The 71,355-nt window shown below is 44.1% G+C and overlaps 4 protein-coding genes across 5 annotated transcripts in view; 3 read left to right on the top strand and 1 right to left on the bottom strand.

The window, feature by feature from the left end:
• Window positions 1-7,529, bottom strand: part of lrrc3ca (leucine rich repeat containing 3Ca) — a 7,902-nt gene extending 373 nt beyond the window's left edge. The window contains exons 1-2 of the mRNA XM_084567421.1: window positions 6,972-7,529; window positions 1-4,167 (exon numbers count right to left, since the gene is read on the bottom strand). The exon at window positions 1-4,167 is cut by the window's left edge and continues 373 nt beyond it. Coding sequence (XP_084423547.1) covers window positions 3,291-4,085 — 795 coding nt within the window. The 5' untranslated portion in view covers window positions 4,086-4,167; window positions 6,972-7,529 and the 3' untranslated portion in view covers window positions 1-3,290. The remainder of the gene's footprint in view (window positions 4,168-6,971) is intronic.
• A 7,292-nt stretch (window positions 7,530-14,821) lies between these two features.
• On the top strand, window positions 14,822-28,188 carry top2a (DNA topoisomerase II alpha). Its single transcript, XM_084567998.1, has 35 exons — window positions 14,822-15,588; window positions 16,403-16,549; window positions 16,765-16,855; window positions 16,960-17,023; window positions 17,160-17,305; window positions 17,607-17,704; window positions 17,794-18,006; window positions 18,409-18,582; window positions 18,916-19,017; window positions 19,156-19,293; window positions 19,383-19,521; window positions 19,618-19,775; window positions 20,001-20,126; window positions 20,861-20,971; window positions 21,377-21,482; window positions 21,622-21,731; window positions 21,855-21,947; window positions 22,036-22,150; window positions 22,268-22,389; window positions 22,815-22,963; window positions 23,097-23,328; window positions 23,422-23,556; window positions 23,673-23,873; window positions 23,961-24,156; window positions 24,311-24,402; window positions 24,487-24,630; window positions 24,722-24,805; window positions 24,944-25,147; window positions 25,289-25,409; window positions 26,144-26,308; window positions 26,785-26,965; window positions 27,060-27,115; window positions 27,208-27,327; window positions 27,441-27,658; window positions 27,749-28,188. Exons 1-35 carry the CDS (start codon window positions 15,571-15,573, stop codon window positions 27,896-27,898), a joined length of 4,719 nt encoding a protein of 1,572 aa, XP_084424124.1. The 5' UTR covers window positions 14,822-15,570; the 3' UTR covers window positions 27,899-28,188.
• A 159-nt stretch (window positions 28,189-28,347) lies between these two features.
• On the top strand, window positions 28,348-33,971 carry LOC311504011 (gap junction delta-3 protein-like). 2 transcript variants are annotated; one of them, XM_084566953.1, is made up of 2 exons: window positions 28,348-28,358; window positions 29,308-33,971. In XM_084566953.1, the coding sequence occupies exon 2, from the start codon at window positions 29,376-29,378 to the stop codon at window positions 30,234-30,236; it is 861 nt and encodes a 286-aa protein (XP_084423079.1). In that variant the 5' UTR covers window positions 28,348-28,358; window positions 29,308-29,375; the 3' UTR covers window positions 30,237-33,971. The 2 variants fall into 2 exon arrangements, with proteins under 2 accessions (XP_084423079.1, XP_084423078.1); XM_084566952.1 differs by having other exon boundaries at window positions 28,350-28,978.
• Window positions 33,972-69,603: 35,632 nt separating this feature from the next.
• raraa (retinoic acid receptor, alpha a) overlaps window positions 69,604-71,355 on the top strand; it is a 137,091-nt gene continuing 135,339 nt past the window's right edge. The window contains exon 1 of the mRNA XM_084568152.1: window positions 69,604-69,906. The gene's annotated coding sequence lies outside the window, so the exon portion shown is untranslated. The remainder of the gene's footprint in view (window positions 69,907-71,355) is intronic.

Below are 71,355 nucleotides of genomic sequence, written 5' to 3'. Positions count from 1 at the left end.
GGTGAAGAGAAATAAAAAAACAAAGAAAGAAAACGCATTAACAAGAGAGAGGCACAGATAATCAATCCTGGTTCTTGGGTCAGTCTTCAGAGGCACAGCTAAACAACAGCAACAACCAATTGTTCCAGATATTTGTGACACCGCTAACAAGTGGGTAGACCTGCATCTCAAAGTTCCACTTGGCACCAGTGTAGTACCATGCGGCAGCTGTGCCCTGGCTCTGTCTACTGGTGTGTTTAGACTGCTAGTGAAAGGACAACTGGCTGCAGGTCATTTTCAACGGAAACCAAAGATATGAAGCAACAAACTCACGCTTGAACCTTGTTGCTGTGCAATGTGTGTTGCGTGCTACAATCAAAGTTTAGTTGGCCTCAAATTTGTCTGAACTCCAATAATGTGGTGAAGCAACAACCTGTCGTATGTGTTTCAGATCATATTTATTTTAAACGGATGATGACATGATGTCAGTGTAGAGACCCAGAGTTGACATAGCATAAAGCTCACAAAATATGTATTCAAGCACCCTCTAATGCAACTTTACTAAGTAGCTCTATATATCTAGACACCAGTGACTTGTTCCTGAGCCAAGTGTTATGCGGCCTTCAAACAGAACCCATTAACTCGTGCTTGCTAGTTGTGTAGACGAAATGCTCAGTGTTCAAGTAATGTCTGTGGCCTCTGTCGGTTTTCCCTGTTCCCTGGCCTCCCTAATCAGGAAGCATGTCTTTCAGAGTGGCTGGGCGTTGCTTCCTGGTGGCTGACCTGACGGCAGACACACCTGATCTCTCATCAAGACCACTTCAAATACTGCAGTGTGGATTGTCCCCTTTTGTGTGATCTTTTGCCTGTTATCCAGTTCACTCGTTGCTTCCTCTCCTCGTGGACTTTCTCCTTTGGAGCTCTTTTAGTTCCCTGTTTTGGAATAAACCCCTTTTTGGATTTATTCAGTTTTGACTGTGATCTGGATTTTTCCTGACCTGAGGGTTATGCGCTGTTTGTTCCTGTTAGATACGTACTTTTTTTCCTGCTCCTGCCTCCCCCGTTGTCTGCACTGGGGTCCAACCTAACCTCTAAACAATAATATATCAGCCCTGTAAGTCGTGAGAGCATTGCTACAAGGCAACTGTTGGTGTCTAAAAGCCACTGAGGCCAACAATTTATTGAGCTAATCTAGGAGTACTGTACTGTATTGTGGGAAATGCAGTGGCATAATGAAAAGAAACAGGCGTCGGGAATATGACATACGAAAAACACAGGTAAATGAATATAAGAACACAATTCCATTCGAAGGCCGCAATAATCTGGCACATAACTCAAACTGTAGTTTTTACCCTCTGGTTTTTGTACAGATTAAATATACAGATATAACTTTTTCTTGGTTCCAGTCTCCAGGGTAACTATCTGATAGTTACAGCTTCACATTTACTTTATTTATCAATATTTCCTTGAAAGCAGCATTAATCTTCATTTCTAACTCTTAGCCAGAAAGTACCATAAGTGTTTTTCTAAAAATGTCAGGCTATTCTTTAAAGACTAAGTGCTGCCTTTGGGAAAGAGGCAGTTTGAGGATGAGGTGGAACCTCACCAAGCAACCCAAGGACATTTAGGAAGTGCTTTACCCAACTGTGAGCCAGGAACCATAGAAGGGGGCAGATGATCCCCCGCGGCTTTCCCTCTTAATTTCTCCTCAAGAACTGGGTCACGCAAGATGACGGTTGCAGTCCCAGACTTTCTGCTCAAATGTTTTTTTATGGCCGTCATAAATGATTCATTGGTCTCACTCTGCTCTGGAGGCATTTGTGTGTCTGACATAGGGAAGCCCTTGTTGACAAACCATTTCCCCTTATCTTAGACATCAGATTTCATTATTCAGCACTGCACTCTGCTATTCTTACCTTGCTCTGTGGAAAATACATTTTAGAGCATAATTCAGAATGGATTAAATTATGCCTCCACTCAGATACATTTCCCTTTCGGTGGTCAAATGTACGTGCTTCTTCACCACGCTCTGGTGAAATAGGAGATTCACAGCCTAGGTGCTCTTTAAATGCACCAGTAGGTCATGGCCTCGTAAATGTTATTTTGAAAAGCCATGAGAGTGACTGCATCAGATGATAAGATCCCCATAGGCACCCCGGGCGCTTAATAAAGTTAAGAGTGCGAATGAAAAACGGCACAGAAACAGAGGCTCAGTGTAGATAACCAGGGATGATCATGAAGGATTCCCCTGTCTTCCCTTAATCACTGTTGGTGAAGAGGCGAGAGTTAATGAGTGTTTGATAAAGAGCTTTTCCTACCAGAATATGAAAATTGCGTCCTTGTTTAGAAGGCTTTCCCCTCTTCTTGTTCTATTTCTGGTTCTATGTGTCTTAAATTCTTTGCTTTTCACATCAACCTATTAATGAACCTATAGACTTTAACCTTTAGTTGCAATGGAAAGACACGGACAAATGTGTCAGAAGGCAAAAAGAAAAGGATGCGTATGTTTATGCACATTCACAAACAGAAAGATCTCTAAAGGCCAACTGTACGGTATAGTCAGCATCATTTGGTGATCTCACTGATCACAGCAGGGGTTTCCTGTCAAATGCTGTTAACATACAAGGCCAGCTTGGATGCGGATCAGTACTGAGCTCTGGTGCATTAGCTAGCTGCTATCAATAACATCTGATGACTCGTTCATCACACATCCATCCAATACATTGTCAGAGCAAGCTGAACATGCATTTGCTAAAGAGTGACTCCACTTTTGGTGAGACAGTTGACTGAGGTAAGTAAGAGAAACCCCCCATTAAACAACAATTAAAATGGAAAACATAATTTGTCTTGTATATTGGTGAATACTGTAGAGACTTTAATGGAAAACCGCTGTACACGCAGTTTCACATTACAGCGATGCCTTGTCCCGCTGTTCATACTGCTGTCTGCTGTTGCCTCCTGATTTGTCTGCGTGTGAGTGAGAGGAGCATCAAGGTGCATGCACCACTGGATAAATCCCATTTGTATTCCATATTTGGAGTTCACCAAAAACAAGCCACCGCTTTTACTTCCTCAGACTCCTGCGGACCAACAAAAACTCCTAATGGGCTGCTGAAAGATCAATTATTCATCTGGGCCAGGTTGCATCTGCCTGGTTTTCTTGCGCAGACACATGTTTTACTGCCCAACTTGGCTCCGTGACAACAGCTGGGAAAAACTCACACTGATGATGATCCTGCAGGTACAGGTTGAACCGCACTCCTGTTTGTTGTGAGTTCCCGTCTGACTTCCCAGGTGTATCTCCATCAGCCCTATACTACAGTACTGATGGTGGAAGACTCCTCTGACTTGCCCTGCCTGCTGGGCAATGACTTGAGATACTCCAGGTGTCTGCGTGCGTCCTCCTGATTAGCCCTGACATAGTAGACCAGGTAGGAGATGACCATGGTGAACCAGCCAAACATGACAACCAGCATGGCCACATCTGTAGTCCTCTTCATCACCACACATAGGTCTATGTCTGGTGCCAACAGGAAAGCAAGTCCTTGAACTCCTATTTCCTCAGGATCAGAAGTCTGGCACACAATGCCTGTCAGCGATGCAGGCTCCAGGTCCACATGGGGCATGGCCATCTGCAAATTGCAGTCACAATGCCATGGATTGTTTGTGAGGTTGGCGCGAGCTCGCAGGCCCTCAAAGGCCTCAGGGTTGAAGTTCACTAACTTGTTAGAGGACAGGTCTAGGAACTGTAGTGAGGAGCCCAGGCCTCTGAACGCCCCTGGTTCTAGTAGGGCTAACTCATTGTGTGATAGGTCCAGTTCAACCAGGTGGGGTAAATCTGCAAACGCGTTTGAAGGAACCGTGGTGAAGAGGTTGTAGTCCAGATAGACACGTCTTGTGTCGTTGGGTATGTCCTGCGGGATCTCTGTGAGCTGCAGGTTGCTGCAGCGCACCGTCTTGCCACCGCTCTCGTTCTCAGAGCAGTAGCAGCTCTTGGAGCAACTGGTGGCGGCATGATGGAAGCAGAAAGTCATCAGCACCAAACTATGCAGCAGCAAACACATGACCACTGAGTGGCGTAGTAGCCAGTCTGCAAGTAGGGGCATTGTGGGTTTCGGGCATGCTCCAGGGAGGACCACCTGGGCTTATGGCTGTAGTCCACATCAACCTCCCCAGTAATTGTTGAACCTAGGACATAAAAAAGCAGAAAGTCATTTACGCAACGGAAGACTACCCTTAAAACAAACAGAAGAGTAGATTATGACTTGAAATGCGTATCTAGTACAAAAAAGAGTGATTCGCAATGATCCTCAGAGGCTGTTGTTATATATGTGGGGTACAGTGGCTTGTCTAATTGCAGTGTGGAGACAGCGGGAATGCTGAATGCACATTTCAGTGTGTTCGCAGCCAGAAACAACTGCACTTTGTTGTATTTCCAGGAAAGTCCAAGGATCAAACATTGCCTTCATCCCAGCACAATAAACAAGCTAAGAAAATACTTTGGTGTCACTGTGCCTCTTTTATAATTGACATCCCTGCAGTGCAAGGCTATTTCAGTACACAGAGACAGGCATTAACATAGTGATGTGACACCACGAGGAACAAAATGTTCCAAACAAAACATAAATCCGACTTTCTGGCTCTTTGATCACTAAAATTTCTTGGCTTGGTATGTGTCGATCTATGCAGTCGTAATAGTCCAGAAGGTCATTTCGTCAGAAGTGCAAGTTACACAGAAGTAAAAGCTTGTTTGTCTGTCTTGTAAATTACACTTTATGTTTTATAGGTAATCCTTTGAAAATAGCAAGTCTACCCACCCTAACACACTTCATTAATAGCTGATCAGGACTACCTCCTATCATGTTACTAATCCTCTTAAGGAAAAACTCCTTAAGTCAGTGTAGCATCAGCGTTGGCCACCTAATCCTTTTGTTGTGGTAAATGCTAACCCTATAAACAGCCCCAAGGCCAACAGCAGACAATGTGATGATCTGTCTTGCTTGAGACAATAATAAGGAAAGAATTCAACTAGTCTTCTTAATTTCTTCGAAATGGCTGGAGACTGGGCAAGATCCACTTACCAAGATTAAAAAATGAAATCGATCTCTGAGTACTTCAAAGTATCACATGACGTCGGGGGGTTGAAGACACCGTGTGGGTGAGGGGGACACATGATTTGCCGATGAGAAACAGCTAATAACACCCTCCTCTCTGTGATGGTTTAAAGAGATGCCTGCCAGACAACCCCAGTAATGAGGCATTGGGGGAGTCTGATGCAAAGCGCGGATGAAGCTTGTGCCATTAAGCTTTGACCGCTGTAGTTTACCTCCCTCAGACATGAGCTGTTTATCCACGCATCTTCATCAAGGCAGAGAAAAGAAACTTCCAAAGGTTTCACTCTGCACTCAGCGTCAGCAGGGCTGCATGAGAAAGTAAAACAGCACGACAGAAACAGCCTAACGCCCAGGGAAATAAAAGGTCGTGCATGGGCAACGGCATGCTCCTGTAAAGGCTGTACTTTTCCCGTCAAATTGCATGCCAGCCTGCTATTTGGCTGAGAGATAATGGGCGAGCAGAAGAAAAGGGCTGGTGATGGAGGAGGAGGAGAAAGCATGTGGGCAAGAAGGGAAATCGGACACACGAGCACAGGGCTGTGAAAGAAAGAATGATATCAAGAGGATTTAAGGAGAGGGGTAACATTACAGTGACAACACAGAGAACACTGCATGACACTAATGAGATATCGAAGAAAGGGGCAAATGCTGGTAAGTCAGAGAGGCGGCTGATGAAGACAACTGGCAGTCAAAGAATGAACAGGGAGGAAGAGGGAAGATTGGAGTGGATGAGATAAATGTGTGAAGCTCATGAGAAGCAGGGTGGGGCACCAGTATAAATAGGGTTAAAATACATTTCTCAAAGGTATAACTGAACAAGAAATGTAATTTTATTACAACTCAGCAGCTACATATGTGAAATACAATAAATACAATGAGTCAGCTGACCTCGAAACAAGGCGAGCGCTTTGTCAGAGGTCCAAGTCCCTACTTCTATGATTAATAACTATCCAGCTTTTAATTTGCACAATAAATTATACAGCTCTCGGGCATAAATGCAGCACTGCAGCCACAGGTCAGCCTCTCTCTTCATAAATATCCCGCTGCCAGGGCTGTGCTAACAAATTCTGGCACCACTTGTATGAGCAACAATTTGGATTAAAACAAAAAAACGCATGGGGCCTTCAGATGTTTTGTGATGCAGCATTTTTCATGTATGAACGACTCTTCGCTGACTCCCTCCACAGCCGTAAAGACTGCACGAATGGATGTTAAATAAGATGCTGGTTACCAATGGGGGAAGTGGATGCCGAAAAGGGAAACGGAACATGGAACATCCTTGATGTCTTTTTATGGAGCTGTGATAGTATTTCACTGCTTTCCGTCCACCCACCCACAAACCATTGCATATTTGGGTGACGAGATGTGCTATTTTTATTACATCAATAAAAATTACCCTAAGAATATATCTTTTTTAATGTTGTCATCTCTTTTGACCATGTATTTGCTTTTACTGTATACTGGAGATTAGAAAAGTGTTTACTCACAGTCTAAATGTCTCAGTGTTCTTATACTTAACAGAAAGTTTAATACTGATTCAATTACTTTCAAACTTCAAGTTCAAAACATTTAAGATGCAAAAGTTGAGAGTTAACAGTGGACTGAATATCCGTTAATGCCTGATTTTAAAATTTAAACATAAGCTACTAGCATCTGGGTGAAAATGAACTCTAAGGAGATAAAGCAGATTCCTTGTGGGAACCGATACCCTTTCTGAGTTTGTCTTTCATTCTGCTTTACTCGGCGCTCGTTTCCAACACCAGTCACATTTTAAAATCCAAATTTAAAACTGTCAGGGACTTGGGGGTTACAGTGTGCAGATGCCTACAATATCGCCAAGAAACCAAATGCGTTTTGATCAGTATCACATGCACTCACGTTTTAGTCGCTTTTCATCCCCCTTCCATGATGTGTTTCTCGGCAAAACAGTCGTCCAGCTGATCGGTGCGCACCCCACTAAACGGCTGGATCAGTAATTTGGTTCGTTTCAGGTCAAGTCCTCACTCCAGCTTGTTAAACTTGTGCCGAGAGCCGCTCTGGCATCCGCGACGCGCCGCTGGAAATGCTCCTGCACTTCGGGGCTCGCTCAGTGCAGCCTTTTAGTTTCCACGCAACCAGAAAACTAGGCAGCATTGCCCGAATTGGCAAGGAGGCAGCGCTGGGGCTAAGCCTGCCGCTGATGGCGGTGTGTCAGAACGGCTCTGATCCATGTGTGTGACGAAACATTGTATTAATTCACGGTTAACACAATGACAGGAACGTGGCGCGCAGCGCGTTTACGCACGGTCGAGAGGCAGTAGTGGCTGGATGTGTCAGGATGCAAATGTGCAATGGCATGACTGATTGCGTTCAGTCATTCAAATGCATCCGTTGATTGCCGTGAGTGAGGTAGATTTGATGTGGACCAGGTGCCAGTGAAGTGAAGGAGTACCCCTCCCACACACACACACACACACAGAAATGATCTCATACACAGTGCAGTGCTCATGCTCTAATCATTTTTGATCTGAAGCTTGTTGTTTCAAACATGAAGCCTGGCTCCCAGGACTGTGGATCTTTGGCTTTCTCCAGTCCCCTTTCCTGTCTGCTGCCTGCCGATAAGGAAGCCCAATCAAATCCACTATGAAAACAGACGTGCATGGGCACTAGTCTGGGAGAGTCTGCCAAGCAGCCAGTCATAAGGTATTAATGGAATTAAAATCAATAAAGCGTGATACTCCACCCTGATCTCCAACATATACGTATGTCTCTGTGTAATACATTTAGTTTAGGGTTAGTTTACGAAACAGAAGCTGCAAGCACTGCATAAAATGAGATGTAGCTTTTCCAGTGATCAATGTGGAGTATGGATTACAGAAAACAGACACATAAATCATTCTGAAGCTTCCCATAAAGGATTTAATGCATCTATAATCATATTTCAGTGCTCTTTTGTAGATAGAATTAAGTGTTTTCCATCATTTGCTTCACACATCTCTGTCCTAATACCTTTAGGAGACTTTATCCATCCGCCGACCAAAGAGTGTACGAAGTTATTTTAAGAACTAGTAATGGTTTTTCTTTTTCCAGAGTCGATTGACTGATGATAAAGCCGTCGTAATACATTTGTGTTTCCCAGCCCTCGTGATAAAAACGTGGCGTTCACTGTCACAGCTCCTTTTATACCCTGGAGGTTATGAGGCTGCTCTTGTCAATTAGGGGAAGATCAGATAGGTGGAAAAGCATGGGACAGGAAAACAGCAGAAAATAGGATTACTTTCCTCATCGACAGAGGAGAGTGCACTGGCAGTCAGTCTTACCCGGCTTTATCAGATTACTTCAAATGCTCCACTGTGTTTGGCAGCTAGACGAGAGCTGTATGCATTAAAAACTAAAGCATTAGATAGGCTACACTTTCAAGTGGATCAAAGTTTCTTATTCGCCGCCCTTGTTAATGCTTTCTCTCCAGCCTCCCAAGTATCTCAAAGCAGGCTGTGTTACCCTGATACCTGGCAGGTGGCATACCTGCAAGCTAATGTTAATCCAAAGCCAGTGTTGAGTGAGAATTGGGCTGAGAAAATGCTGCAGTTTGTACAATACCACCTGACCGGAGTGGAAATGTACATTTTTTTTCTGTGTGCCGTGAGTTTCAGTTGAACAAAGGGAGTCATATTAATGAGCTCTCCTTCTTCCATTCTCATTTTCTGCCCTGCGTTTTCATGCCTGCTCTCCAAAAAACTTGCATACAGTGTGTGTGCACGCTTAAACTTAAGCACACACTCTGTCTCTGGCTTCCAGCGTACTCCTCGTCCCTGAGCAAGATCAAAGTCCTGCCTTGTCTTTGTGAATACAACATTAACCTGCCTTATTTATTTATTTCCTTGCCTGTCTTCAACCTTTTAATCAAAAACGGCGAGAGCAGTGTATTAAAAGGACTTCCCTGCTACTGCCAGTAGCAGGCGGTCACCTTACCTCATCTTCCCTGCGAGGAGTCTTGTCTTTGAAGTCCGATATCATTGACATTAAGGAAACAATGGAGCGCCAGTATGAAAGTGTTGTAGATATTCGAGCCGTGTCCTACCGACAGCTTTGGCTGGCTGAATCTTGTGAAAAGCTTCCGGCCACAAGCTTTGGGACCTTGAATCTTCAGTAAAAGCAGATTACAAATGGCTTTGTGCTCCACTTGCATGTCGTGGTGTTGTGAGTGGTTCATGATTCATTGAAGGGGTTTTCAAAAAACTGAAGTGAAAAATTCAATTATGTTTAGGCCAGTGGTTGCCATAACAAAACCAAGGTCCCGCACAGGGCCATGAGAGGAATCGAAGAGGTTGCAAGATGATTGCTAAGGAAGAAACATCTGAGGCACAAAATCCTGCTTGCCAGAAAATAGTTTCTCATATCTTTGCTTTTTGTCTGTAATACTGAAAATGTTCTTGCTCTTCACGGATCAGCAGGAGTGAGGCTCTGCTCTGACTGTTAGGTAACTGCTGACGCTCCAGCTGTTTCTGAGTGACAGTTTATCTCCAAAAATAAAAAATAAAAAATGGAAAGAAGTCTTGTCTGCAGAATGTCTTGATACATCATATTCTGCTACATAACCGTGGCCACTGTGGTATGAAATGGTGTTTGAGTTAGGGGGAATATGTGCTGCATGTAATTTTGATATCCTTATCTCGGCAACCCAACCTAACCCACAAACCACAGCCACCAAACCACCGGTCTTTTCTGTTTAAGGTTGGTATGGCTGATCCAGTCTTACCCAAACCATTTAACCAATCATCATTTTTGCTGCACGTCTTGTGAAATTGTTGATGTCATATGCGCAGGAACGTGGTGGACGTAAGTAACCTAAACCAAAACTTGTCAGATGTTACAGTTTTGCCACCTGCAAACTGCATTTCTGTCTCTCACAAAAAAGTGAAAGCATGAACTCAAATTGCTCCCAACCTCAAGACACACATGCTTTATAGAACTGGGTCAGCGCAGTAACTGCTCAAAGTAACATTTCCCACAAGTGTGAACAATCGGCAATTGTTGTAACTGTCCATTGTGCCGAATTTTAAATGTTAAGTCGCCTCCAGTTGCCTGCCAACACAGGATAGACGCGGTTGAAGCTGTGTTCCACTGCCCTTTTAAAGTAATTAATAATTTTTAGTCCTTCATTGTGTCTCTCAGACGTATTCACAATGACAGCCGGGGAGGGGTGTTAAAGGTCATGTTAAAGGTCATGTTGTGGTCCTCCAAGGACACTGCTGGAAATGTTAACCTCAAAACATGATTTGAAAAGGAAGCACTGAAGGGTCACAATAGATGTTATTTACTTCCCTAAACACTGTTGGAATGTCTTCAACGGTTACAATATGTTAAAGACCTAAATATTCATGAGGGACGTCTAAAACTGTTTTTTTGTTTGAGATTTGTTTTTCTACCTTTTTTTCATTTTATCTGCCACTTAAATAGAAACGGACTGAACTAAAATACTCACAGTGGACATGATGTCCCCATCTTATTTCCACTTTATTTTATAAATATAGAAATTTACATTTCTTCATCTTTATTTCATAATAGTTGAGTGTTGTCATATCAGTACGCCCTCCATGCCCTACTTCCTGTCGTTCATCTAACACCCACAGGAAGAGATGGGACTAGTCTTTGCCAGGAAATAATTACTCTGAAACACTGAGGTGAAGTGAAGTGAATTCAGTCCGGGGGAGAACACACATTACCAAGTCTAACAGTGACTCTGCTCAGAGAACGTTCTTTATATCTGCATATGGATATACAGACTCAGTATGCAAGGTACAATATTTTGGCACTCTGGTTAATCGTGTTTGACTGGGCATGCAGGAATGCAGTGCAACTGCCAAAAGAGGCAGAACGCCCTGTCACATTCAGCAAGAAAAAGCGACAAAAGCAATGTAGAATATCAGCAAGGAAGCTGCACATCGTTTTTGTCAAGAACATACTCTGAGGCAAACTAAAGACACACTTAATCGACGTCAGAGAACTACCAACAATGAAGGCCAGCTGTGATGTTCCTTCACGCTGCTGGACCCAAAAATTTGCCTTTGAGCATACGACTAAGATGGTCAAATGAATAAGCTGTGGCATGTTAACTGTATGTTAGCCAACCTAAAACTAGATTTATATTTCTGCACTTCTCGGATCTACACCAGAGGTATGCCCAGGTAAGCTCAGTCCTCCGACATGCACCTCCTCAGAAATCTAACTACACGTCATGGAAACACAGACATCAACAGCTGTGATTTCTGCCTCTTACACAACTCAGGCGTCTTCTATCTAGACAAGAGATATGGTACACGTCGGTCTTTCTAGGACACAATAAGACTATCTGAGCTGTTCCTTTAAGAGTGACCTACAAGTCAAACTGTCAAGTGCCAAATCAACTTATTACAAATAACTCCATGTTATAACATCAAATAATTTTAAACGTGAAGAAGAAGGACACATGGCTGACATACTGTACATTTCAACCCAAGCTCTCTCCGACACACTCATCAAACACTCACTTTTAGCTGTTGTTTACCTGTCACGTCGGCCTGCACAGCAGCGCTATCCTTGTATGACACAGGGCATCAAGTCGCACCAAAGAGACCCTTCAGACAGCTATCAACAGATCTCTGACACGTCAAGTTTCTCTCTCCCCGCACTTCCCCAACAGTCAAGCTTCATCAGGCCTCAGAAAACACAGACCATCAATAAATAAACAAGCAAAGCAGGTGGTACTAAGAGAGCGTCCATCTACTCTGCTGGGTGACTATTTTTGGAAGCTAGGTACTTAGTATTCCCTGGTTCAAACTGCCCACTAGTGCAGGATAAAAGGGAGTTTGTGTGTGAGTGTGTTACAGGGTTGGAATAGTAACATTTGCAGCTGCATTTTCATAAATTACCTCAAAACATTTTTTAAAATCCTACTTCTAAAAGATCTTAGCAGGAGCCACAAGTATATCCTCAATGACATAGGTGTGTTAAACTAATTAAAGTGTCAGATCATTTTACCAATAAAGGCTCAGCATGTACAATTGAGGGGGAATCTGCTGTATTGATAAAAAATGTGTATGTGTATAATCACCTGCTGTGACAGTATTTTTCCTAGCTTAGCTAAGCTCTTCATATCAACATCGGGAGCAGATGCTCGTCCATGGAGGTTGCCGTGCCAGGTGCTTGGTTTCTACAGTAGCCTAGAATTGAGAAACCAAATAACAGCTGCAATCTGGAACTTCACCACTAGAGGGAACTGAAATCCTGCACAGTGGTGTTTTAAAAAGAATGGTTCAGCATTTTGCAAAAACTAGCATTTGTTGTGTTATACAAGGTTATGTGTAGGACTATTTCTTCTCTGCAATTTATTTTTGCCATTGAGATGTAGCCATGTGACTAAACCAAGTTGGATTTATGCTTGAGTTTTTGTTTGGTTTTGATAAATGAAACATATACCAAAACCAATGCTAATAAAAGCAACTGGACTTGTTTGACTCCAGCTGTCTTTGTTTTTGCTTTGCTTTCAATAAACCATGATGTGGATGACTGAGAAACTTCCCAGAAAAATAACAAGTGTTTTAAATTTTTAGTTTGGGAGTTGCTGCAAAGATAATTTTGTATCATTTGAATCCAGGCTAGCTCTTCTGTCTTCTTCTTAAACGTTTTATAATAAAGCCATCATGTGTAATCTAATAATGTTGCTGTCTTATACAGTTTTGTAAAAAATGATTGAATATTCATCTTCACCTGGTCACAGTTCTCTTGCTTGCTTTGAGTCTTTCTCAGTTGCAGAGGAATGGAAAAACCTTCTATTTTGAAGGTGACGTGTTGGATCCCCTGTGCACAGAAAGGTTGAGGGCGGCCGGCAAATTCTTTAATATTTTTTAGAGGCAATAAATCATTCTTTGTTGCTGAAGAAACCAAGAGCAAAATCAAACAGCAATGTGTGTTTTTGTGTAGATGCCGTTCACTACGGCTCCACTCAAGCTCCTCCGTCCTATCCTCATGCCAAGGTCAGCTGAGTGGGCAACATAGCAGACGAAGACAGATAAGAATGGCAGAGCAGATAAATCAGTTTACTGCATTTCCATTGACTGATGGCCACTGGACCGGAAATATAAAGACCCGTGTTTGCTTGGTATTGAATGAAGTGTTCTTTTTTTCTGTCTAATACTTTCCTAAAGGCTGCACTCCTGTGTGTTTTTACATCACCTGGACACCGCAGTAAGCTAAGCAGAGCTCTGGAATATAAAGCTGAATAAAATACATCAGCTTAGGGGTATCATGAAACACACTTATGGGGAGACAAACACAATAACCACTTAAAAGCTTTCAGGCAGTGATCATATACCGTGTGTGTGTGTGTGTGTTAGACAGACTGGATGAAATGAGAGAGAGATGATATTGATAAATGTGCACTTTAGACAAAGAATTGTCCCAGAAAACATTGTCGAACACTTTCCTGTATTTCAAGTTTTAAAAGGTCAGCAATGATTTAAACCCCAGGGAACCAAATGGTGTTTTGATATAAATATAGATCTGAAATGGCATCGCTTTCATGTGAATAAAAAGGGAACTTTTCCTCATAGTTTGTCCTTAGTATCTACCTTGTGTGAGAAGCGACTGCACTGTTGGTTAAATTATCTGCTGACGGGGCTCCCACACGGCTCACCTGGTTGAGAAGGCAGAACAGAGAGTGCTATAGTGTACACCCTTTGCTGCATATTATACCCCCATCTTTCACAACATAATTTCCTGCCTCTCTTCACAAGCGCTATCAAATGAAGGCACGGAAAGGCCAAAACCGTATCAGTGTCTAGAGTCAAGGCAAGAGCTAAATGCGCACCGATGTTAAATAGCACGGCTCCTGAATATACCATGCAGTCGAGGTTGTCAGTGTTTCTCTGATCTCTGTATGACTGTCATGTTTAAATAATTGAAGCTTTGGAAGTTTTAAAAGGATATAAAGGTCTTTGTGTGGAATAGACCACAAGTGTATCAGCAGACCTTAGGACAGACTGTTATAAACTCACTGGCTTGAAACATTAATAAATATCCTCTGTGAGCCACACTATTGTTTCTCTTATCAAAAAAGTCAAGGATCATTTCTGTTGAGATCAATCTGTCTCACTTTTGCCATGAATGCCAGGAGATTTAATAACATCAAAGGAGAGGCTGTGGTCGTGGTAAAAATTTAATTTTCAGAATTAAAATGGAATCAAACAACTGAATACAATTGTGTTGTTTTTTAGATTTTGGACTATGTTCAAAGGTATGAAAAACACTGTGGTGAAACTGTGTGTCTAATAGATTATTGTAATAATTGCAATGATAATTTGAATTATTTAATAATGTATATTGACATGTTCAGATTTATCATTGCTTCCAGTCTCTCCCAACATCAAAAAGAAAACTATTAAATACAACTGCAATACAAAAGAAGACTGGACCTGAACTGTGCAGTGTAAATTTGAATATATGTATTTCATAAACACAAAAAATGCATTCATCTATATATATCAGTATAATGCAGAATTCCCTGAAGCTATCCATAAGTCATTGCAAGTGTTCAGGACGGAGACAGCCTCTGGGAAGAAGCTGTTCTTGTAGTTTGTGGTTTTGGCTTACAGGGATCTGCGAAACCTGCCGAATGGGAAGGAGTTCAAACAGGTGGTGCGTGTGTGTGTGACGTGTGTGAGGGGGCCAGTGATGATTTTTATCTGCATGCTTCCCTGCAGGTATCCTAGAGGGATGATAGGAGACACACAGAACTACACACAGGTGGAAGAGCAAAGAACAACCTCAGCGGTGGCCGTGCAAAATGCCCTGAGGAGAACCTGTTGGAGTCAAACTTTCACTGCTGGTGCAGGAAATACGTCCTCTGCTGGGCTTTCTTTATTATGAAGTTTGTGTTTCCCATCCTGGTTTTTGTCATGTCCTTGGGCATGATGGAAAGCAGGAACTTACAAGATGCCACAGCACAGACAATTTGGAATATTTGTTCAGTATCTGTATGAAAATGTATTGCATATTTTCACATTGGACATTTATTGCCAAATGAGAATCAAATGGAAAATTTGAATAAGGAACAATAAACAAAAAACAAAAACGTTTCCTCATTTTTGATATCTATGTATAATAACGTTTATTTCAAGCACGTATTTCAAGCACGTTTTCGTTTTTTTATCCTGGGAAGTTGATTGGCTGTGAAAAATAAAGTGGGTGGGCTTAAATCACTTCTACCGTCGCTGATTGGTTGCTCGCTTGAAAGAAAAAAAGGGAGGGAAGTTTCGAAGTTCGTCGTTCGATTGGTCAGTACAGCTGGCGCGAGAGGTTTGCACCGATTTCAAATAGTCAAACCGGGGCCGTACGTTTTGGTGGCAGCAGGCAGCCGTTATCATTAGGGTTAGCTGGGAGTTAGCTGAGTTTGGAGGCTAGTTGTAAACGAAAGTTACACGATTTTGCAGGTAACGAGGTTTAGCAGTAAATAAGAAGAATGGCGGAACCACTGAAGGTAACTTTATTGTCATTTCGATATTCGCTGCCAACACTCTGTTACACCTAACTTTTAGCTTGTTGCTAAAGAGAAACCCCTTAGCATCATTAAATTTGCTAGCTAAGACCGTTGCAATTAAAAGCTACATTAACGATGTGTTCATTAATAATGTTAAATCATATAAATGCAAATACACTGTTCAAGAAAACGGCGTGTAATGGGTACCGCATTTAATAACGTTATAACTCATGTCCCAGCCACATGGTGCAGTATAAATGTGATGCCGACCAATGTTTAAGACTCGGTATCATTAACTATCCAGACAGTCAATGTTTTGTAATGGTACACTTCTTCCTGTGCATGTTAGCATTGCATTCACTACCTTAAATTTAGCAGTGAAGCTAGTCTTCAGCATCCAGGAGGAAGTTCCGTTAACCGATGACAAAAACAGACCTTTCAACTTAATGTTTTCCTTGTAAACGAAACAGGGTTAACGGAGTATATGTATGGAAAGGTGACTCTGAATTGCAGAGGCAAATGTAAATGATGTGAACTATTTTTATTATGTCGGAAATTAAAAAGAGAAGTGTCTATAAACACCAACTGTGCTCCCAATGTTTATGTTTCTAAAGTGCCCTTGAGCAACACAATGAAGTCAGGTCCTATCACATTCATATTTTGTAGACTGTGCAGGGATTACTGAACTTCCTTAAGTTAAATTATTAGACCAATGTGAAGCGAAGATGTTGTATGGAGCTTACCTGCAATACTAAAACATACCCTTGCTTTACTGTAGTGCACATAAGACATAACCATGTGTCCTTTGCATCAGGCCTTTTTTGAGAACAAGCCGCTGGAGAAGACGAAGAAAGATCCGAAGCGGCTGTCGGTGGAGAGGATCTATCAGAAGAAGACGCAATTGGAGCACATCTTGCTCAGACCAGACTCCTACATTGGCTCTGTGGAGCCTGTCACTCAAGTAAGAAGTCACATAGCATTGCATGAATTTCTGCGATTGATGGTTTTCTTTAACCTTTGTTGATTTAAGTCTCTGGCTAAATCTCACAGTGGTTATTATGATTGTTCTTCACTGCAGAGCTGCAGGATATTGACTCAGAGGACAAAGCATTACTGGTTCAGATTATATGACTGAATTTAAAAGCTTTGCAGTAATTACTTGACTTCTTCCCTTAGCAAATGTGGGTGTATGATGAGGATGTTGGCCTGAACTGCCGTGATGTGACGTTTGTGCCTGGGCTTTACAAGATTTTTGATGAGATCCTTGGTGAGTAAACGGATCTTAATGTTGGATTATAATGTTGGTCGTCTCATGACAGGATTTCTTTATTGAAGCAGATTTTTTTAAGTGATTTTCTATTGCCCCAATAGTAAATGCAGCTGACAATAAGCAGAGGGACAAGAGCATGTCCTGCCTCAAAATCAACATTGATGTGTAAGTACTATACAACATTGTTCAGTTAACAGATAAGATCAACATATCTTGTAATTTACCCTCATTGTCCATTTCACACCCAGCTTTGCTTGATATCACAGAAGCACATCATTTTTGTGCATGTTCTTTCTTTTAGTGAAAACAACACCATCAGTGTGTGGAATAATGGGAAGGGTATTCCGGTAGTGGAGCACAAGGTGGAGAAGGTCTATGTGCCTGCTCTTATCTTTGGACAGCTCCTTACATCCAGTAACTATGATGACGACGAGAAGAAAGTCACCGGTAAGACTAATTGTTTAAAAGCAATTCTTATCATGAAACATGACATCTGAACTGCTACTGTTTACCAGTTATTGCAACCGTCCTAAAATGGTTTATTCTATCTTCTCTAAAAATGAACAATTAGAGTTTACACATCCATAATCCAACAAATATTTTTCTGGACGTTGACTTAACATGAGATTATTAGAAAATGTAATTTAAGGCCTACCATTGCTTATTGTGAAAATTTAGTATTTAATAGTTAATCAGAAGACTTTTCTAGTATTTCTCTTGCTAACTGACCTCTTTACTCGTTCATTAGGTGGACGTAATGGATATGGTGCTAAGCTGTGCAACATCTTTAGCACAAAGTTCACTGTGGAGACTGCCTGTAAAGAGTCAAAGAAGGTCTTCAAGCAGGTAGGAAGGAAGATGACCCACACGTGTCCTCTGGTGACTGCTATAAAAAAAGAGAATATGTCTTTACAGTATACTCACGTTTTCCACAGACTTGGTATGATAACATGGCCAGAACAGGAGATTCTAACATCAGACCTTTTGATGGAGAGGAATTCACTTGCGTCACCTTCAGACCAGATCTGCCCAAGTTTAAGATGAGCATCCTGGACAAAGATACGGTGGCTCTGATGACCAGGAGGGCCTATGACATTGCTGGATCCACTAAGGGTGTCCGGGTGTTCTTCAATGGCAAGAGGCTGCCCGTAAGTTCCCATGTGCTTTCACTCTGTTATTCTTGATTATTTTCAAAATTAAGCTCAAGGATTGCCATCTAAATTCATCCTACAGAAAGTGTTATTTAGAAAATTTGAAGCTGAATCAAGTTGAGGTTAACTTCTTCAAAACAGAGCATGTCTTCACAGAGTTGTTACAGTGAGTTTGGTGTTGTTTCAGTGACAGACAAGAGATAGCAAGACTAATTAACATTGTATATATATTTGCCTAAATAATCCAGTTTTTTGATGATTTGATAAAATTGTATAAACTACTGCACATACCTCCTTGACTATTTGTAAATGGCCTTTTGAGTTTAATTTGGTAATTATTACATAAGCATACAGGAGATAACTCTGATTAAGTGATTAACATTGACTCTGCCACTCTAGGTTACAGGTTTCCGTAGCTATGTGGACATGTATGTGAAAGACAAAGTGGACGAGCTGGGTGGTCCCCTCACTGTGATCCACGAGTCTGCCAATGAGCGCTGGGAGGTTTGCCTCACCATGAGCGAAAAAGGCTTCCAGCAAGTCAGCTTTGTCAACAGTATTGCCACGACCAAGGTAATGTATCAGTGCATTCGATTTTTTATAGTGCATGTATTTTATATATGTCTAATGGAGTAATTGATGAATTAGTATGGGTTTTGACCTTCATGCCAAAGCACGATTTTACAATTTTAAGTGGTCTTTGAATACAGAGTGCCAATTATAATTGTCTTATGTTGTCAGCCCTGTTTAAATTTACATCTTAGGGCAGCTATGAAGCATTTTAAGGCAGACTGAACTAGTAGACCAGGATCTTTTGGCTGCTGTCCCAGCCACTTTGTGTCACTGTGATTAAGACTTACGGTATCTGTTCTGTTAATGGGACCTTGTTTGTCGTCTGGACCTTAGGGAGGCAGGCATGTCGACTATGTTGCTGACCAGGTGGTTGGTAAGCTCATTGAAGTGGTGAAGAGAAAGAATAAAGCTGGGGTCACAGTCAAGCCTTTCCAGGTACATTCATCTGTTCCTTTTTTTCTTTTTCTTTTTTTTTAAAGAAAGGTGCAGTTCTGTGATTACGTTCCCATAACTGCTGGAGTAAGACTGGATATATGTGTCAAACTGAGTGTGCCTCACTGTTTCTACATCTAGGTGAAGAACCACATGTGGCTGTTTGTCAACTGCCTGATTGAGAACCCCACCTTTGACTCTCAGACCAAAGAGAACATGACACTGCAACAGAAGAGCTTCGGATCCACTTGTTCCCTCAGTGACAAGTTCATTAAACAGGTGATGATCAAAAACCGCTGACAGTGCATTCATCAGGAGTGTAATCATTCATATGTCACTAACTGTTCTTCATCTTCTGTTCCCCGTAGGCCACATCTTGTGGGATTGTGGAAAGTATCATGAACTGGGTGAAGTTCAAGGCTCAGTCCCAGCTCAACAAGAAATGCTCAGCTGTCAAACACACAAAAATCAAAGGTGTGCCAAAACTGGATGATGCCAATGATGCAGGTAATGTATACCACACACTTTTTTGTTTTGTTTTTTTGAATACAGCCTAATACAAAAGATCAACACTCGCCCTGTGCTAATAATCTTTTCTGGCAGGTGGGAAGAACTCCATTGGCTGCACGTTGATCCTTACTGAGGGAGACTCAGCCAAGACACTTGCTGTGTCTGGGCTGGGGGTGGTCGGAAGGGACCGTTATGGTGTCTTCCCTCTCAGAGGCAAGATGCTCAACGTCCGGGAGGCGTCACACAAACAGGTTGGGCTCAAATGCATATTTGCTTATAGGCAGTAGGTGGCAGCCTTCTACTGTTAGAGATGTTTGTATGACAGGTGTCAGCGGGTCTTGCAGGTATATTGGAATGTTTGTTTCATCTTAGTTCACTGTAGAAACATAATTGTTTAAATGAAGAATAAACAGGTTTGGCATCATCACTAGTCTGTACCTATTTTAGTAAAAAATTGTTTTGATTTTCCTGCTCAGATTATGGAGAACGCTGAAATCAACAACATCATCAAGATCCTCGGTCTTCAGTACAAGAAGAACTACAGCGACCCAGAATCCCTCAAGAGTCTGCGTTATGGCAAGATCATGATCATGACAGATCAGGTGCGTTATTTGATCTTCATGTCGGACATCTGTTTCTATATATCTAATCCGTAGTGATAATGTTTGAGATGATGTGTGAGAATAGGTCTGGGATTCAGGTTTTTACAAAAACTACGCAACCCAAAACCACTGACTATAAAAACACTTCAGCTCTCTCGTCTGCAAAATACAAATTCACTTTAAAGTTAAATTAGCCACAGCCTCAAAGACCATTAAGCACCACACATCAAATAGACACTAGAAGGTATCTTCCTGCCACAGCTGTGCAGAGAACTTAAAATCTGGGAAAAGAACAGGAAAAATTAAGCTTCATACGAGACTCAGTTGGAGCATGTTTTTGCTCTCAGTAAGGCTTGTGAAACTCCTCTTTCTTACAGTGTAGTTGCTTTCTGGAGAATATGCTTTACAGGCAGCACAGAGCAGTCGTTTCTATAAACAAACATCTGCTTGGGAAGATTCTGTGGACATGGGACAAGATTTTAGTGCAGTAGCATTGATGGATCAAGTCTGGGCCTGCCAGCACTGGGTTCCTAGATTGAGAGAGTTGGCTGTTAGTTACATCATCGAAACCCTGTTATTTTGTAGAATAGCTATTTTAAGATATACTTAAAAATTAAGATTTTTTTTTAGTGTTTATATAATATTGAAGATGTAAAAGTTAAACTAGTATTACTCTTGAGTTTTGCTGATTAACTATATTAACATAACTGGACTGACTTGTACTCCTGTGACAGGATCAAGATGGCTCACATATTAAGGGCTTGCTGATCAACTTTATCCACCACAACTGGCCGTCTTTACTGCGTCATAACTTCCTGGAAGAGTTCATCACCCCGATCATCAAGGTACATAGGTTCACTTAAACATCTCTCGCTGAAACAAAAGTCTACAGTGTATGCAATGATCTTGCAAGTTATTATATTTGGGACAAATCGGAAGGAGCATTGGCAGGTCTTGTTTTATTTCAAATAAGATGTTTTAGTTGGAAATCTGGAAATTTACAGCAAGTAGCAGACTTATTTGTGGATAACAAATCCTGTAAAACAAATGTCATTTACTGCCAGAAGAGACCCAAGTTGCAACAACACTACCATCTGGTGACAAAACCCAGAATACTGAAAAGGATTTTATGGTAGACCTGAATTAAGTACATTTTGGATGTTAATTTTATTTTGGACCGTAATTTTATCTAGTATGATGCATTTAAATAAGACAAAATGATTTCAGTGATTTTCTGTCCCTATTTTTAGGTCTCATTCAAGAAAACCCAGCTTTCTTTCTACAGTATCCCTGAATTCAGTGCATGGAAGGAGAGTCAGTCCAACCACAAATCTTGGAAAGTCAAATACTACAAAGGTTTGTTATAAACCCCTGTGTGGTAGTAAAACAGACAAGTAAGCAACCCATCATGCCTGGGTAACGTCATGATTATAGTTTTGTTTGTGCTATCGCTCTAACTTGTCTTCTCTTCCTTGTGTGACCTTTGTCCATCCAGGTTTGGGAACAAGCACATCGCAGGAAGCCAAGGAGTACTTCTCTGATATGCAGAGACACCGTATCCCATTCAAGTACTCTGGACCTGAAGACGATGAAGCTATCACCCTTGTAAGATGTTTCCCGTGTCACATCAGATTTAATCTAAACCGTTTTAAACCTCATGTTAACACAAGTGATTTTCTGGCTAGGAGTTAATAGTAGCTTGATCTACTCTTTTTTTTTTCTGGCCAGGCCTTTAGCAAGAAAAAGGTGGAAGAGCGAAAAGAGTGGCTCACCAACTTCATGACCAACAGGCGCCAGCGCAGAGAGCACAACCTGCCTGAGGTAATGGCCCAACAATCATCATACTTTATGTACATTCTCATTGTTTTCTGTAGGATGTGACTGCATGTTTGTTGCTGTCTGTTCCCAGGAGTACCTGTATGGTCAGTCAACCAAGTCCCTCTCCTACAATGACTTTGTCAACAAGGAGCTGGTGCTGTTCTCCAACTCTGACAATGAGCGGTCCATTCCCTGCCTGGTGGATGGTGCGTGAAATGCTTATGATTGCCAAAAAGCAAGAAAAAAAAAAAGTATATAGCCTTCAAGAAATTACATTCAGGTGTAGAAACATGCCTAATGTGTGGATGCGTTTGTGTTGTCAGGTCTGAAACCAGGCCAGAGGAAGGTTTTGTTCTGTTGCTTCAAGAGAAATGACAAGCGGGAGGTGAAGGTGGCCCAACTGGCTGGCTCTGTGGCTGAGATGTCAGCCTACCACCACGGAGAGGTGAGATGGATAGAACGAGCTGATTTGTTTATTTTTAAATGACACTTGATAAGAAACGTGTCCTTTTAATATAGCCAGTAGGTTTTAACGCTTGACAATTGTAGCAATCGTGTCCTGAGGAGAAAAATGTCACACCAGGGAGTTTTGTTCTGATTAGACTGTTATTCTGATTATTAACAAAATGCTAGGGCCCTTGTAAACTAAGTCATGTAAAAGTGATAATGTGATCTCAGCCAATACCAGATTCATAAACTGAGCTCGGTGTATCTGGTTAAATAAATGTTATTTACTTTGGGTAAAGTAAAAGGTTTCAACTGCCAACTGCAACTGCCTCTCAAAAAATACAAAATTGAGCAGTGGTGAGCAGTGTTGGCTAAATTCGACAGTGTTCTGCTGATTTAATATCAACTCCTTCCATTTTTCAGGTCTCTCTGATGATGACCATTATTGGTTTAGCCCAGGACTTTGTGGGAAGCAACAACTTGAACCTACTGCAGCCCCTGGGACAATTTGGAACCAGGTTGCATGGTGGGAAAGACTCTGCCAGTCCTCGATACATCTTCACCATGCTCAGGTGAGCAGGCGTCATACGAACTTCCAAAGCTACAGGCCACCTGCACATGTTGGAGTTTGAGAATTGTTGAGTCTCCATGGTTTATTTTGTCAGTGATTAACTTTCAAATTCTGTCAACGTTCTGTACTTGTAGCCCCCTGGCCCGCCTCGTTTTCCCAGCAGTGGATGACAACCTGCTCAAGTACAACTATGACGACAACCAGCGTGTCGAGCCAGAGTGGTACATGCCCATCATCCCCACTGTGCTGGTGAACGGTGCCGAGGGTATTGGCACAGGCTGGGCCAGCAAGATTCCCAACTACGACATTCGTGAGATCACCATAAACATTCACCGTATGCTCAACGGAGAGGAACCTCTGCCCATGGTGAGGGCTGAGACATGCTTTTAAGATCTGTATTGTCACGTCTCTTGGTGTTTAAAAGAGATAATGAGTGTGCTTTTTTTGCTCCTTTCTCAGCTTCCAAACTACAAAGGCTTCAAAGGCACAATTGAGCAGGTGATGGACAACCAGTACATGAATAGTGGAGAGGTGTCCATCATTGATTCCACCACCATCGAGATCTCTGAATTGCCTGTCAAATCCTGGACACAGGTTAGTCATTCATGCCTCGTTCTTCCTCATAGTGATATATGCAAGATCTTCCATTGTGTGCATCAACATTGACTTGAACTGAACTCATTATCTTCCCGTGGTTCTGTGTGGTCTAGGCCTATAAGGAGAATGTGCTGGAGCCCATGATGAATGGCACAGAGAAGGTTCCTCCTCTGATCACAGACTACAAGGAATACCACACTGACACCACAGTGCGCTTTGTGGTCAAGATGACTGCTGAGAAGCTACAAGAGGTGGAGGCTGCTGGCCTCCATAAAGTCTTCAAGCTGCAGAGCCCCCTCACCTGCAATTCTATGGTAATGGCTTCCACATATCCACAAGACAATGAAAAGCTTACTGTTTCCAGTTTAGTGTCTGTAACATTAGTGTTTTCCTTCTTTTAGGTTCTCTTTGACCACGTGGGCAGCCTGAAGAAGTATGAGTCTGTGCAGGATATTCTCAAGGACTTCTTTGAGCTGAGGATGAAGTACTACGTGCTGAGAAAGGACTGGTTGGCAGGCATGCTGGGTGCAGAGAGTGCTAAGCTCACCAACCAGGCTCGCTTCATCCTGGAGAAAATTCAGGGCACCTTGGTTATCGGTTAGTGGCTGAATAAAATCTATTTAAGTTTTTCTTGTGGAACATCTTCTGGAATGAGTGTTTGAAACTTTACATGACCATCTTATCCAAAACTGTGATGTATGAGGTATGGTTTTCCTTCACCAACATTCTAACACTGTCCAACTATTTGCAGAGAACAAGCCAAAGAAAGAGCTGATTCGCATGCTGCAACAGATGGGCTATGACTCCGACCCAGTCAAGGCTTGGAAGCAGGCTCAAGAGAAAGTAAGCCTGTCTGGTTCAAATGGGTTTCACCTGTAATAATGAGGAATGACCAATAATCGCCTTTTGCTCCCATTCTCCTCTTAGAATGAGGAGATGGAGGAGGAGGAGGAGGAAGGAGCGGAGAAAGAAGACACCAGTGGGCCAGACTACAACTACCTGCTGAGCATGCCCATGTGGTTCTTGACCAAAGAGAAGAAAGAGGAGCTGTGCAAACAGAGGGATGCTAAGGTAATGGTTTCATCTGTTTGGAGAGTTTACTGATGTTTAAAAACTATCTCTATTGTTATCTGTCTTAGACTCCAACTGTTTTATCTTATAGTTGACAGAGCTAAACACTCTGAAGAAGAAGACTCCAGCAGATATGTGGAAGGAAGACCTCGCTGCTTTCTCAGAGGAACTGGAGGTATTGGCTCCGTCACTTCGTTTTAAACCACATCCAATCATAAATACACCATGTCAAGTTTTAAAAATGGCTACATTTAAAGCCGTAACTGTCAGATGTCTTGAATCTTCCCCTGATCTCGCTTCTTCTTGTGAATAGCGCATTGAGGCAAAAGAAAAGGAGAACGCCACCATGCCTGTGAAGGGCACTGGAAAGGGCAAAGCACTGAAGATGAAGAAGGAGACTTTGCCCACGCCACAAGGCCGCCGTGTTGTTCCACGCGTTACCAGCACAATGAAAGCTGAAGCTAACAGGAAGGCTGATCTGAAGAAAGGAGACGGCAAGAGAGGCAGGAAAGTCAAGGTATGTCTTTTCATCTGTGATTAAACTAATCCCACTAGACAAGGACAATAATATATTGATTACTGGCATGCTAATTTATTAGTGATAATTACTGGTGTAAGCACACATGCCAACATTTCCCTTGATCTTCTTGCATCACAGAGTGAAGATGTCGTGGTAAAGATGGAGTTTGGAGATGATGCAGAGAATATGGAGTCAGTGGAGGAGATTAGTCTCGCTGCACGACTCATCAAGAAAACTAAAGCACAGCCAAAGGAGAAGGGTGAGAATCATTATTAAATATTTTCTGGAAAGGTTCCTTTACTGTTTTGACTTGTACTTCCTGTTAAGAAGCCTCTTCTGCTGTTTATCCATTTAGATTGTTTTGGTGTGTTGTGCCAAAGTTTGGAGATACCGCCTGTAGCGATTTCTGTCTTCCCTTAAATCATGAGCCGATTACTTATTTTCCTTTTCTACCACCTTTTGATATTGTTCTTGGACGGAATACATAAGCCTGCATAATGTTTATTATATCATGAGCAGTTATTCAACCTCATAATTCCACTCAGTCAGGCGACATGCTGAGCCTGCAACAAAATGTGATGTTTATATTCCTAACGAGATGAGCATGCTGACAGACTTCTGGCCGACGTTTGTAGAATAATAATACACTGAAATTCCAAAACAAGAATATATGAATATTGTTGAGTTCCAAGAACATAATCACAGCTGTGCAGTGAAATGTTTTGTCTGAAGCTCCCTGTACCAAAGCCTGCAATAGTACTAACTTATATTGTGCATATAACAATTGTGCATATAAGTGCTTAGCCTTAGATGGATATTACAATGCATTAGAGCAATCACAAAGACAAGATCAAAAACCTTGACCATGCTGATTACAATGCGACAGTAATAGTAATGTTAAATTACACTTTAAGGTGATAAATCTAAACCTACTGTGTTGAAGCTGTTTTGCATTTTCATTAAATATGACCGAGACGCTCACTTGTTTTGCAGCGGCATCAAAGACTGGCAAGCAGACGACTCTTCAGTTCAAGGCTGTTGCCAAGAAGGCCAAGAAGAATCCGTGGTCGGACGATGAGGCCGATGATCTGTCTGCCAGTGAAGTGGAGGCAGAGGAAGAGGCTGGCCCCAGAGAGCGGATAGAACGCAAAACTAAAGGTGAATCATCCGTGTCATTAGTGTCTGTAACATTAGCGTTTTCCCTCTTTTAGGTTCTCTTTGACCACGTGGGCAGCCTGAAGAAGTAGAAGTCTGTGCAAGATATTCTCCCAAAGCGACAGTCATAGTAATGTTTATGTGTAGTAATGTTTTCACAAAGGTGAATCATCTGAATGACCCGCCCTGCTATGTCTGCTGACAGTTCATCCACTGTTATGTTTCCCGTTCATTGTCTCTACTTTAATTGAACTGTTATCTGATTGCTCATACATACAACACTAGTCTACGCTCTTGTCTTACCCGGATCCCGAGATAAGATGTTTCCTGTGACTAATTAACCCTGATCTCAGTTTATCTCCAGTTGATTGCTACAGTCGTTTGATAAGTCATCTATCCTGAGTAATCAGCGTCTGTTTTTTTGTTTAGATAAACAGTTGCAGCGTTGTTAAAGCTGTCTGTTGTTCTGTACATTTAAGCTGCCGTGAAGTACAGCGTCTCAGACAGCGAGGATGAATTTGATGACTGGAAGAAAAAGGCCGCTCCAAAACGGGGCGCTCTCATCAGCGATGATGACACCAGCTTCGCCCCAGAGCCCAGCGCTGTGTCTGACAGCGATGTGAACTCTCCAGCTCCACCTCCCAAAGCCCCAGAACCCACGTGAGTATGAAAAAAAATGATTTATATGTAAAGCTGCTTTCACGTTGAGACATTCCTGGTGCTTTTAGCTAAATTAAATATCATTTCTTTGCAGGAAGAAAGTGACAAAGAGCAAATCAACAGTTAAAAAAGCTGTCTCCAAGTCGAGCTGTAAGTACTTTTATATACTTGTGTGATGAGCTAGAGAAATGATGAGCCAATAGACTGAGGACTAACTATGAACTCTTTGTTTAACTTTACAGCTCAGTCGGACGATCAGGTCCCTGCATCCAAGCCTCCTGTTCAACGTAAACCCAAAGAGGCTGCCCCCAAGAAAGCCGCTGCTGCCAAGAAACCAGCTGCATCCAAGAAGAAGGCTGAAGGTATTAACACAGACCTGAACAGAATAGCTGTGTGGTTCATGCACATGCCTATTAGACACTTTGGTACTTTTCTCTTACGCTTATTCTTATTTTCCCCTGTGGTTTTGTTGTAGATGTGAAGCAGCCATCTATCCTGGACGCTCTATCAAAGCCCAAAGCTGCCAAGAAAATCCCTTCATTTGACTCCAGTGACTCCGAAAGTGAAGTGAAAGCTCCAGCTGCAAAGCCAAAACCTGTTCAAAAACGCAAACAGTTGAGCAGCGACGACTCCGATAGCTGCTCGGGCAACCTCATGTCGCGCCTCAAGGCTAAAACAACTGCTGGCAGCAAGGTCGGTTATTTCACCAGTTTCAGTGAGGTCTTATTTAGGTGTCATAAAATTACTGTTAAAATAATTTCTACCTGCATGTGTTCCTTGTAGAAAACAAAGAAGTGGAACGAGGACGAAAGCTTCCAGATGTCGGACTCAGAAGCAGCTGCTCCTGTTGCCGTGGCACCGCGGGATAAGCCCGCACGTGCGCGCAAACCCATCACCTACAACCTGGACTCAGACTCAGACTCAGATTTTTAAATGTCACTGTGTCCATGTAGTTACGCTTTTATATAAACTTTTAGAGTTTGTGCAAAACATAGGTTCTTAGGTTGTGTATATGCCGTTTCATTTACACTCCCATTTTAAAAGTCCGTTGAAAAGTGGTTCATCCTGTCAAACGGCAGGAAAGACGCTGTTAAGTCTCTGCACATATCTAATTTTAGCTTTAGATGACTTTCTTTTCTCTTTGTATTCTGTTGTGTTTTGTCCTGTAAATATTTCAATGGCTGTTCATGTTTGAATTTTAAAAAATAAAGCTTTTGTATTAATTGTGACTGGAGCCGTGTGAAAAGCTTTGTATAATATATTCATTTTTTGCCTGTGTGAACAAGTCCATTCTAGTGGGTGTGCTTTAAAGGTACGTTGGGAGGGAGGAGCATCAGCTTCAAGTAGGCACAATGAGATGCGATGGAACAGTTGCCAGGGAAGTTTTGGACGGGTAAGTAACATTCCATCATTACATCATTCCAACTTGGATTAAAAAAAACTAATAAATTGGTACTGCAGAACTTGTCCAAATGATTTAGATTTCTGTGTAATCTATTTAGACTTGGTATAGGTTTTATGTACTGTTATCCTTTTGACTAAGGAAACTGGAGGTACAACCTAAAACAGACCCTTCCTGCCATTTAGGAAGCTCTTTGAAATGCTCATCAAGAGTTTGCCTCTCTTGGGTAAACATTGCTTCTGTCTGGGACACGGTGGGTCCAGATTAGGACGTAGCAGGAATTTCCTAAACCGTTGCCGCCCTCTCAATTATAAACCCCGGCAAAACCTCAATCGCATGCCATTTGGTGAGAGCATTAGAGGAATATGGTCTGAAGATGGTTTGGATGTTTCTTGGACATCTTCCTTCGGTTTGTTCCAGAACGCGTCCCAAAAGAAGGGGGAAAAACGAGATCGAGGCTTATCAGAGGAAGTGGATCGTTCACGTCTCTGCTCAAGGTTGACAAAACAGGTTCAGCCTGTGGCATTTTATCTGTGACTTGCCTGTAGTGTTGTGCATGAGTCGTCGGAAAGTGGCTTCACCGGCCGGAATACTTCTACAAGTAGCAACTTGTAAGTGTTTAAGACCACATTTATAAATCTATATATACAAGTTCTGATGTGTGGAGAGGAACCAGCAGTAGTCTCCTGGTAGAAAATCTGTTGGTCAGAATTTGAAATGACTTAATTAGTTACTGGTAATCTGTGAACAGAAAGCAAAAGAAATGCATTTTTAGATGTGTTATTGTTTTATTCTTTTAGTGACATGTTTGCTTTTGGTTTCAGGTATTAATCAACACCTTAACCCTGAAACAGCCTTTGACCTGATGATTGATTTAGTCTCACAATGAGTCAGGAACTGGTGTCAATAAAAGCTCCTTTCGTTTCTTCTTTCAAACCAGAGACTGCATTGACTCCGAGAGGGGCAGGTTGAGTCGATCTCCAGAGGGAACCAGACAGCGCTGCAGTCATGGGTGAATGGGGCTTCCTCGGTGGGCTCTTCGATAACCTCCAGGCGCACTCGCCGATGCTTGGTCGTTTCTGGCTCTTGCTCATGCTCGTGTTCAGGATCCTGATCCTGGGAACCGTGGCCAGTGACCTGTTTGAGGACGAGCAGGAGGAGTTTGCCTGCAACACGCTGCAGCCGGGCTGCAAGCAGGTATGCTACGACATGGCCTTCCCCATCTCCCAGTACAGGTTCTGGGTGTTCCACATCGTCCTCATCGCCACTCCTTCCCTGGTTTTCCTCATGTACGCCACTCATCACCACAACAAGAGGATCAACCGCTCCAAATTCGGAGATATTAGCAGCCAGGACTACAGAGAAGAACTCCGCCTGAGGCGGCTCTACATTGTCAACGTGCTTTTCCGAATAGTGGCAGAAGTGGGCTTTCTAGTGGGGCAGTGGTGGCTGTACGGCTTCAAGGTGGAGGCCCAGTTCCCATGTAGCCGCTTTCCTTGCCCCTACACGGTGGACTGCTTCACCTCTCGCCCCGCAGAGAAAACAGTCTTCCTCTGCTTCTACTTCGTCGTGGGGCTGATCTCAGCCATCTCCAGCTGCGTGGAGCTCTTTTACAGCTCCCTAAAGTGGTTTTGTACGTCGCGGGAGGTGTACATCCCGGACCGGTCCTGCGACTGCCAGAACCTCCACAACTTCAAGCATGAGGATGAGGAGGAGAATCCAGACGAGAAGACGTCGTCGTTGAGCGCGCCCAGCAGTGTGAGGCTGAAGAAGGGGTCGCTGAGAAGCGGCTCCAGCAGAAAGGCCTTCGGCGTCCCTCGCAAGCACAAGGGCGGCAAATATGTGAACAGCAGGACCCTCATGGTGTGAGAGGCCACCCATTCGCACGCCACTTATTTTTTATTCCCGTGTTCCATTGAAAGGACTGTTGATTTTTTACGAAGGGAGACATCACGGGAATTCTTGGGAGTCATCAAAAGATAAGGAAATGATCGAAGGCAGGACTGACGATAAGACGGCCTCGTTGGCTCTGATGAGTCACTGCTGATCCTAAACATTACAAGGGTCAGCTTTTCTGGAATACACTTGATGCACTTGTTTCACACTGGTCGCTTCTTTTGTTCAAAGAGAGCTGGGTTTGCTTCACCCCACTCAATGGAACAATCCACCCACATGAGCTTAATTTAAGTCGTTCAATTCAAGTAGTTAGGACTACTAACTAAGCTACCTGTCTCTGCAAGCTGGAGAGGGTGTCCAGGCATATCAAAACAACCCATTCTTTCATCATTCACCATATCATATACAGCAGTGTACTAGTACATTTATTCAAGTATTATAGTTAAGTAAAATGCTACGGTGGTACTTTATACTTCAATTTACACTTCAACATTTATCTGATGTCTAGATTTATTTCACAGCAGACCAGGACGTTAAAATCAAACCATCTGTGGATGTAATGAATGACAGAAAGTACAATCAGTTGTGATACAGTAAATTAAAAATGAATCGGATGGAAAAAAATAAATGAATGAAACTTTAAGGACATTTTTCTGAAGAAATACATTTTCCCTAATATTGTTTTTTTTTTTTTTTTTTTTTTTTTTTTACATTATTTGTAATATTGTAATATTTGTAAGATTTTGCTACTTTTACTTAAGTAAAATATTCAAATACTTCTTCCACCACTGCTCACTGGCTGTAAACTGAGATTCTGACATTAATCCTCATCATTTTGCATCACTGCTGTCAGCAGAAAGTAGTTGAAATAATAAATGTAATATACGATATAAGTATAGGGCGGCACAGTGGCCAGGTGGTTAGCACTGATGCCTCACAGCGAGAAGGTCCCGCGTTTGAATCCAGGCCGACTGGGCCTTTCTGTGTGGAGTTTGCATGTTCTCCCTGTGTCTGCGTGGGTTTTCTCTGGGTTCTCCGGCTTCCTCCCACAGTCCAAAGACATGCTCCTTAGGTTAATTGGTGATTCTAAATTGGCCGTAGGTGTGAGTGTGAATGGTTGTCTGTCTCTCTGTGTTAGCCCTGCGATAGACTGGCGACCTGTCCAGGGTGTACCCCGCCTCTCGCCCGATAACAGCTGGGATAGGCTCCAGCAGACCCCGCGACCCTTCACAGGACAAGCGGTTACAGAAGATGAATGAATGAATGAATGATATAAGTATATTGATTTCTGATGAACGGCTCCCGAAGGCCGATTTCAAGCAAAATCTGCCTACCAGCACTTTGTGCCGTGTTCCAACTTTATTGTTCAACCCATATAAAACCAGTAAATCCCGGTGGAACGGTTTATCACTCTGTAGCTTCCTGGAACCATTGCTGATGTCTTTGTGTTAAAAGAAACTTATCCACCGTTGGCTTACTCCTTTATGAAGAAAGAAACGAAAGTGTAACTAAGAGCCTTTTAAAGGTTATTACATCTTTTGCTAAAGCTTTATAATGATAATGTTATATGGTATTACATGGAATGTTTAGGTGGTCCCAGGACCTCATAGGGTCTTTATACCAATTTAATAGAGATATTTTAGTTAGCACCAAACAAAAGCACAAGTCGTGTCAAGGTGTTTGTCAAGTTTTCTAGTTTATATGATTAAGTGAGCATTAAGTCTGAACAATGCAGCCTTACAAACAAGGTTAATTTACGTCACAGTCAATCTTAATCTAGAGTATTAACATTATTGTTATTGTAATTAAAAAAACAAAGTTTAAACAGGGCAGATGGTTTATTTGATTCCTGTCTCTTTAAATTTCATCTAGAGAGTGATGGTATGAAAAGTAATGTGTTTAACGTGATCGTGAATGAATGGATGGACGACATTCCTAAAGAACCTGCCACGAGATGAACTGCATGTCATCCTGACGTCTTGCTTTTTCCCTGTAAGCCGTGAACACATCTCAGCATTTGATGTCTGACAGCTGTTTTTTCTGTAATGTCGCCTCTAACGGATATTTCCTTTTTCTTTTTTTAAAAAAGTCCACTATAAAGGAGGCAGCTGAGGAGGCCAAGCGCTGCATTGAATTTCTCACGTGTCATGTCACGAACAGCATGACAGAAACGGGTTCTGCGGCATTGCTGAAGAGTTTGAACACCTTCACCGTGTTGCTTTGTTAATCCTACATGTTTGACATTGAAATGATTCCAGAGTTTAGGTTCCCACCATTTGGGGTACAGCTAAAAATATGTGCTGCGGCATGAGTTCAGACACTGAACCTGCTGTTGTCATTCAGGTTTTCATTCACATGTTTCTGCAGGAATTCCATTACGGCATTCAGAATGTCACATGCTCCAGTACTGTAATGGATTAAACCGGCCTCATGTCATCGCTTTGCACCTGCACAATGCGAATATTAAAGCTCTGCCAGCAATATGTCGACGACTGCCGTCTTGCGCGTTTGACTTTTTGCACAGGAATGCGTTAGGAATGTGTTTTTTCTGTGTTTCTCTGTGAATCTCCCTTTGAATCTGTATGGTGTACCAGCACAATTAGGGACACGACAGGCCCTGGCAGGCAGCTGTTGTCCGATATGCTGCTTACATAAGAGTGATGTGGAAACTTTTTCCCAGTACTCTTGAGAGGGTTTTTTTCAGGGAAGTAGACATTCTGTGCCCAGCAGTAGCATATCGGGGGAAAAAAGGGCTTTAATTTCTCTACTTATTTGCTTATCAGTCTGAGCCACTATCTGCTGAAAACATAAAGATAAACCCTGAAAGTTGACATAAAATGCCGCAAACTCAAATCAAACGGAATCAAAACCTTACTCAAATAAAAGCATGTAAATCGTGTCAGCAAAATGCACTTAATGCTGGAAAAGTATCCTATTACGTTCTCAGAAATGAAATAACATGTCCCATATTCACATTCTGAGGCAAATAATCCCGCCTGAACACGGCCTCATTCTCTTAAATGTGCTCTTTTACTAGCAGTAGGTGGCAGCATTGGAGCAGAAACAGAAGCTAGCGCGGCGGCGTCATGAAGCTCTCATCCTCCGGTTAGATGACTTAATCTGCAGCCACAGTGTTCTGGTGACAGCACCCAGACTTCAGAGTCGCTGCAGGGGCAACGCGTGGCTGCTAATTCATGCATATCACCGCATGGAAGAGTTCAGACTAAAAAAAAAAACATATCAAACTCAGCCGTTCCACCTTGGAGCACGTGTCTCGGTGTAAATCAACCGGTTCTTTCTCGGGTTAAAAAGAACAACTCATTGTCTTTTGAAGACTCAACCAGACACAGATCCAAGTGGCTCGCCTCAACACAATATAATCGAAACGCTCTCCAAAAGGAGCTTATTTTTGACTCAAACACCCCTCCTGCGCGTCCCTGGACGCATCATATATGCAGATTGCAAAGCGGTGCAGGCTCTTTGATGTGCAGAGAACAGAATTCTAGATGTGTTTTATATAACCACCCGAGAGGGAGGGAAGGAAGAGTCGAGGAGGATTACCGTCAAAACTTCCCCCGTTTCCCTTTGTACGCCTTTTTCGTGTCTGCCTTGTCAAACTGGAAGTCTCAGTTTCTATACCTCCACCTCAGACTCTCTCTTTTTTTCTGTCTTTCTATACTTCATCCTGTCTTTTTTTTCCCACTCTATCCAGGGAGGCCTCGCTGCTGGAGTCTGTCTCTGAGAAAATGTAGGTCATCTGTTTTCTGCAACTCCCTTCACACCAACACGGAGGAGGAGATGAAGTGATGACATCTTTCTCTCCATCTCCATCTCTGTCTCTCTCTCTCCCTTTCTCCACCTTGAATGAGACACTTCAGGGGCTCCCTGCGCTCTACCTGTGTCCTCTCTGCACTCCCCCGAGGCTTTCTCGCCGTGCGCCTCTCTGAGTGACGGCTCCGCGTGGACCGTCTCTGAGCGTCCCACATCCTGATCAGTCCTCTGGGGGGGGGGGGGAGCCTCGCGTACACGCCTTGCTTTTGGAGGCAAAATTCCAGGAACCTCACTCGTGCAGTTTGCTCTCCAGGCTCCAAACACGGTATTAACTTCTCACTCTGCTGCATTGCTCTTTGATTTGGTTTACTCATGGCACAGTGCCCAGTCCCAAGCAAATCAAGCATCTTGTTTACTGGACCGAGCCTGAACTTGCGGCCCGATTATGTTGATTCTAATGTCTGTAAGTCGGAATAAACAAGAAGGAACACAGAACAAAAAAAAAAAAAAAAAAAAAGGGAGACAACAACTCGTATTTGCATGTGTTTTGATTGTGAGTTGATTTGCGAGGTTTCCTGGAAATGACAGTTTAATTTGAGGCTGATGGCGAAGGAAAAAATAGAGAAAATGACCTGCAACAATAGCCGTGATAAGTATCACAGCTGGTCCGGGTAAATATAAATTTATTGTTTCGCTTTGGTGCCATTGATGTTCCTGTTTCCTGTCTTCGTGCTGTGCTATGCTAGGCTAACCCATGTGCTGTGCTAGGCTAGGCTAACACATTCTCATATTGTGAACTCGTTTAAAGTGATAGTTATTTTTAAGTACAGTTGTATGAGGTATTTATCCATACTCTGTGTATTACGTACAGTGGATTGCGGCTAGAGAAGCACAGAGGATTCCCAAGGTAGATATCCTTGACAGGACAGTGAAGACCGCCTGATGTTGCTACACTTTTCACCTAGCTTGCACGGTTTTGCAAAGTAACACAAGGTGTATCTATCAAAAGACATGATTTTAGTCTTCCGCAGGCCTCACTGAAGTTTATTCTTTGCGCCAAATTGAGAATGTGTCCTAAAAAACAATCACATCTTCTCCTCTGCTAAAGTGAACAGGTTTTCATGATAAATTCACAATGCTATTATGTACTAGCTACCATGCTGTGAGTCAACTTTTATGAGGACCTTTTGTTTATTCATATGCACGTTCAATAATGTAAGATGAAGTTCAGCGGCTAGGGACACGCGTCCTGGCAGGGATACCTAGCTACTTTGGCGCTGGCATAGAAGCAACTGAAGAAGCTACTCGGATGAGTGGTGAAACGTCTTCTCAAAAAAAAAAAAAAAGAAACTCTACAAGTCCAGTTGCCTTTTTTAACCTTTGTTGGATAAGCCAGAGCAATGAACTGCTGTAGATGAGGTCACTGCAAAAAAAGAGCTGTACAAGTGCGACGAAAACAATATAGTGTATGCTATAGTTTAACTATCATCACTGCTCTGCCTCACTGTCAGACAGCCTTTTGTAAAAGTGTTACAGAAACTGCCATACCAGACTCCATTACCAAAAACACAAATTTTACGCCACGGAACACCAGCTGCTGCTGTGTGACTTTGATTGTAATAATAATTCAGATCCATATTAATGAGTCTCACCAAAGAGGCACAATAACACAAACAAATTAGCTGATGGAGGCAGCGGCAGACCAGTGACTCCCATGTTCCTGAAAAATTACAGTTTTTGTTAATGGAGTCTGGTGGCTTTGAAGACAGCGAGATAACATCTTTAGGCTGTCTGATGTTCTAAATATAACGTACCTTTCAGTGATATTGATTTTTTTTTGTTGGATAAGTTGGATAAAATACGTGCTGCAGCTGACCTTGTCCGCGGCCGCTCAGTGCCGATACTCCTCTCTGCTTCTCCAAACTTGAAGCGTGCCAGCCACCATCTGCTGTAGGTAATACGCTGACTGTCAATGAGTGCACTGCAACACCTGCATACACTTAACCACTTCTCAGAAAGTGCACTATCCCTTCTTGTTGCACCCACGGCAAAGAAATAACACTACACACCAATAAAACCTTGGGTGCCACCACTATGCCAGTAGTGTGATCGCTGCTGCTAGACTGAGAATGCTCTGGGGAAGGTGAAATAAACTGGAGTAAATGTGCCCTTACGGTGATGATCTACAGCAAGACTCATATGGACATTACAGCTGTAGAGGATATTAGGGTCCCGTTATGTAACGGTGACCTTTCTGACCGTCTGCAGAGCTGACGGCACCCTCTGCTTTTCTCCCTGACCTCTGGCCTGTCACACATCGGAGCCGATGGCTTATATCTCTCTCCTTGCTCAAAGCAGCTGAAGCGTGCCTCTGAGCTTATGGCGTCACCAAAGAGTTCGGGTCACCGCACATCACACCTCGCCACTCCATCTCCTCCTCCTCCTCCTCCATCCGTCCATCCATCTGCACCCCTCTCCCTCCCTCCCTCCCTCGCGTTGGTTTGCCACCGGGCGCACCATGTGAATGCGGCGTTTCCAGAGAAATATTCCTGCCTCCTCCATTTCATTCTCCAATTTCTCCCCCCATCTGCTTCCTTCACCTCTTCCTGTTGTCTCCGCCTGAGGAGGGCCGCAGTGTGAATGGTGCACTGTCATCCGAACCGCCCCCCCCCCCCCCGCTGCGCTCATTTTCTTCAGCAAAATATTGTGTAAAAGCCTCTGGGCTCGCGGCCTCAAAGACGGGGTTGCGTACAGTGACCGGAGAGTGGATGAGCTGACTGCCTGGCCCCCGCTGACACAATAGCTTTGTTTGATGAGGATGATGCTTCTTGGCTGCTTTCAGCGCAGCAATGTGTTTGTCAGTCTACAGTAAAGTAAACTGTTATGGTTCATTTGTAGCTTTTGCGCATTCGGCACATCTGGGTTTTGAAGCTTCTTTCCAAAACAAGATATTGTTGAGCCAAGAACATCAGGTTGTAATATTTTCTGAGGAGTGTTTAGGGACAGACAGGCCTCATTTGGTTCTGATTTGCTTTACTTTTAACAATCATTTTTTCCATTTAGGGAGCACATTTGTGCAGGAAAAGTAAAAGGAAATGATTATGCCTCTGTGATGGCTGTACCCACAAATGTCTGATGGGAACTAGAGAGTGGCGTAACGATGGATGGATGGATGGATGGATGGATAGAAGTTGGAAGGCTGAGCACTCTCCCCTGGTTTCTGTCAACCCTCCATTGGTGTTCACTTGTTTTCGATGTCCTTGTGGTCCTCGTGGGAGATTACAGTGTGTGCACTCAAGTGTAGATACTGTGTCCTTGTGAATTTAAACCTGTGCGTGTGTGTGTGTGTGTGCGTGGTTCACCCCGTGTGTGCAGAGCTGTCCAGAGTGGTGTGCTCAGCAGTCGTGCTCGGCTGCACACTAACGCGATGTGACAGGGTAGAAATACCAGTACCGACCGCGCTCTCGCCCACCCACTGTCACACACACACACACACACCATCTCCACCCGCCACTGCCACCGTCCCCACCCCTCCTCCTCCTTCCTCTCCCTCCATCTCCCACTCGCTTCCCCACTCCGCGCCCACACCCCATTGGCTGTCTACTTCCGTCACTCCACGTCTTCTGCTCGGAGACAGAACCATAAGCCTTCCGTGTTTTCCCACCCTCTTCCCTTCACCCCCCAGCCCCCCCCCCCCCCAAATGTTTCTCCCTGTCTGCCTGCCTACTTGCAGCATTACGCCGTATCCTACTGTCACACCAGTGAGTGACGTGGTATAAAATGGGACATGTTACGCAACATCCCATTATGCAACTGCATATTTTCATATGTACATCCGCCCACCCTCTAGAGATGGCTTCCTTTTCGCTTCGCCTCCCCTCTCCTTTTTTTTCCCCACATCTTCCTGCTTCCCAAAACGGTGAGCCGAGGTGACAGTCACAGTCGGGGACAAGTCATCTGACATTTGCAGTTGTCACAGTTTGAACCCTGACCTCCGTTCCCTCGCAAGCTGGTGGGTTCAAGCTGATAGGACAAGGAGAAATTTAAATACCACACTACGGTCTCATCTCAGCATCCTGGTGTCACAGAACGAGGGGACACCTTTCTTTTAACCTTCAGCTACAGCATCTGGGGAGAGCTGATTTGTCATGCAGCATCTCACTTCATATTTATACCGCTGCACACTTTCACGCCTGGACGCTGCTGGATAAAAGTCTAGATAAAAGCCACTGAGCGCGTCCAATGGAGCATTTCAGGTTTCAGTGCCTTGCTCAAGGACATTTGGGCTGTACTGGTAGAGTGGAGAATGCGCCATACGATCTCCCAGCATGTAGGTGGCCAGACGAGAGCTGTTAATAGTATAGTAGAGAAGTGTTATTAGCAGAATGTCCAGAAAGGAAAACTATACTTACTGGGTCACTGCCACTGATTATTGTGACTCAGTAAGTATACCCTTTCATTATCTTAGTTGCTCATGGTGGAAGTGCGTTCATTATTTTATAGAGGAGTCGTTTTGCATGAGCTCGTCAAATTGTTTTGCATGGAAAAACTTAATTAGAAAAATTGTTACTGACTAAAGCTAAACGTGCATGACGATGGTGGAGTGATACGCTCAGTGGACACCTTGCCAGTACCAGGTTGGACCCTCTATTGTCTTCAAAACTGCTTTAACTCTACACGGTACTGATTCAACAAGATGCTGGAAATGTTCCTTAGAGAGTTTGGTCCATACTGACAAGTTAGCATCACACGGCTGCTGCAGATTTGTCAGCTGCACATTCATGATGTGACTCTCCCGTTTCACCGTGTCCCTACGCTCTACCGGACTGAGATCCGGTGACGATGTAGTACATTTGAGTACGGTGAAGTTGTACCCAGTTTGAGGTGATTTCAGCTTTGTGACGTGGTGCTTTATCCTGCTTGGAGTAGCCTTCAGAAGATGTGTACACTGTTGTTATGAAGGGGTTTACATGGGCAACAACAATAGTTGGGTAGGCTGTAGCATTTAAACGATACTCGGTTGGTACCCAGTGTGCCAAGAAATTATCCGCCGCACCATTACACCTCCCCCCAGCAGCCTGAAACGTTGATACAAGGCAGGATGGAGCCATGCTTTCATGCTGTTTATGACAAATTATGAACCTAACAGCAGAAATCAGGACTCATCAGACTAGGCAAAGGGCTTTCCAACCTTCTATTGTTTAATTTCAGAAATTCACAATACCTTTCCAATTTAATTTAATCCCAATCTAAATTGCATTCTACAGGATCGTTTAGAGCTAAGCGTGAAGTGAGGACACTAGGAACAACTCAAAAAAAAAAAAACATGAAGAACAGCACAAGGTGTTTCTCTGGCCTCCAAATTCACTAGATCCCAAACTGATCAAGTATCTGTGGGATGATCCACAGAGGCCCCTCCCCTCAACCCATAGGACCCAAAGGCCCCCACTAACAACATTCTGTTGCCAGACACCACAGGACACCCTCAGAAGGACCATGTCCATTCTGTGATGAGCCACAACTGTTTTGGAGACACAAGAGAGACCTACACAATATTAGGACGAAGACTCCTTTCTCAGTTCCACCTTCTTTCTATGGTTTTGTCTTCCACTTGCCTGCGTACCTTCCTTCTCTTCAGGCATCACTACAGTGTTTGCCCCACTTCCTGTCTGTCTGCACTTAAGAAAAAGACCATTTAACTCTAGTCCCCCCCTCTCCATGTAGTTTAAGACTTCTTTCAGTGGTGCAGAGTTGCTTTAAACACACATCTCAGCCAGATCCAACAAGCTAACACCGATGTTGGCATTTAAGAATTGTGCGTAAAATGTGGCACTCCAACAGTTTTCAGTCTAATGTTAATTCTCGTCCTTGAAATATTGTTTCGGCTTTGTTAAATGGGAACAATGAATCATCTGAAGTGACTGAGAGACTGTCATCGCCAGTGGTGTCGTCATTCGCACTGTTTCAAACGAACTGAGTGATAGCTGTGAAGAAGAGGCTGCTATAGTGACAATTTTCCAACAAAAACAGTGCTTTCTTGCTGCAAAGCTTTCCTCTGTAAGTGGATTTATAAAATCTGGGACAGATGATAGTATTTTTGATGTGTACGTCTCACACTACTGTTGATGCTAAGAGGGTACGCTGAGAGGAGATTACAGCCACTGAATGGACAGCATTAGTCCGTCTTCTTTCCACTTTGACCTTTAATACAGAAGAATCTATATAAAGACTGAACACCCTGTCTATAATTTCGTCCTGCATCACTCTCCCCCCACGTCTCCTCGTCTCTGTAGGCTTACGTGCACTTTCCTCCCCCTCCTTTTCTGCCTCCTCCTCTGCCGCCTCTCCTCCCCTCTTTCCATCCTGTGTTTTTCTCTGTCCTCGGGGAGACAGCTGCATGCAGAAGCATCGTGGATCACTGAGCTTCGAGACACCGTCTCTAAAAACTGCTCCATTTTTCCGCGGAGCGTTCTCCTGAAGCACAGAGCGGGACAGGCAGCTTGATATGATGCTGCAGTTCCTGTCTTGGAATTTGTCTTGTGAGCTGATGGATCTGGTTTTGATGCATTATTTATGTGATATGATTTCTTTGTCCTTGTCACAGTTTATTAAGTCATGCTTATTATATATTAAAGTTGTTTCAGAGAGGCAGTTTGGGGTCTTGGCATCATGTGATGTGAATATGTCGAAACATCAGTCATTTGTAATCTGCAACAATGGAGCGCTGATGGATGCAGAGCTCCTCTCCTGCAGATTTCATCTCTAATAGTGTAAGTTTCACAGCAGCTCAGCCCTGCAGGCATCCATCTTGGATCTTCTCCAGTCCAGTGGAGGTGTAAGGGGGGCCTGGCAGAGACTACATTTTGGCTCCCTTCCAGTCCAGTGGGCATGAAGCAAGCCTCAAAGGCTCCTGGGATTTCCCTTTACACCAAACCCCTCTGCTCCCCATTAACCAATTAGAGGAGAGAACTGCTTAACTGGACACATAAAAGACTGCGGCTGCGGGGGAACGGGAATAAATCAGGAGTAACAGGAGTCACGAAGAGGCATCATGGGAAAGGAGATGATGGAGGGAAGGGACAGAGAGTTGCGCGAAAGCAGCGGGGAGCTAATACAAAACACAGAAAATATCACAGCGCGGCCTCCTTCTGCTCCACTGCGTCTGATTCATCTGTCGCACATTCCGCACTCAAATGTGCCGAATGCACAGGCCTGTGATAGATGTTTATGAGCTAATGTCAATTTTCTTCTGTGAATGTACTGTCAGCGGATGATGAATGCACTCAATATCGCTGCTTATTCATCTCATATATTCTCTGCAACTGTTTCCATTGCAGGGGAAGACTCTCACAGTCACCAATAGGTGTCGTCCTTGCCCAGCTTGTTACCGGGTCGCCGTGGAGATGAGGCTGGCAGGGTGCTCTTTAAAACTACCAGGGCAGGATGCGGTGTGACATTGCACTGTTGCCGTAGCGGGGTAAGTGCACCAAAGGCAAGTGCTCGTATGGGCTGAGGTGTGTTTTTATGTGCTCAGATTCACGAATAAACACTTGTCTTGTATGCAAACACTGACGCTGCAGTCCTGTCACTACCACACTGCAGATGAAAGCAGGTGACAGGTGAAGGACGGTGTGAGCACACAGAGTCACCCTCGTAGTTCACCTCTACGCGTGTGCGCCTGCGCGTCCCCGTCCCCGTCCTTGCCTCGGCCGTGCTCCTGTAAGCGACCCACATCAATACGCTAGCCCTCTGCCCTTTTCCTGGGGTTGCCTGAGAAATGTGATGTGACATGTGGGATGAGTAAGATGGAGTGAGGGAGGAGGAGGAGGAGGAGAAAGAGGTGAGGAATAGGTGAGGTTGTCGAATGTAGATTCCAGAGGACATTTCCAGCCACAAGTCTCACAGATGCACAAAGTCAGACGGACAAACTCCTGCATACTTTAAAGAGACAAGGCCAGGCGTTAAGGTAAACATCTACACTGACAGGACACCGGAGCACTCAAACCACCGTGCACACCGGACTAAATGGAGAAAAACTTCAAAACTTAAATGTTCACAGCACTGTTCAAATGTTACACCTTATGTATTGTTAATTTGACATAAAACAGCGAGTCCTCCACTTCACTTTTTAAGCTGCAGTGAGTTGGCCAAAACTCAAATTTGCTGGACTGCTTTTGGGAAGCAAAACCGGAACCGGAAGTGTTCAAGAACTGCATTGGTTCCCAATTCCACAATTCTAACTAAATTTTGTGCCATGCTACTGACATGGCTTTATAGACAATCGTGTTGGTGCATCACTTTGGTTCAAACTCAGATATCCATCTTATAAAAGAAAAAATCAGCTAGTACCAAAGAGTCCATCTCATCTTTGTCTGTAGTACTCACTTTATTACTTCCTAACATTTAGTCTCTAGCCATTCAACACTGAGGTGACGTGTATGACTAGGTCACTGTTATTCTTCTGTCCGTCATTACATGAGGCCGGTCCATATAATTTGATTAGCCCAGCATCAGTTCCCAACGGAGAGGTTTCAGATCAACAAATACTTTGTAGGCGGGAAAGTTGGTCAGGTTTCAAGCTGCTGGTGCCAGACAAACCAAACCAACATGGAAGTACTTGGGGCTGGCTTTTAAAGCAAACCAGTCCCCATAGACCTCCCTGTTAAAATGCCCAACTATGCAGCAGGAACAAACACGTTTATAGATTTGTACAAAAATTACCATTCATGACAAACTAATGTTGTGCATAAACAAAGGAGTGGACACTTTTGACTGACAGGTGGGTGCCTTCTCAGGTTGCTAGCTGTGTCACGTGGCGCCCCCACCTCAGTTCCACTCGTGCTCCGCCTCTTTAATGATTTCTGAACTAGCCGGGAGTCAAGCGGAATCAGGCGCTGTCAAGCTGTTGCCGACCGGACCCACCCACACTGAGTTTCAAAACCGCTCTTCAGGATTCGCATGGGTGACCCATGTTCTTTATATACAGTCAATGGTGCCACAGGTCAGCGCCTTAATTTTAAAGGTTTCTGCGCCAGAGCCAGCGGAAATAATAAAGAAATATCAACAGATATTTGACGTCCTCAGGAGATTCAGTTACAGTATGTGAGGGTGAGCAGACACTTGAAGATGAGAAAGAGGGATTGACAGCGAGGAGGTGGAATCTATTAGCGTGACAGGCTCCGTATAGAGAGGTCTGGGGACACACTCCACAAGTGCAAAAATAAGAGATAGGAGGAAGCCAGGTAAAAGACAAGAAGAAACTAAAAGTAAAGGAAGACAAAATGTCAGCAGAACAAATGCGGACAGAACATAGTGCACACGTACGTGGACAGAAACCAATGCAACTGACAGAAAAGTGAATTCACTGTGTTTATAGATAGCGTATGAATGCTTTAGATTGATGGGCCTGCATGTACACGCATGTGGATCCATGTACTGGTGTGTGCATGTTCTCCCCTCCCCCCTCTCTTTTGAGTGCTACCAGGATGAGTGTGTTCCATATGTATGTCAGCCCCGATCACTCAGTGGAAATGGGGAGGGGCTGTTGCGCACTCGCCAATCTACATCTGATGTGCATCTCCAAGCAGTGGTAAGGGATGAGGAATAAGGGAAATAAGGATTCCACCGTTCTGGGTTAGGAGGTGATAGATGAGAGCTGAGAAAGGTGTTCTTTGGGGAGGGAGGGAGGGATGGATGGAAACAATATTCTTTTCGCGGTTACAGTTTCTCAGGAGAGTTATTGTTTTACTGCGAGCATTCGTTCCTTCTTCCCTCACTTCTGTTTTATTTCTCTTTTTTTCCCCCCTCCTCGCCGTATATCTGCGTCACTATTTCTTTCCCTTCAGTGTCACTCTCCATCCGTCTCCTTCCACAGCGCCCCACCCGTGCGTACTTTGACACCCAGACTCCTGCCTGGCGTGGCCGAGGGCCGGCCCCAGCCTTCGGTGTCCTAGACCTCAGTCATGTGACGCTGACCTGCTATGTTTTACAAGGCTGCAGTGAAGCGAGGGGGCCTCTGAGGAAAAGGGCTGCGTTCACCAGCAGCAGGAAACAAAGTGAGGGGAGAAAGAGAGAGAGAGAGTGTGTGCGTGTGTGTGTGAGTGGGGAGATTGTGTGGGTGGGGGATCAGGAAGCAGTATTTCAAGGCATGGAACTCCACTATAAAAAGTCTGACATCTAGAAGCGTACAGTTTTTAAGCGAGGCCGCGTTCAGACGTGTTGCATTGTTGTCTGCCCGAGATGTAAAAACCTTTGATCGAAGTTGGATGTTTTCCACCTGGCTGACGCAGACTTTTCAGCTTTTATTGACATGCTTAGATGCGCTCTGGCCTTAATCTCCTCTCCCCTTCGCTCTCCTTCTCCCCTCCTCTCCCCCCGGCATTAAATCTCGTGCATCTGAGCCTCTTCTCTCCTTCCCCTCCTCTCCAAACTCTCTCGTTTATTCCCAAATGAGTTGACCTTCACTATCGCTCAGCTCCGTAGAGCCATAAGTCTGCTTTCCCTTGCTCTGCTGCCCTGATCTATGGCTGCAGACGCAGACATATCCTGTTGCCCTCCCAGCCTCCTACACACGAGTACGCACACACATACATGCGCACAAAAGAGACTTCACACAGAAAAGTACATGAAGGATGACCGCTGATACTTATGGGCAAGTGCGGACACACATAAATACACACAGGCTCGTACACGCACGCACACATCTGTATCATTCCTGGGAGATTTTGGCCCATTAAATGAGAGCAGCCCGGTCCAGTCTCTCAGATCGCTGCCGTTCCCCCTTCTTTGTTCCCCAAATCAGGAACAGCTGTGCTCCTCCACAGTTGTAAGTCACTCACTCAGTGGAAATTTAAAAGCCATTAACCGAGCCCCTCTTTGCTACCCCACCCCTTCGTGCGTATATGTGTGTGTGCGTTTGTGTGTGCGTCCCGCTTATCTTTAGTCATATCTTATAGTCGGCACACAGGGACACATTTGTACGCGCACTTGTGTGTACATGTTGAAAGTCAAAACACCCCCTCGGCCCTGCGCTGTGCATTTGAGACGGCCTCTCTTAAAGTGGCCTCTCTCGTTGAATCACAGCGTTTTTCAAGTAAAACATTCCCGAGCGGAGCGCAGACTCGTCCGCGCCGCGATCCGCCTCGCGCACCTTCAACGCTGTGCTGTGTTTTCCAGGCCCGCGAGTAGCTGGAGGAGGTCACGCGGGGTCATGTTGTCTTTGAGCGCGGAACAACAAAAACAAGGCCCCGCTGAAATAGCTCGCCGCTTGTCCACTTTCTTGGCTTAGCCTGCGAATTAGTGTGCCAGGAAAGAACAACAAGCCCGGAGCCTTTCATAAGGCGAGCTCGAAGGGCTAGCGCCGTAGATGCAGGCGCAGCTGCATGCTCGAACACACACAGCAAGCAGATGTTCAAGGAGACAAGAGAGATAGAGAGACAAGGGTAGAGAAAGGAAAGAGATGGACCATGACATGAAGAGTAGACATTTGGATGTCAAAAGTCAAATCTATGGTTCTTTCTGCTGTTTTTCTTTTGTCTCCCCCTCCTCCTCTCCTCCCTCCTCTATCTCCTGTGGAGATCTCTCATTTCCTGCAGGCCCAATGTTGATTTCATACTGGAGCTCAGGGCTTAGAGTGGGAGTCTGTGAGATGGGTGAGGCGGGGGAGGACACGGGGAGGAACAGCGTGGGGGTGTTTGGGTTCGGGCCAAAAGCAACCTTCACCTCCACCTCTCTCAACTCCTCTGCTGATTTAAAAAAAAATAAAAAATTAAAAAAAATCCGCGAGCATGCTCGTTTTGTTTTCCCTCGCTCTGCAGCCACACACCTCGACACCTGGAGAGAGGCCGCAGCACAACTCCAGTCTTGTTCCTGCAGGACTCGCTCAAGTGACAGATAGAGTACAAAAAGTCCCATTCATAAAATAAAAGTGTGATTCATTTTCAATTCTCAAGTCTTTTAACTGCCAGTCACTGTGACCTTTGTGGGCACGGATGACACACTGCCTGATAGAGGAAATAGTCTAGGTGAGCATGAGTGCCAGTTTCAGTTTGGTGTTACTCTGACCTTTTCTTGCTGAGGAAGATTTATTTGTCAGCACACAAAACCAGAATTATTAACCAGCATGAGAAATAAAAATCAGCTTAAAAATCAGCTCTCAACTTTTGATTTCTGAGATCCACTTCTCAGGGTTACTGCCCCAGCAGTTACCAAGGAAGGCCTGAAAAACCCTCATGTCTTGTAGGCACAGACGTCAACAATATGCACGGTTAGACGCACACGCATGGCAGATTATAACAGATAACCGTGGTGCACGGGCAATTTCTGGTCTTCACTTCCTTTCTCTCATTGTTAGCATAGACAAGGCCTTCTAGACATGAACAGCTGCAGCCTCCAGGTTTCACTTCCCCTTCTGTGAAACCACACATGTATCTGTTACCACAACAAGTTCCCCAAACGTGGCCTCTAATGCCCTCTGTACCTCCCTCGTGCCAACACATGCACACATGTCCCCTGCAGGCATGCTTACGTATATATAGAAAACTGCTTGCGCCGGAGTCATCCTGGTAGTTTGCTTTATCACTGAGGCTGTTTCTTGTGTTCACTGTTGTAGACTAGTGGCATTTCCAGTCTTGTGAGCGGTGGTGTGTTGGATTTTTTTAAATATTTTTTTGTAAATGTGCTAATTTGTTTCTGGTCATGGCAAGGTGAACTGTGACTTCCCGTGTGCTGCTATCTCAGTGTCATATCTTTGTATGCAGAGATGCTCCCTCTAACCAACCACAACATACAGACCTAATTTGGCATACTTTTAGTGCCATGGCACACAAAACACACACACACACACACATACACACAAAAAGAAATCGGCATTGCGTGACTGAGGCTTTACACCTCCCTTTCTCTCTTTCACTCAACGAAAGCATGAAAAAAAATCCCTCACCCACAGTAATGTGAGAAGCGTGTGTGAGTGACTGTGTGTGCACGCGTTCAGTGTCTGTCTGGGGCACAGGCTGCCTATGCCCTTGTTTGGCCTCAGCCTTTGTCATTTACAGACCTACTATATATGCGCACACGTACATGCAGAAATAGAATAGGCCTCACGTGGCCTGCTTTCACACACACCGTTAGCCCACAGCAAGACGGTCAAACTCAAATCGGCAAAAACGCGTCCTACATACACCTTGTGGGTTTTATCGTGTGTGTGTGTGTGTGTGTGTGTGTGTGTGCAGCAACTGTGCATACATGCCGTCCGAATACATACCGTATGCTGCTCAACATTTACACCGTAGCCTCTGAGCTAATTTGCGAATGAACCCGCTGACACCGTAGCTCGGCCCTTTCATTGTCTCTCATTGTTTTCTCCTGGGATTGTGGTTCAAGCGCTGCCACGCGAAGGTGCGAGCTGCAAGTGGTGAAGAATAGCTTTCGGATGATCTCATTCCCTCTACCAGTTACTCCTGTCATGGAGCCGTTTTATTGATGATTAAGAAAGAAAAACAATATCCAGTGCTGGGAAAGGCCTGTGCGCGCAATTGGCGGCCAAAACAACCCTCCTCTTGATCCACTGCACCTCTGCCCCCCCGCGAGCTGAAAGGTTTTTCGCGATGGTGGGTCGGCAGCCAGGTGGCTAATTGAGCTGTTCCCATTGCAGCCTGTGACAGCGTGCCACCCTGTGCCAAGGTGCTGGCGTTTCCCAGGACTCGGTAATGGATGCTTTTAGTCCGCGTAAAAGCGTGTCCAATTGCGCTGCCCCCTGGCAAAGAGCAGGCTCACAGTACTGAACGCAGAGGACACCGCGGTCACACTCATTCCAAGCGGATAGATGTCGGGTCGAGTGAGCCTGTTGGTAGTGTGCCTAAAGTCGATTCAAACAGTGGATTTGAATATGAATTTCTATTTGTAAATTCGGTTAAATGCGGCTTGTCCTACAACGGAAGTCTGACCTTTCAATGTACGTTTAAAATAGGAGAAGAACATCTATAGCACTTCCTGCAAGTTCAGCCTCACAGGGCAGCAACGTTGTCCTGTTATGACTAAGTTTACGTCCTTGAATTCTGCTAATAATCGGAATAATGGCCCAGTCAGATGCAACAAACTGGCTTGATCAAGAGGGGTTGTGGAGACCTTGGATAAATTACAACACCTAATACCCGTGTAAACATGCCACCCGATTGTGTCTCTCTGCTCGGAATAAGTACATTCTATTTGCGCATGTTTGTCCCACGTGGGTTACACAACAGCTGACGAATTTCCAAGGGGGAACAGAAACATGGAGGTTGTTTGAAAGATGAACGAAGTCGTAACAGATGCAGAAGTCGAAAACGTGAGTCAGTCCTGGTTCTTCTAATGAAGGAATTCAACTGTCAGTAAAGTTGGTTGAAAAAGATTCTTCTCCATTCGGAAGACTGGAGTCACGCAGCTTGCAGAACCACTTCTCTGCAAAAAGTTCCATTCCAACTGAAGTTATGGGGCATGCAAGCGAATATGTTAGTCAATCAAGCTGGAGAAATCGTAGCCATTGATCACTTTGTTTGTTGGCAGGTTACCTCGATGCTACTTGGCCTCCCTCTGGGTGTTCTGACTGTGACGGCCCATACGCGTCAGCCATGCGATTGGACTGGACTGGGACTGGTCCCAGCCCTCTGAGACCTAAACAAATGGGTGGCTATTGCTAAGGGGAATGATGGCTGTTTTTTTACTTTCAACCACTTGAGTCATAAATGCAATGTTTTCTCTTCTTCTAAATTCAGACCCTCAGTCAAATAACTCTTTCTTACTCATTAGGATGTGCAATGGCGTGTCAGCGTGTGCGATCAATCGCTCAGAAACTCATGATGACTGATCACAGAGACGGCTGCCGCAGCCGGGAGAAAAGTTTCACAGAAACAAGTGAACATATCATTGGGGGTTGATGTTTCTTGCTTCTGCTTTACCCTCTCAGCATATTCAGTTTTCATAAATGTACACACAGTTTGCGGAGACGCAGTCGTGGTGACGCTTCCACTCAATTGCACCAGCGCCTCACTAGAAGATGCAGCGACCATTCATACAACAACAACACTAATCTCCTTTTCTTTTTTTTTTCTTTTTTTGTTTTTGACTTTGAGGCGTGTGGAGGGGGCTGGAGGGAGATTCGCCGGCTGTGAGAGATCAGCTTCGGGATTGTAAACACGGCAGCGACCCCACCCCCCTCAACCCACTCCGAGCCCCAAACCTCGCCTCTGAAAATTGCCTCTTTTGAAATGGCTGAGCTTATGGGTGCGTGCCCCCTCCCTCCCCACAAACCCACCCCCCACCAAACATCCCACCCACTCCAACCCCCCCCCCAGCCCCCCCACCCTTTCCTTTTCGTGTTTCCTGTTGAGCTGGCTAGACTCCTTTGACAGATTTACAACTCCGGGGTCAAAGTTTTCCGACGGCAGCAGATAAATCTTACACCACCCTCTCCCCCCCCCCCCCCCCCCCCCCCACCCCCCAGCTTCTCCTTCACCTGATAAAAAGACACACACACACAGCCGCCCCTGCGCTGCCCCCACCGACAGTGCACCACCCACCACATCTCCCCACATCCTTTCATGTGTAATTTGCCTCCTTTTTTTTTTTTCTTTTCTTTCTCTCTTTCGTCTTTCTGTGAACATGTGTGTGAGGACGCCTTGCATTCATGCGCTCCAAAAAGTGGAGTGTGCATGTGTGTGGAAGTGCCTTGCAGTTTTGTGGTTGACAGAAAGAATGCAGGACATTGTTCTTAAACCACGAAGACAGCCTCTTCGTGTCCCAATTGTTTTTTGGGAGGGGGGGGAGGTCCGGTGGTATTTTTTTCCCCCTCTCCTGTTCTCCTTCTATTCCCGCCATCTGATTTTTATGTTTTGGCCCCTGTGTGATACTCACTCTGTTTTCATCTCCTCTCCAGATAGATAAGAGCAGCAGGACTCTGTTTCATTCCACCAGCATGTCATCATTTGTATTTTTTCCCCCCCTCTCTTTACTCTCTCTTTCTCTCTCTCGCTCTAACACCCACACACACACACTCACTCACTCATCCCACCCACTGTAACATTCGTTTCTCTTTATTCGCCAGCCTTTTATCACCATGTCCGTGTCAAACATCTTCAACTCTGCCAGGGCAGACTGTGGAGAAAACGGAGGGAAGAGTTGAGACAGGGAGAGAGAAAGAGAGAGAGAGAGGCTCAAAGCAGGTCTTGGGGCCATGTCTCTCCCACTCTTTTTTTTTTCTTTCTCTCTTTCGCTCCTTCCACTTTATTTGCTCTGATCTCTGTTCCAGGGTGGGAGGCAGGATGATCAGGAGTCACAATCTACAGCCAAAGAACATAAAACCTTCTCTAATAAAATCGCTGCGTTACTTCCTTTGTGTTTTTCATTTGAGATGTTTGGATATCTAACCCCTCCTGTCTCTGGAGCAGCAGGATCTGGAATGATCTGGATTGCTGACAGGTCTATAGAGGAGACATTTAGACGTGTCCCGTTGCCTTGGAGTCTCATGATCACAGGGGAAGAGGACGCAAGAAATGTGAGGTCCACGATAAACACTTTGTCGTCTTGTACATTGATAGAACTGGTGTTGCATTCAACGACTCTACAGGGGGGAAAAAAATGTATGTACTGGTCATTTTTTGGGGATTTATTCGATAATATTTTCTTTGAAACTATTGGAAATTTTGTCTAGTGGACACATGCAAATTAGTGCTTATGTTTATTATAGAAAACTTGCATATACAATAGCTGTTTTCTCAAAGTGAGTTTCTTATACTCTGACCTTAAAATCTACCCTTTGGAGGTTTTCATAGAAGAGTTTGTTCTGATATCATCCACGGCCTGAATTATACAACATTTTAAAGAGTACATATATATATATAATTTTTAAATTGTATTAATTTATTTTTTGGCTATTGATCAAATTTTCTGATTTATCGAGTGATAAAAAGAGATATCCTACATTTAAAACTTTGGACAAGTAATGAGTGCAGATTTAACCTCATTTCCATCTAAATTTTATATTTAAATTTAAGAAAAGTTGCATTCTAAAAATGAACTGTCAGCCGGTGTAGCTTCATGGTGATATCTATCAGTTCTAAATTTTATTTTAAATTCATGGAGTTGTACAGCACATATCTTTAAAGGCCATTTTCTCTTCCTTTGAGCCAGATGTAATCTTCTTTAGTCGCATTTCACCACCACCTGATGTATTCTCCTCTATGTTCTGATGGTTTTTACACTGGGATGTGTTCATATATCTTTCAAAGCATGAATTAAGCTGTCTTTATTTTGGCTATTAACTATGTTTTCTAATTGGTTCTGTTATATATATATATATATAAAAAAAAAGAGCTCCAAGAGTTAAAAAACTTATATTCTTATATGTCAGCAAAGTGAATTTTAAATCAGCTCATATTTAACCAGATTTAACCTCAGCTTTCCATGTACAACGCTTAAACAGTGGCTTCCAATTAAATGTATGAATTTCTACCGTACTGTATCTTTAAAAGGTTATTTTTGTTTTGCTGGAAATCTCCACTTCAGCCACACTCACCAAACTTTCCACTCTTATCTCTATATTCTGAAGGTTGTTTCCGAGGGGTTGGTTTGTAAATCTTTCATAGCCTGAATCCCTGACTCATAAAACACTATATATGCAGAAAAGATCTTTTTTTTTTCGAGGTATTGACGTTATTTGCTGATTTATGCAGTGACTTTTTTTAATTTCAGATAATCCAGTAACCAGATTTCTGTTCAGGAAATGTGGATATCTAACCAAATTGTGCCTTTAATTTCAAAAAACTGGTCCAGCGAAAAGGAATTCTCTTAATGTAAGTAGTCAACCGGGAACGTCTCATGGTCTTTACCCATGGACCGATTCACCTGTCTCCTCCTAGATGAAGCATAGAACTCACTGAGGTTTTGTGTGCGCGTTCGTGGCGTTGTTGTTAATAATGAAGTGGATTTAAACATACATCCTGCAAAGCAATGCTGTCTTCGTGAGTAATTTTTTCTGCCGGTGCTCCTCAAGCCTTGTAAATCAGCATCGATTTTCCTCAGATTTTACAGCACTATCATATTCTTAGCCTGCAACAATAAACATTCCCCAGTACACACACGCGAAAGAACACACACTCGCACATTCTTCCCATGGTGTTGGATCAATGGGCGTGATTGATTTGGCGGTGCGCTGACAGCCAGTAGTGATCAATGTTAGCTTGGGTGATGGCCTCGGATCCTACATCACTGTCGTTCACAGAGTGTACCGGAATAAGTGCGGGTGAGTCCTCTATCGCTTCCTTCTCTTGTGATTGATAGCTGTTGTGTTTTTGGTTTTTTTACTGTATCATATTATATTAGGCACCAGTTGTGTTCTGAAAATGTTGTTGATCAGGCACTTATTCAACGATTTATTTTCGACAGCAGACAGGCGAGATATCAGGCAGGCAGAGGGAGATAAAATAAAGAGGCGTATGTGGAGCTTTGTGCCAGACTATCTAGTTAAAGCATCTCTACCTCCTCTGTGACTGAGAAACAGCCTCTAATCTTTGCGTTCATGAGATCACAAAATGATGCAACCATGACACAGTTTCCTTCCTGGACGCTCATCACGCTGGAGATACACGGTTTTCAGCAGACGTCGAATGTGTGATCAGATGTCTTAAGCAAGGCTGGCGATGTTGTAACAGAAAATCTTGAAGAGTGTAAACATCCCCATTGCTCGGACACACCCGGTCCATAGGTCATCCTGTTACACAAACTGCTAACACACACGCACACACCAGAAAACCACTGAGACACTGAGCTGCCCTTGAAAGATCTGATCTAGAATTAAGCTCACTTTCCAAGGTCTAAGACTCTAACCGGTCCTCACAAAGATTGATATACAGGCGTGCACACACATCTGATTTGCACGGAAGCACATCAAATATTACAAAACATCACATGTCTTGTGAAACGCTGCACGCGCAACGGCGTACGCTTTGTCAAGCGGTGACCTTGAATCCTTAACAGGCCCCTTGGTGGAGGTTTCTCCCCCCAGTGCTCTTCACACATCAGTGCCATGGGAGTGAGTGATACGATGCCAAGAGGAGAAAGTCATACTGACAGAAAGACAGAGAGAGGAGGGTTAAAATGGGGGGAAAGGGGGGAAGAATGGAGGTAAAGAGAGGTGGGGGGTGTGGGGGGTGGATTGGAACCATCTGACGCTCTCCTGGGAAATCCTGATGGCATGCGGCTTTCTGCTGGAGCGAAAAATCGGGATGAACACATCAGAGGTATAGGCTGGTTTGGGGATTAACAAATGAACAAACAAATGTTTGCCTTCTCTTCCCTCGCTCTCTCATCATCCTCTTTTGCAAGCTTGACATGTTCTATATAGCTCGCCAAGTCCTCACGTAACCTCTCTGGAGTTTTTATGGTCAGCGTGTCTTTTCACAAGACCTGTTATTGGATTATGGTTCGCTCCAAAGCCTCTCGTTTCTCCTGTGATGTTCCGTCCATCCTCTATTACAGGATGTGCTAGTCATTTCTCCTCCTCTACATCCCACTCTCCCACATCTCCTTCCTTTCCCTCATGTTCTAAGCATCCCGGGTCCCGAGGGATATGGTACAGAGACGCAAGTAGGACAGACAGAAAGAGAGTTAATGTAGCACTCAAGTCTGGTTGACTTTTCTGGCCTCGTACACCTTGTGTCACTCCACTGGTCTTATGTCTGCCATAATATCAAGCGACAGGTCGGCTTTCCACATCGACAAGCCAGCGCCCTTAAAATAGCGAGGGGGGGATGTGACAGAGAGGAGGGAGAGGAGGGGATATAGAAGCATGGGAAATGAGTAAGGTATCAAAAAATTATTGGATGTGTAGATGGAGGGACGGAAGATCGGGAAATGATGGAAAGTAGCGGCATCCAATTTTGAAAAAAAAAAAAAAGAAATAAAAACTCCACCACTTTCACCAGGACAGCTCCACCCTCCAGCAACACAGAGGTTGGCTGTTCTGTGAAAGGTCCAGTGACCTTTGAGACCACAATTTGACGTTAACTTTGCATGATTTGTTTGGCTGCTCCACTGCAGCGGCAAAGAGAGGGATGGATAGAAAAAAAAGAGAGAGAGAGAGAGAGAGAGAGAGAGAGAATGGACTGTATTCCTGAAACTAGGCCAGTCACTGTCTAGAAATGTGGACGTTCTCATTTCCAACCGTTCCCTTGAGGAGCAGGCCTGCCTGGAGTCTGCCTGCCTGCTTGGCCAGTTCACTGTCCACTGTGCTGCCATCACTTCCCTCTTCTGTTAAATGCTCCCTGATATATTACAGTGTTTACCATTTGTTAATGGATTTATTTCAACAAAACGTTTGATGAATCATAAACTACTTAAGGGATAATGCTGAAATGTTCTATACTTTTCTGCAAAGATAACAACTGAGCCTGCTGTTGTACACATAGCTAATATCAGTTGAAAGAAAACCATAAAAACACATGAGTCACAGTGACATGTGAATATTCTGGTCGGTTTTAATACTAACTTGAATATAAATATTCCTCTTACATTCCTGTTTACATGCAGCATAAGATTTCCATCAGTGGCAGACTTGTTTGATTGAGCAAACACAGCCTCCCTTTTTTTACTCTCTCCTCGGCCTTCTGGAAACGGTCGGGTGTTGCGACATTTGCATATATCCAAAAACACATAGCCTCGTAACAGTTAAAAGTACACTAGGTGTGTTTGTCCTTCCAGTTTCAAAGAAAGACTTTTTCTTTTTTCAGCTCACGTCTCTGCCACAGCAAGTTGCAAACTGCTGGCAAGTTGGTCTGTGCGCAACTCACGGGGCTGACAGTAAACAAGCGAGAGCCTGCAATGAAAAGCCTGACTGAGACGCACAAACGCCCAAAGAATGCTTCTACACCCGAACAACATCGGCGTGTCCCGCGTGTCTTAAGTGGAAAATGCAACATTCAGAAAGAAGTGCAGTTTATACTGCTGTGTCAATTTGACAGCCCAGACCCTACGCAGACCCTACATGTCACGGTGACGCAGACCACAAGACCTGTGATTGGCCCGCTTGGTAGTAACGTGTTTCCGCTTTAAGGCTCTTTTAGAGTACTGTGGGACATAGACGCTGTAACCTACGCACGCAACCTGCGCCGGTGGCGTGGCTTTCCCTGTAACAACGTCACCCAAATGCTACTCGACGCTGTGTCTTTTTTTTGCCAGTCGGGTTCATTTTTGTTTCCACTTTCTGCTTCACTTTCAATAATGGCGGCTGAAACTTTCGCTGAAATTTCGAGACGAGTCATACAAACGTTTGTATCTCCGACCCTCCTCAGTTAACCTTTCCTCAATGTGTTCCATCTGTACTGATCCTAAACAATCAATTTGAAAATTGCGCAGATGGAGAAGCAGCTGGAGAAGCAGCTGGAAACGCTAAAGCGGAAACATGCAACAACCAAGCAGACCAATCACAGCTCTTGAGGTCTGCGTCGCCGTGGCGCATAGTTACATCTCTGGGGAGGAGCACGTCAGTTACGGCAGTAGGGTCTGCGTAGGGGTCTACGCTGCCGCCGTAGCTTCTGCATCAACTTATACGCAGAAGTCTAAACCGCCTATTAGTATTTCCAGCTGGTTCTCTGCAATTTTCAAATTGATCTTTGGATCAATAAAGATGGAACGGATCGAGGAAAGGTTAACTGAGGAGGTTCAGAGATACAAATATTTGTATGACTCGTCTTTGGCAAAATTTCTGAGAGAGTTACAGCCGCCATTGTTGAAAGTGAAGCAGGAAGTAGAAACAAAAATTAACCTGACTGGCAAAAAAGACACGGTTCCAACTAGCGTTTTTACAGAGTGAGCCAGACTGATGAGCACATAAGTATAAATGGCTCGCACCAGCGTCGGCTACGTGCATAGGTAACACCGTCTATGTCCCGCAGAGACATAACTGCGCAAGCATGTCCAACGCTTTACACATGTACCACCCGCCTAGACCAGAGACCTGATCCACTGAGGCCCCTCCCCTCAACCCATAGGACCCAAAGGCCCCCACTAACATTCTGTTGCCAGACACCACAGGACACCCTCAGAAGGCCCATGTCCATTCTCTGATGAGTCACAACTGTTTTGGAGACACAAGGGAGACCTACACAATATTAGGTCATAATGTTATGGCTGATCAGTGTACATGAACTATACAAATAAGTTAAAGCAACACTCACATTTTAGAACTTGAATTTAACACATTTTTAATAGTTTGGTTCATCCCTATTGTCACTCTCATGCCTCATGTGGACATACAGGGGATGTGATCATGTACAAATAAACGGTTTAATTCAAATTTAACATGCCAAGTTTGAATCTACCTTTTAGTAATATGAATAGTACGACTCAGACAGCATTGAACATGAAATGAAATGAAAAAAATGAAATACTCATTTGGAGTTGGTGACTGAAAAAGTGCGTACTGGAGCCAGGGTCGTCACGCAATTTTATCAAGGGGATAAAAATAATTTCTCAGAAGCTCGGATATATGGAACCTCCCCCTCAACTTTAAATCGTACTCACCAGATGTGCATTAATCCACTGCTAGAAATAACCCCAAATAAATCTGTTGTTTGAGTAAAATTTGCTAAACACTATGATGGCCAGTTGAGCGTTTAAAAAAAAAAAAAGATGAATTTTAAAAGCGAGACAGTTGGTTTTGGCATTGGGGTGGAATTTGCGGGCGATGACAAGAATGCAAGCCTCATCCAAAAAGTAATTTATCAAAGAGAAAAGGCCGGTTCCAGCTTCTGATGCACGTTTACTGCTTTTTAGATCACTGTAAACTGCTTATCTTTAGATTTACGGGCAGAGTGACAGGCAAAATGAGCAATTCCCAAATGTCACATTTTTGACATCGTAAGAAAAAAAAACAAACAGACGGGCTGACAGATGATGAAAAACTTGATTTGAGTTTGCAGTCTTAACATTCCACTTATGTTGTGTTGAGCTTTATATTTTTAACATGATGCAGTAAAGTTGCATGATGAAAAACTCAGACCCTGCACTCTGTTGCATTACATTGAATTGCATATGTCACTGTTACACTCAGTTTTGCTTATTTTTTCTTCTTTTCCTACTCTGGATTAGCAACAACAGGCTCACAGAAACAGCTTTCAATGGGGCGTGGACACAATAACATGTAAGAATAATACGGACAAAAGGTCTCTGGCTGGCTGCTGAGTTGCACTGCATTCTACTCTACTACTCTTCTACTCTACAGCATCCAGCATGTACAGTTGCCTAAATGTTTTCGGAAGTTTCCATCCATATCTGAAAATAAAACATTTATTTTTTAAGTCAGATGAGGCTGTGTAAAAAAGTGATGGTCATAGCATGAGCTGTTCTAACTCTCCGTCCGCGAGTAGATCAAAAGGTTGGGACCTCTAGCTGGAGTGACTTGTTTCATAACCCCGCAGCTACCAAACCTCCTTCATCCCTGCTTATCTGTTTGGCTGGAGCGAAGGTGGCTTTCATCGGGGAGGCATGTGGAAGGAGGAGCCGGGGCGCCAGCACAAAAGCCCTGTGTCGACATCTGCCAGCGTACCTATGCCTTCACTCTGCCTGGCAGTGCCAGCCCATTAGCATCATGTAGCTCCTGGCACTAATCCAGCCAGGACAGTGCGACCTTAATCTCTTGTCACTGAGCTCCTGACACATCTGGCCGTCTCTGGATGCCTCTGCTGCTCCCGTAGGGGGAGATCACTGTAGGTCAAACTGCGCTGCCTAATCAGCTCTGGAATAATGAGTGGCTCAGACGTGTTGCGGATTACAAGGAAGCGCGGCACTCTTCCAGCTGACGAGACACCTCATTCCCACCCATCCACCCATCGGCATGCTCGTGCCTCGCTCCTCTTTCAGCTCCTGCTCCCGACTGAACATGTATGCTTACATTCTGCAACTTACTGACGATAAGGTGGACTTTTGCAGAGCCAGATGCCACACACTGGCTCCAAATCTGGGAACTCGGTACATTTTCCTGTCAGTGTAGCCCAAACTTTCCAACATCACCTTTGCTATGATGCCAGTACGCTCACCGCACTTACAGTAGCAATCTAAATAAAATGACATTCACAGCTGCAGACGGGAACCTTTTTATAGTAATGTTCCAGAATTTTTTATGACAGTAAATACATCATGACCTAAAATGCTCTGTGGTGTATTAGTGTTACATGTGTGTGGTTTCATTTATATAAAGCCTAATTTAAATTTTGGTTTTAAAAAGCTCTGCGTACGCGACAGAGAAATGTAGCACAGAATGTAGGCAGCACTTCAGAAATACACAAGAAACTAGACTTCCTCTTTCTTTCACCCCTCACAGATGCACAGACAAACCACACCGCCACTGGCAGAGACAACAGGAAAGAGCAAAGTTGGTGGTTCTGTGAATTAACTCAAAGGCATAAGTTGTAGTAACGTGAGTCTGTGAAGTGTGAAATGTTTTATGTTCAACCGGAACGCGCGAACTTGTGATAACTGGAGGCTTCGCTCACATTTTGATACCAACTTCCACCGACCTCCAGTGAAAATGTTCCGTTTAGTGACATTAAAAAATTAGTCCTGGTGTCACTTGATATTGGGCGAAAAGGGAAATCTGTGCCGTAGCTCATCCCTGTTGCGTGCAAACCTCTGGTCTTCGAGCTGGAGGCGTGGCGATGCAAGATTACCATCATGCCTCTGCGGTTTTCTAGCTGCCCTTGTGTTATTTCATTTTTTTTTTTTCCCCCTCGCAGAGAGATCAAGGGAAGGAGTTTTCCTTCTCCGCCTCATTTGGATCAGATCAGCGGCAGGTTCCTTGTGAATCACATGAGGGGGACGTTTGAGGATTACGGTCACTCCTCGCTGGCTGCTTCTGTCAGTCTCTGCGCAGTATTCGTAGCCCTGGGAAAGGCGGCAGGAGTCACAGATGAGCAACATCTGATCCTGACTGATCATTATATGTGGGTATCATTTCCCATTTGCGTGACTGTGTGCAATGAGTCATAGTGAAAGTGAGTCACGGTGCCAATATAGACACTGAAACTAGTGACTGAAATGTCGACATGTATGTATGCATTAATAGAATAATCTCGAAACAAAATGGGAATTTCTCTATAAAACTTCAGCACTACAAACAATCATAAACGGTGTCTTTGCACCATCCAACAGGGTGTTGTTATTCTTCTAGTAATTTCTCAATTGAGGGCAGCGAAAGTACATGGTGCGTGATAAGATCTACTTTGATGTTAAAAACAAAAACTACACCGTTCGAGAGTTTGCTCATCATCACGAGCAAAAAACCTGCTTATGCGGGGTTTTTTTTTTTTTTGTGAAATTACACTGAGAAGATTTTATTTTATGCACGGTCGTGCCTGAAACTGAGATGAACTCTGTGTTATTTAAACCGTTTGCGACTGCGTACGCGCACAGTCCTTAAGGGCACATTAGTATAAATGGTGACTTACACAGGAAACCAAAAAGAGATAGAGCAGAGGATTTGGGTGGTGATAAACCTCAAACTTCCGTCGCCAAGCTCGAGTTGTTTTTCTCTTCTTTCACAAAGACGTTCTTGATGCCCGGATTAACGGCTAAAAACAACCCCTCCTCAATTTCATGCCGCCGTAACTTTTCAAGAACTCTTTAATATACATAAAGAAATGTCTCGCTTTAAAACTGGAACCCCTTCTGTGAGCCAGTGTAGGGTGGGTTTTAGAAAAATAAAAAAAATAAAAAATCCCCTTTATGTACTCTCCAGCAGAGTTCACTTTACGCTCTCCTCCTCCGGGATAGCCTCCTGCTCAGCCATGCGTTACATCCCTCAATTCTCATCACTTCCAGGTTTTCCTCTGTTGTTTCCCGTGTTTTTGTCACAGCATGACATGCTAGTCAATAAGCAATTAAAAAAGGCAACACGGCCTCAGTTGCTTAGTTGCCGTGTAGAGTACGTTTGGTCCTCTCGGGGATGAGGTGCAGTGATGATGAGACCACCTGTGTGTGTATGTTTGGAGTGTTTCGAGCAAATTTTCCCACATACACATAGAAATCATGAAAAAAAAACAAGCAAAGATTACATACACATGAGTCACATGACGTTTGTGAAAACTCACCGATCTTTATCTTTCATATCTGTGGTTACAGATGTGAAATGAAAGCATATTTATTACCATTTCTGCCGTATTTGCCGTTTTTTTCTGACATTTCAGCGAGCTGATTGCGCAGGTTCCGTGCGTAACACTGAAAAAGCCCCGTCCGGCTCACAGCCGGCCTTAGAGGAGCGGGAAGACGAGCCAGCTCAAGGTCAGACGATACTCAGCAGTAATCTTAACCAGGAAGAGGTGTTGAAACCACCCATCCTGTGCGAAGGAATGGCTGCTGCTGGTTTACAAGGAATTCACACGCAGTGCCCTGTGCCCGTCACACTGTTTTTTCAGCCCCTGATATTCCGCTGTCACTCTGCGCCGCGGAAAGCCGCGCACAACATTATCTCGCAGAGTTGCGCTGCATCGCGTGACATAACCACTCACCCCCAATTACAGCTGTGCTCATCATAAAATACACAAACCTGACGAGAATATCAAGTATGTCACTCGACGGTTTAGACTGCGGAGGTGGAGGGAGGGAGATGTGTTTATGGAGCTGGCACTCTGGCTACCTGCATTTATGTTTTTGAGCGTGTGGGGCCTGTTTTATTATTCTATAGTCTTCTAACCATGATAGACTGACAGCCGTGGCAGATGTCTCCCATCAGCCGTGTCCACTCCACCTCTGATATGACAAACCGGCTTCCAGGGTCCCTGGTTGGCCTTTGGGAAAGGCCTCAGAGAGTGCAAGTGTGAAGTGAATGCATGTGTTAGAGACACAGTGTGAATGTAGAAGAAAGCAGAAAGTATTTCAATGTCATTCTGTGTTTCCGCTTAATAATTAGTTCTATCTGATGCAGTTTATCAGAGTTCTCACGCATGAGAAGTTATAGCGGGTGTTTTTTTTGTGTGTGTGGAGATAAAGGAGCGCTGAGTGTGTGTTTTGCACGTGTGTTGTACAAGCTAGAAAAATGCACCAGTGTGTTTTGCATTAAAGCAAGGGATGAAAAAAGAAAAAGAAAGTCCAGAAACTTCCCCTTTTCTGTGTCTCTCCCTCCTCTCCTCCTTTCTCCAACACTCTTCGCTTTTTACAGGCTGCCATTTCCACTAAATTAGTGCCCAGGGTTTTAATTGCAGTTTATGAAGCTCATTTATTGGCGCGAGAGTCTGTGTTTGTGTGATGTGGCATCCAGCGAGGCAGGCCAGTCCTATCCAAGCCTCCCTGCGGTTTTGCATTTCTGTCCCCCCCCCCCCCCCCTCTGTTGTTTTCTTTCCCCCCCCTCCTTCCTTTCTTTTTAACACCAGAATGTTGCTGGGCTTAACCGTACATGCTGCTGTTTTTATAGAGAATTAGCACTTCTCTACCCAGTGCTGGCGGTGTGGCTCCGGCTTGGAAGTGTTGCCTTTAAATCAGCCCACCCCTTTAAAACCGCACAGCCACGTGCCAAGAGCCACACATTTAGCATAAAGAATCTAGCATTTCTTATGACTTTAATCAAAGCCCTGGGAGCATTAAATAGCATTATAAAGTATGATAATAAATGTAGTAAATGTTGTCTGGGAGTGCTACACATGCAGATGATCCTTACAAATAGAGCGTACATTGTATTCAGGACCCAGGATCATCCAGCTTTCTCTAAAATTCAGTTTCACTTCTCCTTTTCTTCCTTTCTTCCCCCACATCATCCCCTCCGTGGCATTCCAGTGACACCCTGGAGGCTAATTAAGCCTTAATTACATTTGTTGGAATTGATTTGTGATTTAGTCTTTCCTCTGTTGTTCCAGCTCATTGGCCCCCGTAGAAATGTCATTAATGCACCATTATTTTCACGGGCGGTCTAATTAAAGGGACATACTCTCTGGGTTTCCTCTGATGAGACGATGGGAAGGAGAACATGTTGGCGACTGGCACCCCGATGATCCAAAATGGCAGACGCGGCGGGAGGAGGTGTAAAACAACCTTATGCGAGGGCGTAAAGATGCTGTGCAGACAGAGGCTGCCAGGTGGTCAGCTTGGGAAGTATGTCATGTTCATGCGGCTTGACTTGACATTCTTGCAAGAAATGTTTGGCTTGGATGCTTAAGAGGTGAATATTATATTTTTATTACAGCTCTGCCAGCTGTAACCCTTCAGCACTCACCTGCCTGAACAGAGACTACGCCCTAGCTCATTCTGAATCTCTTCTGTCATTTTAAAAATAACGACACCACAGAAAAACTAGTTCCTTACTTTGACTGTAGTTTCTTGACTTTTCTGTCGTCTATGGCGGTGCCCTATTCTCACGGTAATGCTGGCTTTATGCCTCTGCAATAGATCTACGCTGATCCTACGTCATAGCCTACACAAGTGACGTACACCATTGTGCGCTGCTGTGTTAGCATTGCTGCATACACGCTGCTAAGCGCACAAATCACACTTGTCGCGGTCTACACCGCTGTAACATATATTTACATTTGCACCTCAGGCTGTGGCACAAAGCATTCACGCAGTTGTATCTAGCTTAATGCTGCTTTTCCACTGGAAAAGTGAAAAGTGACTGTTCAAGTGATAACATCATCCGTGGGCCAGGGAGGTTCAGAAAGCCAATCAGCATCCACCTCCACAATTTCTGAAAACGTCAGCCAACACGCCCCCAATCCATGAACTCTGACCTTTGGAATACCACATGCGGGGACTGTTGATATTGAATCCATAACATGATTGATACCACTTTAATGTTGCAACGTGAATGTAAAATTACAGGCACAGTGCATTTAGCTTAGCTAAGCACAAAAAGACAACCTAGCTCACTGCAAAGTTAAAGAAAATGCCTTCTAGCACCCTTAACGCCACACTAAACACTTTCTATCACATTTGTCTGGCAACCTCACACTGCCGCAAGTGCACATAAAGAGAGAACGTGTTAACTAGAGAGTCATAGAGGTGCTGAAAAGTGTATTTTTGAACATTGAGGTTAGCTTGGCTAGCGGTTTCCCGCTGCGTCCACTCCTGCTTGACTAATCAAATCGATCTAGCTCCATCCTAACACATAGACCTAAGGCTATTATGAGTTGTCTCATCTAATTCAGCAAGATTTATTTTTCTTTCTTAATTTGTTGGACAACTTCTCCAACAGTGATTGTGTTTTTTTTGACATCCAGTGGTTTGTGTTGAATCTTTCTCCTGCATAGGCCACCTCCTATAGAAAAAAAAGCTGAAACTTGGAGGGAAAAGATAGAAAGGTACATGGAAATCAATCTAAACACACATTTAACTCGATGTCTTATGAATATGATTCTGTTCTGTCCTGATAGCGGAGCTGAGTAAAGGAGTTTCAGCTTGCTTTGAGACACAGCACGGCCAAGGAAGCAGAGGCATGTCCGACTCTCTTTCAGGAATAAAAAGCAGAATTTGGAGCTGGCAATTGTTTGTGATTTTTCTTTTAAAACACTGGACTTTCCTTAGGGAGGCTTGTGGGAGGGAGGCAAAAATTCTTTTTTTTTTTTTTTTTTTTTTTTAAAAAAGGGGGAGAGGGGGTTTTGCGGTGCATTCACATGTGGAAGCTCAAAGCGGTAACAATCTTTCCCAGCCTGCTCTGGCCTCATATGGCCCATCCTGCTAAGAGCCTCACAGCACACGACTCTTCCATCTATCTCTCTTTCTCCGACTGCTCCCCTCACTTTCTTCGCTCGCTTGCTAACTTGCTGCCAGAGCGAATCCTTGCCACTCTCCTCTGCCCTCAATTTTAGCGCAATACTCTCGGTTGTCTGTATGTACCCTTTCTGTCTGTTATGATTGTGTATAATGGGACTCAGTCCAGCATGCTGGCTGGCAGGCTGACGGGCGTGTTGGACAACTGCTTCACAGTTGGCTAGGCTGGTGAGAGAGGGGGAAGTACAGAGGGAAGGAGAGAGAGAGAGAAGGAAAGAGAGAAAAGGGTGGAGGGAGGGAGGGAACATCGGAGCTAGAGATAGAGAACAGGGAACGGGGTCACTTGAGTTTGTTGCTCATAGGATATAAAGCAGCTCACTCTCTCCACCCCGTTTAGTAGTCTGGCTCTTCTGCTACCTCCCTCCCTATCTCATCAAAACCGCCATCTTTGGGAGTGTTACTACAACAACAATGTCCTTCATAAAACAATCCAGCAGCCCCATTTTGGATCCTGTCTAAATCATACCTCGTAAACAACGTCAGTGAGGTTAAAGTATTACTGTGTTTATTTTCTATGGTATTGGCAAAGCTGAGCAGAAACGCACTGAAATGTTTTAAGCTTTAGAGCCGATGATGAGAGCTGTGCTGCTTTCTTCGTGGCTTTACAGTGGGGGAAAAAAGGCCAAGAAAACAGTCCGTAAAGCAATGCATAGAAGTTAACTGAGTATGAATTGCCTGTCATAAAGGTGTTTTGCTTTATTTATTTTGTCAGGTCCCTACAATTGCTGAGTCATCTGGAAAAAGCGGCAGTCTCGCATTCTTTATTCTTGGGTAATGCGGCATAAGAGAACTTCCATTTTTAGCTTCACAGCAAATTACATTAGGCTGCAGTTCAGTGAGCCCTAATGCTTTGAAAGTAACAAAAATCGACGGAAAGGGATAAAAGTTTTGCGAATATCGCTCAGACTCTCTCCCTGCAAGGCCTCCTCCGCACTCCGTCCCTGCCGCTGAGCGGGAAGAGAATGGGTTAAACCTGTCTGCGGCCCACATCTGGGAGTCATTTGAAACATTCCACAAGGCTTACCACATGTTTTCAGATGGACTAAATCCTGCGAAAGGCTCGCCTGTCAGAGGTTTGAAAAAAAATCATCTTTTTTTTTTTTCTTGCGCCAGGAGGGGAAAAAATGAGAAAGAGAAAATTAAGCTGTATAATGGGTTTTCTCTCTTGCAGGTGAGATTAGGTGGGTGGGTTTGCAGGGCTGTGTATGTGTTTGGCTGTGGCTTTGGCTTTGGCTGTGGCGGTGGCGGCAGTGGTTGTGTGTGTGTGCGTCCTGTCCTGTCTCTGAGTCCTCCCGTATGTCGGTGGCATGTTATTCGAAAGGGCTCCGAGTGAAAGCTGTTTCTTAACAGCCATTTGCAGTTCAAAAGAGGCTTTGAGGCTTGGCCTAACTGTTTCCATGCGGCTGATACCATCTCATCCGCGCGCTCTCTTTCTTCCCCTCGCACATTTCTTCTTTGCTCTTCACAGTCTAGCACCATAAAGTGAGCCAACATGAAAGCTATGTAGCCTTTCAGCACTCCTGTACAGACACTTACAGACACAAGTGGCAAATTCAGCTTCCGACGGGGTAGCTGCTTTTTAGCATTCAAGTAATGTGATATCTTCATGTCATTGTTGTACTTCCAAAAAGGCTTTCAGAAATAATGGTTGCACCATTACACTCCACTGCTGTGGATGACAAGCGAATAAACAGGAGTTGCAGAACGATGAATATTTGGCTGCTGGGAATCCCAAATAAATATTTGATTTTAAGAAGGCGACAGCAGACACCTTCATGCTGCTTCAGCTCCTTACGCCAGGTCACAGATCCCCAAATGTGTAACCAAGAAAGGCTGGCAGACTGCTGCCCTTTTTGACGTCATGCCCGTGGGCTCTCGTGTTGCCCCAGTGCATCAGACACCCCACTGTAATTGCCCACTGACATTTGGAGAACTGGAAATGTTTCTCTTGGGTGTGGGTGACACTTTACGCAGAGGGAGGGGGGGGGGGGGGCCCCCTTGGTCTCTGACACGGTCTCTTTTTCTCTGTGAACCAGGATATGACATGTGGTATGTGGCCCCAAGCTGGGGGTAAAAACATTGATCAGGCTGGCTAGTGTTACCACAATTTGGAAATAGCACTGGACTTTCACACTGGACTGTAAACAGGCACCCAGCATTTAGAGGCAGAAACTGAGCACCTGCTAAAGGGCTCACAAGTTTCCTTGTAAAAAGAAATATGAGAGCGACACGCCACCACAGTCATGTAACAATAACCATCTACAGGGACTATTTCATGTTATTGTTTTCACAGGAACGAACGGAGGGATAAGAAGGTATTGGAATGCTGTTTGTCTGAATCCAGTCATGCAGTGTTTGCCATTTGTTTTCAGCTAACGAGGCTTTAAATGAATAGTTAGTTAAGTTGGAGTGTCTTTGTTGCGGAGAGCTGGATGACAAATGTGACTTTTATGCCTTTATGATGTTTAAGACTCGGCTTATAACAAAAAACAGAAACTATTTTTGGGCTGACACTATGCACAATATGTCTGTTTTAGCCCCTCCCTACTACTAAGTAGTAGGTTGGCACGTAGGTACTGTGATGTTGCTTCATGTCGGCTGCATCTGGGCCAAAGGGTTGCAGCTGATCACACCCAAAGGTCTGTTTCCAGTGGCTAACAGGCACATGCGATCTGAGCCTGCATGAGAAGAAATAACACTGCACATCTTTTGACTCCATCATCCGCTTACCTTAGTCACCTCTGTTTCTCTCCTCATGCACCCCATTCACCTTGCTGAGCAGCCAATCTGAGCGATCTCTGCTGTGACAAGCAGTCACTGGGACCGACGCTAGGGCGACGGAGGGATTGTCATTGGTGTTGTCAAGGCTGGTGCTGGCAGGCTCACCACCACCGCCGCCTCAGCAACAACAATGACTCCAGAGACTCCAGAAAAGGCTCATGAACGCAAAAGTAATTAAACTCAAAAGACTTTCCAAGAATAAAATTAACTAGATAATCAGTTAGTTAGCTTGGATGGTGCTGTTAGGTCCTAAAAATGTCTTGTTTAATAAGAGTAATTAATTCTCTTTTCTCTCTATTATTTTAATCTCCTTTTCTTTTCTTTTCTTTTCATTATCTGGGGGCCTCTGTCCTCTGGCCCTACGTTATCCAACCTGAAACCAACCTGAAACACCAAAAGTCTGCAGTAAATGTTCTACAAACCAGAAGCTTAGATATGCAACTGCTGCATGCGTGCTGTACTTAATCCTTCAAGCCACTGTCAGGCTCATCTGTCACTCTTTGCTACTCTTTGAAAAATGTTGAAAGCAGCGTTAGACATCTTGGATCTTCGAAGCGTGTCCAAATTCTGATTTTCTGTGCCTGTACAGTAAGCAGACAGCAAGTTGATGCATATGCCTTACAAGCCACCGTGCCAAGCCAGACAATCTGAAGGTCTTCTTGCATAGAGGGAGGCTATGTAAAGATTTCAATGGTATATGCATCACATAGCTTTTCACTATTCCTGGGGTGTCCACCAGGCTGTATACGTGCATGTACCATTGTCGAGCAAGACAATCTGAAGGTCTTCTTGCATAGAGGGAGGCTTTGTAGAGATTTCAATGGTACATGCATCACATAGCTTTTCACTATTCCTGACATGTCCATCAGGCTGTATAGTACATGCTGGAGTCTGTAAGTGTATAAGCAGTCTATTAATGTGTTGCAGAGTAGATGTTAGCTAAACTAGAATGGAGAATTGTTAAGATTCAGCTCCAATAACTTCCATTGTGAACCTGGCTACAAGGAGAGGATGCAGCTGGGCTAAGAAGACCCAAGAGGCCTCACTATCCAACCTAGAGATATGTAGAGGAAGCACAGTACTCCACAATACAAATCCCCACACTGCACTTGAGAGAACAAGGGTGAGTCCATCTAATCTACATGAACACATGCTATACACATGCATGCCGGGCCCCCAGTTCCACCTGTCAGAAGGCAGTGAAATGAGACAGCTCCATCTCTTCAACAATTCTGTTATGACAGCAGCTACTTCGACCATTGCATACTTTTAGCATTTGACGACTCCTTCAGTCCACCGCAACTCGCATGCCTCCGCGTCCCGTGTCCCGAGCAGCCCCCTCAGCGGTGCATTCCTCACTCGTGTGGTGATGTGTGACAACTGACACAGTTTAGCGCCACTCACAGCTTTTGTGTAAGAAAGCCTTAAAGGCAGCAGGGGGAAGCAAGGAGGACACTGACGCTAGCGCTCTCTCTGAAGCGGCGTCAGTGCTCCCAGGGAAGCATGAAAGGCAACGGAGAAGCTACCGCGGAGGCAAAACATGTCAGTGGCTGTCTCGTGGCCTTTTGTCCAATCATATGGGACAAGGGGTTTCACGTCTACCACTTGTCACAAAACTTCACTTTTTAGAAGAGAACAGATAGAAGAGAAGCCGTGCTTTCCCCAGGCGCACAAACATGCTCACAGATGCAAGAGTTCCTTTGCACCTGCTACTACTTTATGCACACGTTAAGGGTGAAAATGACAATTATTCTATAGTTATACTGAGTAATTTATTGTGTATATCTTGCTTACCTAGTAAAATGTGCAAAGTAAGACCACCTTTTTTCATGTGACCACAGCAGCTTAATTAAGACGCCTTTTGAGTGCTCATTTTGAGGACATTCTTTGAACTAAAAGCTTATAAAGTCTATATTTGCCAGCCATAATTGTGCTGGACTGGTAAACATGTATTTATTTACTTATTTTTTAAAATATGCACCCACGTGAAACATGCATTTCTATAACGAATGCAGTGCTCTTAGATAAACGCAGGCTTTAAAGCGATACTGGCGGCTCTTTATGTGATCAGCCGCAGCGCTCCTCTGGTGTGGTGGATTAAACAGAAGAGGCTGACTGCCCAAATGCAGTGTGACAAAAGGGTATGTACAACCTGCGATGGAAGATATTTTAGAGGCTTTAATGGTGTTCTCTCAGCAGGACACTTAGGCACAGTCACGCAATGGAGGAGGGGCCGGATTGTTAAAATTTTTATGCAAAAGATACATATTTTAACAAAATGAGGAGACTCTACGGCTTCTCTGGTGTCCCACTGTGATGATACTGAGATTACTTTTTGTGTAGACGTTTTAAGAGTCAACAAAAAGGGAAAATGCTGAAGGCTTGATTTCCCATGGGATTTTCCTGTAAAAGAGTGAACTCAATTTAGGGCGAAGCCATTATTATTAACTGTAAAAAAAAATTACTTTAATTTGCTGTGAACTGAATGCTTTATTGTTCCATATATTTTTAGTATGTTGATATTTTGTTTTGTGATTTTAATGCACAAGTGGAACTATTTTTGGGGAAGGGGCAAAATTCCACATACTTTGAGGCTTTTGTAAAAAATTGTGTTGCATTTTTAACAGTATTTTCCTTTGATTTGTCACACTCTGTGTTGCAAACTTGTGCTTGGTTGCATTTCTTTAAAAAAATTACAAAATGAGTTACAAAATGACCACTGGAGACGCAGCTGACTATAACCTCATATTAAAGGTTAAGTATAAAGTTTTGCAACACTTAAAGCTGGGCCTTTGGCATGCAGGCTGAAAATAGAGAAAAGGGGAGTCTTTTTTTTTTTTTGCATTTTACAGAAGAATAAGTACGCTATAGGAAACCCATTAAAAATGCAACATGGTGCAGTTTTCTTGTTGCTTCGCTTCACTTCAGCAGAGCACACTGCACATCTGGAGGGAGCAGGACATCCACTTTTGAGGACTGGCCCTCCATAAAAGGAAAGGGGCGTGGCCAGGGCTGGTGTTGGATTTCACAGCCAGAGAACGTGACTGCGATGGTTGCCTTTGCGAGAGCCGTGCCAAACTTGCCCGCTCTCTGAAAGCGACTCGCCGCCTCTTGCCTACGGTTTGCCCCGGGAAGAGGGGAGGCCATTTCAGCCCGGCGCTCGCGGGGGCCCGCCGTTCGGAGATTTTTAGAGCGGGCAGAAAAACTTTGAAAAAGCCACCGCCGCCGCCGCCGCCGCGGAGAGATACAGCTGCGCGGCTCAACTTCCAGCAGCAGTCCGAGGGGAGCGGGAGGAGGAGTCAACAGGTCCCAGGTATTACCATACACTTGTCATTGACAGCTTGTCAACATTTGACAGCGTGCGGCCAGCTTTGAGCTTCTGTCTGAGCTTTTAGCCGGGTGCAGTATCAAACCGTAGCCCTTTCACCTGGAGGGGTTTGAATGCGTCACGGCCACGGTTATAATGTGCACGGTTGTGACGGTTTTTTTAGCCTTTCGTTGTCAGAAACGAATAACTGTCGGTGGAAACTCCTGTCAAGTTGGCCACTTTAGCATGCAGTCGAAAATAAACTATATGTGTGTGTGTTAATGCGACGTTATATGAGTGAGAACAACGTCTGTCAGGTCTGCTAGCATGCAAAGCTAACGTGTCTTTGCTTCTCCCTGTAGGTTCCAAAGATATGTATGTATATATAAATGTATACATATTAAAGCGCTGACAGTTCCTTTGAGTCAATTAGCATAGCCACGCCGCTAACAGTTTAGCTTGGCGCTTCCGAAAAGTGTGCATGTATGTAGTTATTGTGTAATATTGTGCGTCTGAGCATTACGAAGAGAGCTACCGTTGTTACAACGTCGGGACAGCGGAATGCGAAGAGACGTGTGTGTTTTCTTCGCATTCACATTTTCACCTCGTGTCGTTTGGTAGTCGGCTGCTAAACTTTGCCCGAGTGCATAATCAATACCGATCTCATCAGAGGCTCGCCTCCTCGGTGTTAATGAATGAGAGGCTTGCAGACAAAAGAGAGAGAAGTGGCTCAACCACCGCTTGCATTCCTTCTGATGTCCTCTCCATGCGGAGCTGGAAACTTGGTGACCCGGCCGACGCCTGTCACAAAACAAAAAAGCAACCTTTAAGCACCTCTGCAACCTGACAGGCATCTCCTCCAATATGTTAACACCCCCGATTATCACCTGTCACCATAATGTGGCTGTTTGAGGTGTCTGCATCTCCTCAAATTAAATGTCAGCACGGTTACAGCATTTTACCCTGCAGCGTCAGTAAACCTGCAGTGTTGTGTTGTAAAATGTTGTCTTGTAAAAACAGCAGTGCTCATTACCCTCCGTTTAAGTCTGTTACAGGTATTTTCTAGACACCTCCTTGTGTTTGAGTAAGTCTTTGCACTTTACTCATCTGGCACAGCGTAATTTGTTGAATGATATTTTACGATACCACAGGTTTAATGATGCCTCCCTGGTGCTGGCTGCACTGGCACTGCAGACTGATTATTATTTATTTATATATTTTTCGGTTTGGCGGTGAAAGAAAAAAGATTCCCGACCTTTCCTTTGACATTCAGAGCAAGATGCATTAGAGGAAGAGTCACTCAGTGGCATATCTGCTGCATCTGAGGGTTTTCCCACTCTGTCACCTCCTCTCGTATGTGTGATTCACAGTTAAATGTTGTGCCCTCGTCTTAATTGGGAAGGCTTGGGCTAAACTCAAGATAGTTTTTGTTTTCTTTCCCGCTAATCTCTGTCA

This window comes from Chelon labrosus, assembly GCF_963514085.1.
Source record: "Chelon labrosus genome assembly, chromosome: 19".
NCBI lineage: Eukaryota > Metazoa > Chordata > Actinopteri > Mugiliformes > Mugilidae > Chelon > Chelon labrosus.
The sequence above is the reverse complement of the archived record's forward strand: the minus strand, read 5'-3'. Positions and strand labels throughout refer to the sequence as shown.

Excerpts from the sequence above, each read along its gene's own strand:
- top2a (XM_084567998.1), top strand. Across the intron at positions 24,403-24,486 it reads GGAAGCAGGCTCAAGAGAAA|AATGAGGAGATGGAGGAGGA; the intron begins GTAAGCCTGTCT and ends TTCTCCTCTTAG. Across the intron at positions 24,631-24,721 it reads GCAAACAGAGGGATGCTAAG|TTGACAGAGCTAAACACTCT; the intron begins GTAATGGTTTCA and ends TTTATCTTATAG.
- LOC311504011 (XM_084566953.1), top strand. The coding sequence starts at position 29,376 with ATGGGTGAATGGGGCTTCCTCGGTGGGCTCTTCGATAACCTCCAGGCG.